General features: G+C 38.7%; 2 protein-coding genes and 2 long non-coding RNA genes across 5 annotated transcripts in view; 2 read left to right on the forward strand and 2 right to left on the reverse strand.

The window, feature by feature from the left end:
- The first annotated feature begins 12983 nt into the window (after positions 1-12983).
- UBXN2B (UBX domain protein 2B) lies at positions 12984-43225 on the forward strand. Of its 2 annotated transcripts, XM_025870615.2 has the most exons (8): positions 12984-13122; positions 19042-19145; positions 23744-23894; positions 26583-26666; positions 27492-27601; positions 31327-31464; positions 37652-37813; positions 38813-43225. In XM_025870615.2, the coding sequence occupies exons 1-8, from the start codon at positions 13042-13044 to the stop codon at positions 38973-38975; spliced, it is 993 nt and encodes a 330-aa protein (XP_025726400.1). In that variant the 5' UTR covers positions 12984-13041; the 3' UTR covers positions 38976-43225. The 2 variants fall into 2 exon arrangements, with proteins under 2 accessions (XP_025726400.1, XP_025726401.1); XM_025870616.2 differs by lacking the exons at positions 31327-31464; positions 37652-37813; positions 38813-43225 and adding an exon at positions 27909-27981.
- Positions 43226-47375: 4150 nt separating this feature from the next.
- On the reverse strand, positions 47376-57715 carry LOC141372791 (uncharacterized). The gene is made up of 3 exons (XR_012378204.1): positions 57560-57715; positions 50316-50433; positions 47376-47472 (listed from the first exon to the last, which is right to left on the reverse strand). It is a non-coding gene; the product is annotated as an uncharacterized lncRNA (long non-coding RNA).
- Positions 57716-60194: 2479 nt separating this feature from the next.
- On the forward strand, positions 60195-65624 carry LOC141372720 (uncharacterized). Its single transcript, XR_012378119.1, has 3 exons — positions 60195-60406; positions 63374-63552; positions 65408-65624. It is a non-coding gene; the product is annotated as an uncharacterized lncRNA (long non-coding RNA).
- A 3498-nt stretch (positions 65625-69122) lies between these two features.
- CYP7A1 (cytochrome P450 family 7 subfamily A member 1) overlaps positions 69123-72089 on the reverse strand; it is a 10716-nt gene continuing 7749 nt past the window's right edge. The window contains exon 6 of the mRNA XM_025871434.2: positions 69123-71965. Within this exon, the coding sequence (XP_025727219.1) occupies positions 71666-71965 (300 nt within the window). The 3' untranslated portion in view covers positions 69123-71665. The remainder of the gene's footprint in view (positions 71966-72089) is intronic.

A 72089-nucleotide genomic window follows, 5' to 3' on the forward strand; every position in this document is an offset into this window, starting at 1 on the left:
CAATTCCTTAATGACATATGATGTTGAGCATCTTTTCACACGCTTACTTTCCATCTGTATATCTTATTTGGTAAGGTGTCTCTTCAGATTTTTGCCCATTTTTTTAATTGGGTTCTTTTCTTACTGTTGAGTTTTAAGAATTTCTTGTATATTTTGGATACCAGTTCTTTATCAAATATGTGTTTTGCAAAGATTTTCTTAAAATCTGGCTTGTCTTCTTATTTTCTAAACAGTGTCTTTCACAGAGCAGAAGTTTTTAATTTCAGTGAAGACCAACTTACCATTTTTTCTTTCATGGGTCATGTTTTTTAGTGCACAATTTTGCACAACTCAGTGATTTTTAGGAATCTGTAGAGTATGTAAGAGCCACTGACCACATTTCCTTTTCAACCATTCATTTATTTGACCCGATAATTCCATTTTGAATAAAGTCCCCAAAACAATTGGTGCAGAGGTACTGAGCAGCACAACTTATGGTGAAAAATTGGAAACCTAATGCCAAACAGATGAGAATGAATAAGTAATAATAGAGAATATTAACAATGTAAAATACTAGGGGTGCCTGGGTGGCTCAGTTGGTTAAGCATCTGCCTCTTGATTTCAGCTCAGGTTATGATCTCGGGGTTGTGGGATCCAGCCCCATGTCCGGCTCCAAGCTGGGCATGGAGTGTGCTTAAGATTCTTTCTCACCCTCTCCCTTTGCCCCCCCCATGCTCTCTCACTTGCACCCTCTCTCTCTCAAAATTAATTAATTAATTAGAATACCAATATGCTGTTAAAGATTATTAGCATGTCAACATTCTTTGCATATAAATATAAGTTCATGGAAATGTTAAGTGAAGAAAGTAGCACATAAAATATTATTCATACATTAATTTCAACTAAGGCAGAAATGTAAGAAAAGTTTAATTTTTGTTCATGCAAAACTAAATACAAACATTTCAGGTAGACATCAGCTAAGGGACCCACCCAGGCTCCTTCCATCTGTGGCTCTACCGTCTCCTGGGCTGTGGAGCCCTCAGCCATTCCTTCCTCTGCATTTGGCTGGGAGATGGAGGAAGAGTTTGAGGGATCACACAGGAGGCTTTTATGGATCTGGTTTAGAAGACTGAGCTAACTTGCACACATGTGGCTACACCTACCTTGAAGGCAGGCTGGGAGAAGTGGTTTAGCTGTGTACCCGTAGAGATAGAAGAATGCTTTTGTGCCTACATAACACTGCACTTGACAAAATTGACTGCTGGTTTTCTTAGATTCTTTTCTCTTTTCAATTCTGCTTAACTCTGTAGTAATATAAACATATCCCTTGGGGTGCCTGGGTGGCTCAGTCGTTAGTGTCTGCCTTCAGCTCAGGTCATGATCCCAGGGTCCTGGGATCGAGCCCTGCATCAGGCTCCCTGCTCCGCAGGAAGCCTGCTTCTCCCTCTCCCACTCCCCCTGCTTGTGTTCCCTCTCTCACTATCTCTCTGTCAAATAAATAAATAAAATCCTAAAAAAGAAAAAGAAGTATCCGTTATTATCTTAATCTATTTAGTTCCTGAGTCCAGTTTATGAGAGTTTAGATACCACTTATACCACTTATCCAAGTCTATTTGGTTCCTGTGTTCAGACAGGAAGAGTTTTGATAGCTAAGATGTATTCATTCTTTCTTTAAAAAAAAGAAAATTGAAATTTGCAGCCTCTCTGAATTCATCCCTAGCCTTCATTTCAGACAATACCTCCTAAATCAACTCAGAGTATTTGTCCTATTTAAAAATTTTGTCCTATTTAAAAATTTTGAAGCAGATTGCATGTCTTGCCAAGGAAACAATGTGTAAAAATTTTTTCTGTGGTTCTTTATTCCTAACCTACATTATTTTGTTTTATAAGATAAACGAAAATTTCTAAGATTTTCTTCTCTGCATCTAAAAAACTGGCGCTTGGTTATGCACTGATAACATTCATCAGGGTCAATTCTTGTAGAAATGTTTCATGTTAACATAGGTTTGTAATATGATAAAAAGACCTGTAAACATGCTATATTTGGGGAGTAGAACATCTTTGTATAATAATCCATTTCTAAAATATTTTTCTATTTCTATGACCACCTTTAATATTATTCTCCAGTTACCTTTTAATTTTAACAAGAGTTTTGCAAAATGTCTTTTATACAGTAAGTTGATTATTAGTATCTTAAAAAATTATTTTATGTACTTCCTGAATTTTGCAGATTTTTACTATTAACTTGCCAGTTTATGTAAAATGTTCTATACAGGCTCTTAACATATATTTATATTTTATCTATGTTTACCTTAAATGGTATTTTCATGTGCAGTGTATTTAATTCTGTAATTATGAGTGTCTTCCTTTATTTTTCCTACTAAAGTTTTTTAATATTCTGTTAATATATATTTTATGTTCCAAGATAAATCACTATCTATTTATGCAAGGCTTTTGTTGCTATGTCATTACATTTTTTTAAATTTTATCTTCTAACTACGTGTCATTAATGTAAATGTGCAATTGATTTTTTGACGATTATATTAAAATCTTTCTATTCTGTGAACTAATTTTTTGTTTGCTATTCTTGTATAATTATACAATTAGCAGACGTTGACTTTCTAACTAGATATCCAGAGACCTTATTTGAGGTTTTCCTTTAACTATCTTCTTTTTATTTTATTTATTTTATTTTTTATTAATTTTATTTTATTATGTTAGTCACAATACATTACATCATTAGTTTTTGGTGTAGTGTTTCATGATTCATTTCCTTTAACTATCTTCTTATGCAATATTTAAAAATTTTCTTTTCTTTTTTAAAAAGAAAAATCTTTTAAGATTTTATTTATTTATTTAGAGAGTGAGTGGGGAGAAGGGCAGAGGGGGACAGAGAGAGAGAGAATCTCAAGCAGGCTCCACACTTAGCCCAGGGCCCACTGTGGGGCTCAATCCCACGACCCTGAGATCATGACCTGAGCCAAAATCAAGAGGTGGATGCTTAGCTGACTGAGCCACCCAGGTACCCCTAAAGTTTTATTAAGATATACAAAGCTCAATCTGTATCCACTCTTAGTCTTCTAATTGAGTAAATCAATTAATTAAAACCAAATAAATCAATTAATTAAAACCAAAATATTTATAAAATCAACCAAATTAAAGAATCGTGGCAGATTGGAAATCACATCATCTGAAGTAATTGGATTTGGAATTCTATTTCTATAGACATTAAAGGAACAAATTAACAATCCATTGATATCCTAAGTGAGTATATTACGTGTAAGATAAAAAATTTTACAAATGCACTTTTTGTATAGTATTAAGTGTAACATAATACATTTTTTAAATGCACTTTTTGTGTAAAATTAAAATTCTACTACAATGGCAAAGAATATTTCTGAAATGAAATCTGAGAGGAGAATTGCAGTCAGTTAGATCAGGAACTGTTTTGAGTGTTGTGATATCACCACCTACTGGAGAATTAGAATTGGAAGATTTTCATTTTGGAAATCCTCATTAAATGGCGATATTTACTGAATTTAGACCTTCCTAGATTCATAACATTTGTTAAGATGTTGAGGTCTTAACCCCTTACTTTACACACATGTGAAAATAGACACAGAAGGGCTAACCATTCAATGATCTGTCGAAAATCACTACTAATTATGTATAAGAGGATCATATAAGATGAATTATATATAAGACTCTACTCCATTTCTACTAGTCCTCAGTCCCATGGTCTGTGTTCTATAACTTGCCTTGTAGGGCAACAGTCGCCATGTTCATTGTCAGTGTCCATTATAATAAAGGCTAAAAACACTCTTGAAGTAAAAGCAAAGTTGTTTTCCTACCAAAGTTGTTTATTATAATTTCCCATTTTTCTTCTACTGCCTCAGAATAATTAAGAGCTAAATTTTTACTAAGTTCTTAGGTTTTCTCCTACAGATGACTGCTGATCAAATTATTTAGGATGAGCATCCAGTATCTCATGATCCCCCTTTTATTTTCCCACCCATAATTAAAGAAAAAAAAGAAGATAGCACTTTCCAACTCTCTGACTACAAATTAAAAGACTGTTGGAAACTGTATGGGAAAACAGGCTCCCTCTCAAACTGGGAGAGAATAAGTTGGTGTTAAAGTTTGTTAGTAATTTCACAATATCTATCAAAAGTTTAAATCTCATCTCCTTTGACACTACAATTCTGCCTCTAAGAATTTATCCCACAGATATTTTTGCCCAAATATTCATCACAGTATTATTGCTCATAGCATAAACAAAACAAATCTGGAAACAACCTAAATGTTCTAAGAGGATACTGATAAATTACAGAACATTGACACAGCCATACTATATGGAGTACTGTTCAACCACTTTTTTTTTAAAGGCATGGTTCTGTGCATACTTATAAGAAAAGAAGACTAAACTTTATACTTAAAGAGAAAGAGTCAGTTTTTGCATCATATGTGTATTATCATTCCACCTGTGTAATAATACAGAATTGTAGGGGTGCCTGGGTGGCTCAGTCAGTTAAGTGTCTGACTCTTGATTTCGGCTCAGGTCATGATCTCAGGGTCCTGAGATGGAACCCCACATTGGGCTCTGCACTCATCAGGGAGTCTGTTTTCCCTTTCCCTTCCCCTCTGCCCCTCCCTCCACTCGTGCACTTTCTCTCTTTCTCTCTCTCTCTCTCGAATAAATAAATAAAATCTTTATTTTCAAGATAGAAAATCCATCAGACTCAGCACTTCCCCAGCACTCCACAGCCTGCACCAGTCCAGCTCCCCTGCATACAAACCGTTCAAGGAAACCACCTGTGAGGCGAACACTTGGAAAACAACGCAGGAAAATAAGATCTTCATCTCATTCCTGCTACAGTGTGGCAAAATGTCATCAAGTAAAGGATGAAGAAAACTATCAGCCTTCTTCCGAGAAAGCAGTATCTCCAACCAAAGAAAACTGCTGGAATATCCAGAAAATTTTAAACACACAAACAGTGAATTTGATGAAAGGACATATCTGAAAAACACCTTCAAGAATATCCACGCATGTGTATCTTAGTCACTTGATACTAGGACATGCAGCGGCCCCCAAAAGGATTTTGCAAAAGAGAATCTTCTCAAACAAGGATTAAATGAAGAAAAAGCGAAATTGGCGAAGCCTGTTCAAACTCATTCAGGAAAAAGACCTTCTTCAGAGGTTAAAACTAGTCAAATTGTATGGCTCAGACCGTGACCAGGTTACAGCTGTTAATAAGGAACTGGAGAAGCTTTAGGAAGCTGCTGCTTTATTATGTGCAGTCAACTGTGTCTGAGGAGAACAAGAATGCAGCTTCCCTCAGCTGATGGGACACTGTGGGTTAGACAGTAAGATGCCACATTATATAACCAATGAAGAAGAAATATAGGTGTTTCATTCATATGGTTTTTCTCCAAATGTCTTTGGGCATGACAACTTAAAAGATACTTATACATTTGAAAAAGAAGATATAAACCATTAGGACTTAGAGAAAGGTATCCTGGTGAACATCATTTATGTAAATACAAACTAGGCTCTAAAATGTAAATTTAGTATGTGGCGTAAATTTGCCAAAGAAAATTAATTATCAAAATTATTTTTTTAAATTTTTATTTAAAAACTAAATTCTAGAAGCCAATTTTAATATATCGTTTGCTCATGGCAAAAAGTTTTATGTTATGATTTATGTTGACTGTTAAAAAAAAAAATAGTCCAATCTGGTAAGTGTCTACACCTAAACTGGTCTAAAAATGCCTGCCTCTCCTAAGTTTGTGATGTTTGTTTCCATCCATTTACCACATATTTCTGTCTAGATGGTCTAGCAGGTAATGAAATTCCTGTGTCCAAAATTTTACAATCATTATAATAATATTATGGGGACAAAAGTTGGGGGTCACTGCACAAGCCAAAAGCCTTTGCCTCCTCCAGCCCCCAAGCTGCTCCACGTGTCCTGCATCCCGTGTGTTGGGCATCTGGAATGCCGGCTCCAGCCAAGCTCCCGCACCCTGCCCACCAGAGATTTCATGGTCAGCCTACAGAAGCAGACAGACAGACAGCAGAACCCCTGCCACGCCGCCCCTCCTGCTCCTTCATCAAGCTGGCCTGGTGCTGCTTTGCTGGGCCTGTGTCAGGCCCCACCCTGGTAATGCACACTTGGAAAAGGGACCATCTGAGAGCCCCAGGTGCCCCTCGGACTGAGGGAGCAGTAGCCTGGGAAGACATCTGTGACCCTTCTGTCACAGAAGTTATCTCAGGGATGTATGCTTGGGATGTCCTCTATGGGAAAGGGAAGTTCTCCTGTTTGCTTTATACCCTTCCATGCTCATTGAATAATTTTAACCATCACTATGCATTTTATAGATTTTTAAAACTAGTTGATACATAATGAAAAAAGTAGATGGATCAAATAGGAGAACATTTTCCTCACCCTTCCCTCTGGGCTCTCATACCCCTCAGTCCCTGGCCTCCCTTCCCTGGGTTTCTTAACGCTGGCCCTTGCACCCTCACCATTTCCTGCTCTCTGGCCTCCTCTCAGATCCTCTCAGGACCCTGGCTGTCCTACAGGGAAGCCAGGAGACTTCCGGTCAAACTTGTCTCTTCCACATAACCAGCTGGGCAAACGTGGCCACGTATTTCACCCACTCTGAGCATGTTTGCTAGTGGGTACCGGTGTTGGTGGGGATGATAATGTCTACCTCACAAGGTTGTGAGAATTTGATAGCATGATAAACATAAAGGTCCTGACATGAAGCAGGGAAGTTACTAGCCAGTCAGAGGGACAAGCAGTGACAGATGTCAGAAAGCCAGAAGGTGCTCCCATGTCAGCACTGTTTCTCTGTGGAGGTCTGCTTTTTTCTTTTATTTCTCTCTGCACCACCATTCCTCATGACTCTCCTTAGCCCCCTGGCAGAAAATGGCTGCCCCATGCTTTGCACGTTTTAATTCCAGCCCCTGGGGCAGTCTAACCTACAAATCTGAAATCGACTCCATATCCCAGGAAAGAGAACCAGGTGGGCCAAACTTAGGTGACCACTGTCAATCCAGTGACCTGTGTTCCAGGGTCAGAGTCAGTACCTAGCCTTCCTTGAATGACACTCAAGTGATTCTAGTCTATCTGCGAGTAAAGCTGGTCTCCTTCTAAGACAAACAAACTGAAGCACATTTGGCTAAGGATCCAAAGTGTCTTGGACGTAGGATGTGGGCAGATATGTATCCTCCAGGTCTTCAGTGTTTTGATGGATGGGGCTCAGGGTCCATCAGTCTAATATCCATGAGGTATTCATGCAGGCTTAGAACAGAGCTAGATAAAAGGCTCAAAAGGAATATAATAGTTATAGTATTAAAATATTTACACAGTATCACTGCTTTAGCAGCACTTAAAAATGCATAAAGTTTCAGAAATATAATTATATATAAACATTCTATAAAACATTTTTATTTATAAGACCCACAGAAAATATCCTTTTGGAAAGTAAAAGAACCTCCTGAAACAAAAATAGTTATTTCCTTATTTATCTCTTTAGTTTATAAGGTACTCGGGTATCCTTAAGGTGAAGAACTCTCAGAATTTGTTCTCTGACATGAATTTTTGTTTCTTTCTAAATTTTCATTGAGATGTAATTGACAAAAAAATTGTGATATACTTAAAGTGTACCTGATATATATAGTGAAAGAATCCCCACAATTAAGTTAACACACCCATCACCTCCCATATTTACCATTTTAGGGGGGCAGTGGATACTTAAGATCTACTCTTCTAGAAATTTCAGTTGTACGATGTCATATTATCAACTAGAGTCACCATGCGATGCATTAGAGCCTCAGACCTTATTCATCATGCAACTCGGTTTGTACCCTTTTATAGCCTCTATCCATTTCCCCTATCCCAGCACCTGGCAACTACCATCTACTCTCTGTTTCTAAGAGTCTGGCTTTTTTTTTTTTTTTTTTTAAGATTCCATATATAAATGATACCATGCAGTATTTGCCTTTCTCTGGATTATTTCACTTAGCATAATGGCATGAAATAATTATTAACCCCTGAGTTCCCTAGTGATGAAGAATGAAGAATGACCTATGGGGTTCTATGAAATACATACTCAGATCAGGCTCACTTCTCTAGGCTGGGAGGATCACTAGTGTCATTGTAGGAATTTAAAGTGAAATTTTATTTATTGCATTCTTGTTATTCACATTTACTGCCCTAATTCTGGTCTTTATTGCTGATAGTGGTGATTTGGCATGTTTGTCTTGGGGCCAAGGAAGAGAGGTGAAGGGCAGAAGCTGGGAAGAGCCTGGAGCAATGGGAAAGAAAACCATTGGATAGGTGTTAATCTTTAGAGAGAGTGCTTTCCACAAAAAGATGAAGGTTTAAGGGATAGCTTGGCTAAAGTTTGCAATAAAATCAATTAATAAAACTTGGTTACCCTAGATGCTTTAAATAGTTTTTTTAATTTTTTGGAGTATAACTGACATACTATTTTCAAGTGTACAACGTAGTGATTCAACTTCTCTGCTTTATGCTATGCTCACAAGTGTAGCTACCGTCTGTCACCATACAACACTATTACAATATCATTGACTATATTCTCTATGCTGTGTCTTTTATTCCCATGATTTATTCATTCCATATATGGAAGCCTGTGTCTCCCTCTCTCCTTCACCCATTTTGCCCTCCCCCCCACCCAGACCCCCTCTGACAGCCACCAGTTTGTTCTTTGTATTTATGGGTCTTCTTCTGCTTTTTGTTTGCTTGTTTATTCATTTGGTTTGTTTTTTAGGTTCCACATATGCATGAAATCAGATGCTATTTGTCTTTCTCTGTCTGACTTGAATCATTTAGGATAATACCATCTAGGTCCATCCATGTTGTTGCAGATGTCAAAATCTCATGCTTTCTAAAGAAAAAAGGGATCTCATCCTTTCTTATGGCTGAGTAATATTCATACACATATATAATTCATATGTATATAAATATTATCCCCATATCTTGGCTCTTATGAATAACACTGTAGTAACATAGGAGTATATCAATCTTTTTGAATTAGTGTTTTCATTTTCTTTGGGTAAATACCCAGCAGTGGAATTATTGGATCATATGGTATTTCTATATTTCATTTTTTGAGGAACCTCCTAAATAATTTTTTTAACTTTTTTCCCCAGCTTATTTTGCAGTGAGTAGAAACAACCACTGCAAATTTCACATCACCAATTCAACTCTCTCCCCCCCAAATTCAGCTTTACATTTCTACAGAATAACAATCACAGTAATATATTTAATCCTCTACATTTTATATAACACTGTATCCCTGAGAATTTTACCTTCTCTGTTCAGTCCAGATTGGGAGGAATCCGAAGCTGCAGTTGGATTCTCAAGTTCCAGGCAAGCCTGTGTGCTGGTCCTCCCTCTAGTGGACATTTTTTACACTGCAATGCTTTTTTGTTTGTTTCTGTTTTTGGTTTTTTTTTTAAGCAGGAGCACTTCTTCATAGGCCAAGAAACATCTCATAAAGCCAAGAATAATCAGAAGATAATCTCAAAAGATCCCTGCATGATCAAAAATGCATGAATCTAAGAAGATGAAGCTGATTGTATTCGCCAGAATTTGCAGAGCACTTGTTAAAAAGAAATAGCTCCTTAAGAGCTCGGCGTGGCAGATAAAACCCCAAGAGATGGCTCATTAATAATTATTTTTCAACTGTTTGTTCTGACTGATAAAGGATGGGGAGTTTGCATTTGAGAACTGGAAAGAAAGAAATTCTATCCTCCCCCTGAGGATGGTGTAGCATGGTAAAAAGGGACCACAGAAAATACATGTTAAGTCAAGTGTTCATTTGGAGCAACCTGAGATGCTGAACCCTTCCCTGGAGAGCGGATTTGTAGGTCCTATTGTGGAAAATGGTGATGATGCTGAATTCTATGTGCTGGGTGATCTGGGGTTCCGGAGGTGATGGGCTGAGACACAGACCAGAGTCTGAAGGAACAGCTGAATGGAGGAGCCCAACGTTACCACCATGGTCCTTTGCTGGAGAGCTGCGTAAATCCATAATGCTCAGATGCCTCTGGGTCAATATTACTGTAGTGGTTGAAAGAATCAAAAGCAATGCTGTGAGTCAGTGTTTCCCAGGACAGGAAATGACGACATATGTGTCGCTTGCTGACAGAAGTGACCGTCCAGGGCCTGTTCAGGGTGACCTCAGACCTTGTGTTGCTTTCCAAGACCCAGGGGCGCCAGTATCTCAGCACAACTCTAGCCTACTGAAGGTACCCCTGCAGTAGACAGTCTGCACACGGGGTGCTGGAATGTCAGGGGCTTGGTCAATGGGACTAACAATAGACCCCTAGACAAGGCCATGGTCTGAGGCCTCTCCTGGTCTTACACAACTCTAACACTGATCTCTCTGGGTCATCATGTTCTGTGTCATCTTGTCATATTAGAATGGCCTCCTTTATTGAATGCTGCCTGCCTGGCTTCAACCAGGCATCTAAATCCTGTGTGCATTTACTTATAGCTCTATTTTTAGTCACAGGTGGATAGAAATATGCTGCTACCATTTTGGTGGCTGCCCCTCTTCCTTTATTTGTATGTTTGCTCTATATGGTCATTTTTCTCTGTCTAGACACTTCACGAACGGACAAAGGTGGTAACACATTACACAACTGAGGACAGGGAAGAAAGCAAAAAGGGGAGAAAATGCCTCTGGACAGACAAAATAGATATTGCAAAGTTCATGTGTAAGACTGATGTAATGTTTGCACAATTCTGAAACCAGAGAACAGTTCTCGCATCTCTTACTGCCGTGATGAAGGGGAAATCTCAGGGCTTTTACAGCTTTCTGGGAAACTTGCAGTGATGATTACCCCAATTTACTAAGCATCTTTTTCTTAGTTACATTTCCTAGTTGACTATTGTTGGGGAAGGTCATCCAAAAAACATGACCACTGGAAGACATTTGCAAATGATACATCTGATAAAGGATTAATATCCAAAATATATAAAGAACTTATACAACTCAACACACACAAAAAAAACAAATAATCCAATTTAAAAATGGGCAGAAGACATGAACAGACATTTCTCCAAAGAAGACATCCAGATGGCCAGCAGACACATGAAAAGATGCTCAATATCACTCATCATGAGGGAAATTCTGATGAAAACTACAATGAGCTATCACCTCATGCCTATCAGAATGGCTAAAACCAAAAACACAAGAAACAACAAATGCTGACCAGGATTGTGGAGAAAAAAGAACATACTTGCTCTGTTGGTGGGAATGCAAACTGGTGCAGCCCCTCTGGAAAACAGTATGGAGGCTCATCAAAAAATTAAAAATAGAACTACCCTGTGATTCAGCAATCACACTAATGGGTATTTACCCAAAGAATACAAAAACATTAATTCAAAGGGATATATGCACTCCTATGTTTATTGCAGCATCATTCACAATAGCCAAATTATGGAAGCAACCTGTGTCCATCGACAGGTGAATAGATAAAGGAGATGTGCTATATATATACAATGGAATATTATTTGGCCATAAAAAGAATGAAATCTTGCCATTTGCAAGAACGTGGATAGAGCTAGAGAGTATAAGGTTAAGTGAAACAAGTCAGAGAAAGACAAATACCATATGATTTCATTCATATGTGGAATTTAAGTACCAAAACAAATGAACAAAGGAGAAAAAAGGGAGAGGGAGACAAACCAAAAAAACAGACTCTGAACTATACTATAGAGAACAAACTGCTGGTTGCCAGAGGGGGTGGGGGATGGGTGAAGTAGGTAAGGGGGGTTAAGAGTATACTTATACTAATGTGGGCTCTAATGTGCATTTGAAAATCACTGGCTCAGAGGTGATGTTCAATCTCTTCGCTAAGGCAGGATCTTTCAGAATCTGTCCTAAGCCTACATCTCCTATCTAGATCTATACCCCACAACCCCATTACTATCTTTTGTCATTTCTTCTAAGCTTCAACCATGTAGTACTTTATCAACAAGGACATGGTATCTCAAACCAACGCCATTCCTTTTGGTCCCTTTTGGTCCAAAGTCTATTGGAAACACTTATCCTTTAAGATTCAGCCAAAACGTCATTGGCTCTATGGGACTTAAGAAGAGCCAGGGATTTCTAGGGCAGAACGTTGTATTAAAAAGAATACTGGGACAACACATGCCAGGTTTGGTATCTGGTACTGCCATTCACAACAGGTGAATGTAGCTGTTACTTATCTGGTTTCCTTGGGTATAACACGGTAATAATAATGCTTAACTAACAGGGAGATAGAGGAGATCACACATGGAATGCACCTACGATGGTGCACATAGCAGGCACCAACAGAATACTCTCCTTCACACCCCACATCCCACTCATAACATTCAATGCAAAGCTCTCTTGCAAATTGCATTTTATTATCTGTTTATATCTCTCTTTCCCCCACTAGATTGTGAGTTTTATAATGACCAGGACTACTGCTTTCTACCTTTGCATCCCCGGGGCATAAAAGTGCCTGGAATAAGACAGTAGTTTAACAAATCTCAGATGAATGGAGAGGGTTTAGTAGCCTCCAGTTCTGAGTGCAAAGAGCTTTAACGGTGTTTTTCATCCTCAACACCAATTCACGCATTGGGCGCGACGTACCACCCAGTCTTTGGTAGGGAAGATGAGAGAATTTGACCAAGACGAGTAAAGTAAGGTTGCCGTTTTTATTAGACAATGCATCAGGAGGATGTTTTCACTGTTGAGTTAAAAGAACCTGAAAGTCTATGCTGCCCTCTAGAGTGGCCTACAGTGCCTTCAGGCGTGCTGCAGAGAGAACATAAGGCTTACGTAGACGCGTCCCTGCGGAGAAATCCTTTGTACCAGTTTCCTTTAAGTAAAAGAAGAATACAGAACTGGAAGGCTGGCGCCGGAAGACTGAGCCGCGCGCCGGGTGCTGGGGGGAAGTGGGAGCGCGTAGGCACCGCCCCTCCCGCGGTTGCCTGGTAACCGGCCCCGGAGGGCGCGGAAGGCGCCTCGGCGCAGGCGCTGGCGGGCCGGTGAAAGATGGCGGAAGGTGGCGGCGCCGAGCCGGGGGAGCAGGAGAGGTCCTCTGGGCCGCGGCCCCCGAGCGCGCGGGATCTGCAGGTGCGGCGAGCGGCCGAGGGCGGGGCGCGGCGGCGGGTGACGGCGCGGAGGGGTGCGTGTCGGAGTCCGCCCCTGGCCTCGGCTGAGCCCTTGCCCAGACCCCACCTGGGGACTGAATTGTGACTCCGGGGTCGCAGGTCTCCTCAGGGCGGTGCATCGAACAGTGGTTTTCGTGGAAACAAGTGCCCGAGCCCAACTCCCTGTTGCCCGGGCCTCGTTCCCCCTCCACCCGATTTGCAATTTAAGAAGCAGCTGTTTCGAATGGCATTGTGTGGGGTCAGTTGAGTGGTTCACTGGTTGGTGCTTCCTTCAGAGGACTTATTGTAGAAGAAAGCTTTACTGTGCCCGTGGGAAATCAGGATCACTTTATGAGTAGTAACATGTGTGCTGGTTTGATCTTTCTTGTCTTGGATGCTGTTTCTGTCTGGATTACTTTTATATAAAAATGCTTCCTTTTTATCAGCTAGCTTTTCCCTTTTAAAAGTGAGCTAAAGTATTCCATCCTACGGCTGCACCGCCCAGTTGTCAAAGCTACCGTCTATGAAACATTGCACAGAAGAAACAGCGAAATAAAACTTCATGGTGACATTAGTGAGCTAAATACCAATGCACCAGATCTCGCTTTTTCAGATGCTTAATACTGCTTTGCTCATTTAGGCGGTTTTTTTTTTCCTGTCTCCTAAGACCAATGATAAAATCAACAAGTAAACAGTCATAAGGAGTTGTGTTATTAAAAGTAAATGACACCAAATCTACATGCCTCGGTAGAAGAGTTCTGTTACAGTTACTTCTACTTCGAACAAGCATTGACCACCTGCTGTGCAACATACTGCTAAACTCCACCAATGCAGAGATGAATAGGACATCAAATCTATAGTTAGTGCTGGACACTGTTGAAGGAGATAGAAGTGTAAAAAGCATGTCCATCTATTTTTTGCAGAAATAATATATGAATATATTGGCCATGACATTTTAAGGTGGAGTACGATTGAATGCCAAATTAAGCAGTACATAAAATGAAGAATTCGGAGAATGGAGAACTCAGTGTCAGGTTAGAAGATGAACCGAATGTGGAATAATTCCAGTGCTCTTAAGTCAATTCAAGTAGTAGTAAAGTCAATTAAGTAGTAAACAGGATCAAGGAATAGGATCTGCCTCATCTTTTCTATGGTAGACTACCATCACTAAGAGGCACTAAGAGGCAACATGGGACATTGAGAAAAAATAGAGTTTCTGGTTAGATCAATTTCTGTTTGCATCTTGGACCTGTCACTTAGTAGGCCTGTGAATGTAAGAGAAATGTCTTAACCTTTCTGATCCTCCGTGTTTTTATTTGTAAACTAGGGGTGATGTTGGTGGTGTCAAGGATGAAATGTCCATAAAGTGCCCATGCCACTCCCATATTATCCTGGCTCTGTACTTGCTTGGTAAATATTTGGTTCCTTTTTCTTTAAAGGAGGAAAATGCTGTAACTTTAACTGGTTAGTCCATTCTAATGCCATTAAAGTTAAAACTATATAACTTAATGTCCTTTCTCTAATTTCATTCTATTCTTTTCATGTGAAAAATGAGAGCAGCTTGGCTAATGATTGCCTAATACTTGGCAAATTTACAGACTTAATCCAGCAGATTAATATATGATTAATGATTGGTGATATTTTGGTAGATGTCACTAATTGAAAGAATGCCTTCCTCTTCACCATCAATTAGAGGATAGGGATTTGTTTTTAAGACTTTTTCTTTTTTTTTTTTAATCTATTTGACAGCTAAAGAGAGCAGAAGCAGGTTGAGTGGGAGAGGGAAAAGCAAGCTCCTCGCTGAGCAGGGAGCCTGATGTGGGGCTCCGTCCCAAGACCCTGGGATCATGACTTGAGCCGAAGGCAGATGCTTAACTGACTGAGCCACCCAGGCGCCCCGGGGATTTTTTTTTTTTTTAATCTACTTTCTGGTAGTTAGGTTGGTAGGTAGATAACTGTTTTTTTATAAATGTGATTTGGATATCAAATACACTAAGTATTGATAATGTTTCCTTTAGAATTTAATAAATCTGAAGAACTTGCTAAGAAACCTAAAAACAACCAAAGTGATGATGTACAAAGAAATAGAGTATGTTTAAAAGAAGTAGAGTGGGTTTAAAAGAAGTGAATAATGTTCTTCTCCCCAACTAGTTTTTTGAATAGTGATTACTATTTGATTATCTTGTTATTGTTTAATCAAGCCGTGCTTATCTTAAGTGTAATTTTCAGTAAATACTTCCTACTTTCTGGACAGCTTGCTTTAAGAGTCAGTCATTCACAGTGTTATAGAGGAAAAGGGAGATATTACTAATTGGAACAAGCAAAAGATACCCTAAGTATGCATATCTTAGCTGCCAGGCAGTGTAGGGTTTGTTGGCATCTAAATCAGGAAAGTTCCTCATTTAGCACAGGAGGAAACATGGATGATTGTCTCCCAGAAAGCCTCCCAGCACTGTGAGCCTCTGACATAAACCGCAGAAATCTCCTGTGGATCTCAAACCAAGAGCAGATCTTAGCTCCCTTCATTCCCCCCAAACTGGGAAACGTTCAATGGAAAGGTTTAGGATGGGATTGTTAGTGACAGCCCTCGCCCTCAAAACCTCAGTGTTTATTAGTATTTCTGAACATTTTCTGAGACCTTTATCTCTCCTGGTTCCCCTCAGTCTACTAACATGGGTTTAATAGTTGGTTAACATATTTAAGTGTATGCTTCTGTCCCAGTTTTCCTCCAGAATAATATCAAAGGAAGAAGATTTCTGTTCTTAATTCTGTATTTCCATATAGATTGGAGTTGGAGGATAATTAGAGATAACTTCAGTATTTATTAGGGTTAGAATTGGGTGGGGTAAACAGGGGAGTTCTAGAAGTGAGAAAAGAGCAAGAATGTCTGATACTGTGTTACAGTTGCCACAAGTATCCTACTGCTGTTGGATATCAGTATTCCATAGTATTGGTTCTCAATTTTAACATGCATCAGAATCCTCTGGAAGGCTTGATACAGCACAGATTGCAGGGCCCCACCCCAGAGTTTTTCATTCATTAGGTCTAGGGTGGGGCTGGAGCATCTGTATTTTCAAAGGTTCCCAGGTGATGCTGATATTGCTGTTCTATATTTTAAAAAATCACTATGTTACCTTCTGGCAATTGTCGCTCTAAGACTGAGAATTGCAGTAATTTTAATCTTTTGCTTCATACCTGATTTTCTCGTTCTTAATTACTTTGCTCTCAGGTTTCTTTTCATGTTCTTCACATTTCGAAATCTAAAGCAAAGATTATCAGTGCTTACATACTTTATTCCTTCTGTGTAATTGAAATAGCTTCATAATCTAATTGTGTAGCCTGTGGAACACTCCGTCCTGTTAATTCACAATGATTCATTACTTCACAATGCACATATTCTTATCTCTTTATTTGATATTTAGTTGTTCTATTTGTTTTGACCAGTACTTTATTTTGATCAGTTTAAATAATCATTTCCTCTTCTAGTGTGGTGTCATTTGCTATGTCAACTACCATAAATTAAATTTCTTTATAATATTTACTAATGAACTGATACCATTTGATGCTGCAGGGAGATAATGAATCCCAGCAATAATTCCCTCTAAATATCATTCATTTTCCTTTTAGTAATGCACCATTAATAACTAAGACCTTTTCAGCTAGGTGGACTCCCTGCATTAATACAATTTACCCCATATTCCTATCTTGTTAATATATATTAATATCTTATTAATATATATAGTCCACAGAATCAAAACACATATTTGCTTTATTCGTTTATTTTATAGAAGAAAATTAGTTGATTGACAGGGTTTGTTCAAATCTTCTTGAACAAAAAACAAGATAAAAAACTATATAGAAAATGTAATCTGAGTTTTAAAATATATAACTTGGGGCACGTAGATGGCTCAGTTGGTTAAGCCTCTGCCTTCAGCTCAGGTCATGATCCTGGAGTCCTGGGATCAAGCCCCACGTTGATCCAGCTCCCTTCTCAGCTGAGAGTCTGCTTCTCCCTCTGCCTCTCCCTCTGCTCGTGCTTTCTCTCTCTCTCTCTCACTCTCTCTCTCTCAAATAAATTTTTAAAAATCTACAACTTTATATTTATTATCTACATAATTCAACATGAATTTGTTTCGTGTCCATGAAGTACTATATTAGAAACCATCTAGGAAACCTAAATTATAGTAGGAAGGATAAAATCGTGAGAAAGGTACACAAGTGATGACAATATAATGTTTATAAATGTTAATAATAGAATAGCATATACAATGAGGAGTTAGGAAAGAAATATCATTTAGTTAAGAAAACTAGAAAAGGCTTTGTGAAGGATGGCTGAAGTGGGCCTTTGCAATATAGGTAACATTTCCATTGATGGGATTAGAAATCACATAAAAGTAATTCATAGAGCTGAAATAATCAGCTCAGGAGGAACTTCCATAAAGGAATACTGTTTTGAACAGATTTCAGGGAGGTAAAATTTCTGAAAACTTTGGACCCAAGTAGTCAGGCAGAGTGTCTGTCTCCGTCTCTCTCATTTGTTTTGTTTTCATCGTGGAGGGGCTAGGGTGGGAGGAGACTATAATGTGTAGATAACACTGAATAAGGAAATCTTGGGGAAAATGAAACACTGATAATAGTCATTGTTAAACATTTTTTAATATCTTCTAGTAATGGAGCACTTGCCTTGTGCTTCACATGCATGCTGTGATCCTTAAAATGACCCTCTAAGGTAATTTTTTAAAACAGACATTTAAAGATGAGGGAACCATGGCACAGAGAAGTTAAATAAAATGCCCAAGGTCACACCATAGGAACCCAAGTTAGTTTTAATTCAGTTCTTTTAGATACCAGAGCACTTTCATAATTAGGATTTCTAACAGAATTGCCATGTTAGAAATATGAAAGTTGATGTAGGTGTATGGGGATGGGGTAAGGAGTAAAAATTAGGGAGGAAAAAAATCCTTTTGTTTTTGTTTTTTGTGTGTGTATATTTTAAAAGTTGACTAATAGAGTCTTCAAAGAAGTAACTTTGCCCCAGTTCTTCTTTTCCTTCTGTTGAAAGAAGCCCTGGAGGTAGTTTTCATATCTCTTGTTTTTCTGGAAGGAGCACTTTATCTGGTTTTTTAGGGGGATTTGGTTTTTTTGTTATTTTTTTTTTCCAAAAGATTTTCGGGGATTATGATCATGCCAATTACGGGAGCATTAAGGGAAGTTTTTGAACTCTTGTCCAAAATGGAACAAAATAACAATGCTGAAATATTTGGATAACTTTTTAAAATTCCAATTTCAAAAACTGTTGTGTTTCATTTAAAAGTACCCAGCCATATATTTATAATGCATAATTTGGTAATATTACTTTCTAAAATTTATATAATCCATATATATAATACATTGTCTTATATTTTTAAAATTCATTTTCCTAAACTTGATGAAATTTACGTCAGGTAGACTTTTAAAGAGAATAATTTTGAAATTATTGTATGTGCTTGGGTTTTAAAAACTTGAACAGCTAAATGAAAAAATTTTATGAGATTTGATGAGAGCAGGCTGACATTAGTGTGAAACATCTTCAAGTATTTTTCTTTTTATTATAGGAAAATTGTAGGCTCAGCTTTGAAAATGATCTGTTACCAAATAGTTTTTGAAACAGTTGAATAGTTAATTGAAAATAAGTAAGCAGTTATGGTAACTTTAATGTATTCCAGTATATGTGGCATTTTGGTTAGTTTTATCAAGTGAGGGATACATTGGTTTTATTTTGGAAGGGGGTCATCTGAAACAGCAGCCTTTATTTTTCATTAGAAATTTGTACTACACAATCACGTGTTCTAGTCATAATTTCTACTTGTGTAGAATAGTTCAGTCCTATGTTATACTTTATAACAAACCTGTTGTTTTATAGTTGGCCTTGGCAGAATTATATGAAGATGAAGTGAAATGCAAATCTTCCAAATCTGATAGACCCAAAGCTACAGTCTTTAAAAGCCCACGAACACCACCTCAAAGGTAAGTTTTGTTTTGTTTTTGTCTTGTTTGAGTTTTAAACATTGTATTTCTTTTTAGTTCACTAATCCTAAATTATTTTAAATGGTCTTGGGAATTTTCTTTAAAACTGTAATATTATTATAAATTATAATATTATTATATATTATATATTAATATTATAAAATTAAACTATAATATATTATAATATTATAATATAATAATAAAATAAATATTATTTAGGTAGTATTCCTAAAATGGTAATAGTCAGAAAGCTAAAAGAAATGGAAAAATTGGGATGCCTGGATGGCTTAGTCAGTTAAGCATCTGACTTTGGCTCAGGGTCCTGGGATCGAGTCCCGCATTGGGCTCCTTGCTCAGCGGGGAGCCTGCTTCTCCGTCTGCCCTGCTGATCCCCCTGCTTGTGCTCTCTCTCTCTCACAAATAAATAAAATCTTTAAAAAAGAAAGAAACGGAAAAGTTATCTTAAATACCTAATACTTTGGTAGACATCATAAAGAAATATACACTGAATAGTATTTTTCTTAGACACAGTGGTTCTTTTTGAGTCATAGGATGCATTGAGGATCTGACAAAAGCTACAGCCCCTCTCCCTGCAAAACAGCATTTATACACAATTTTGTCAGTTGTTTTTAAGGACTTGTGTTTCTGAAAACCCACTCATGGAGCCCCTATGTGCCTTTTGCCTTCCATTTAAGAATCTAGAACCTGGGGCACCTGGGTGACTCAGTCGGTCCTGGGATCAAGCCCTGCATTCAGCTCCCTCCTTGGTGGGGAGCCTGCTTCTCCCTCTTCCTCTGCCTGCTGCTCTGCCTATTTGTGCACTCGCACTCTCTCTCTCTCTGTCAAATAAATAAAAAAAATCTTAAAAAAAGAATCTAGAACTCCAGGAACCTATGTTTGCACTGAATGATGACCCATCTAATAAGTGATCTCCTATATAGAATTTGCTGTTGTTAAAATCCCTGAACTAGAAAGGGAGCCAGCCATGAAGATTTAGGAGATGAGAGCCAGGTATACTTTATTACCATGGATTTTCTTGTTTGTAGGAATATTTTCATTAGTGTCTTTTTAATACTGCAAATCTCCTTACTGGGGAGAAACTTGGAATTTTTCTAATACATCTTCTTCACAGACGGTCTGTCATTTTACCAGAAGTTTAAAAAATTCACTGGAAATTATTCTTTCTTTTTTGTCTGTCACTTTCCACTTCCTTTTTTTCTGTAGCAGAGCTAAAAATGACATACCTTTTTGGACCTGAATGAGAAGAAAGAATATTAATTTTTTCCCAAACTTTTTATTTTATTTTCAAACCCATAGGTAATCAAAAGATTAGTACAATGAATATATGCTGAATATGTGTCACCTGTATTCACCAGTTGTTAGCATGTTACAGCATTACATTCATGCAAGTGCTCTTTTACGCAACTATTTGAAAGCAAATTGCAGTCATCATAACACTCCATCCCTAAATACTTCAGCATGCATCTCCTAAGAAGAAGCACATACCCTTTATAACCCTGATAACATATCACACCTTAGAAAATGAACAGTAATTTCATAAAATCATTTAATATATAGTCCATAGTCAGATATGTCTTCGAGCATTTTTCAGATTTAGGATGTAACCAACGGCCATGCATTCCACCTGATTATGCCTGTTTTGAATCTCAATCCAGAGCATTCTTCCCACCTTTTTGTTGTTTGTTCTTAGCTTATTATATAATCTAAAATTTATTAAATTGAGAGGTACCTGGGTGGCTCAGTTGGTTGAGCCACAGACTCTTGGTTTCAACTCAAGTCATGATATCAGGATTGTGGGATTGAGCCCCATGTTGGGCTCTGGGCTAAGTGCAGAACCTGCTTGAAATTCTCTCTCTCCCTCTGTCCCCCCCCCCGCTCTCTCTCTCTAAAATAAATAAATAATCTTTTAAAAATAATAAAATAAAATGTACTGACATTCATTTTCATTTGGCACTGGGCCCCACAAATTATGTAGCCAGTCCTAGATAGAGCCATGTTACGGACAGCCTCGAAAGCCAAGGGGAGTTGTATTTGTGTAGAAGGCAGTGGAACACCATATGTGTTTTTAAATGTAAATTTTATGATAAAAACTGTAATATAGTGATAAAAGCTTTGATTTTAGAGATAGATACACCTCTGTTCTAATTTTTTTTCTCTCTGTTCTAATAAGGTTTTGCCAATGGACAAATTTTTTAAATTCCCTAGGCTTTAGTTTTATCTGTAAATTAGGGATAATACCATTGTTAGGAGGATTCAGTGAGCACATAGTTACACCTTGATAAGTGTTAACTATTATTATTACATATTTAGAAAAATAGGACTGGTGATGGAGTGCAAAATTAATTGTAACAGGGAAAACAAGATAAGGAGACAAATTAAGAAAACAGTATGGTAATCTAAAGAATGGGCTAATAAAATTTTGGATTAAAATGGCATGAATGGAATGGAGGAGAAAGTTGAAATCAGTGTGGGAGACTTGCAAAGAATTTAGTGTAGAAACTTGATGACATGGGATATAGGGAGCAAGGGAATGAGAAATCGAAACCTAAAGGTTCTTAATCTGGTTTGCAGGAAAAAATGTGATTGTTAATGGGAAGGTTTATGTGAGGAATATAGGTTTAGTTTTGGAGAGATGAACTTGATTCAGTAGGTGCTTTTAAATTCAGCCCCTCAGTGGGGTGTCTGGGTGGCACAGTCACTTAAGCTTCTGACTTGGTTTGGCTCGGGTCATGATATCAGGATCATGAGATCCAGTCCAGTGATGGGCTCTGTGTTCAGCAGGGGGTTTGCTTGAGACTCTCTCTTTCCCTCCGCCCCTCCCCTGCTCACTCGCACTCTCTCTCTCTCCCTAAAATAAATAAATCTTTGAAAAATTAGTTAATTAATTCCGCACTTGACCACAAGTCACAGGGTGTTAAAAACATATTTGAGAGTCATCTGTAGAGGAGGTTGTTATCTGTGGGAGTGCACAAATGTTTTGATGATCAGAGGAGTTTAAGTAGAGAACGAGAGTCAAGGATATAGGCATACTTAATTATGAAAGAGGAGAAATGGATGGATTGTGTATCGAAATACAAAAGGAAATGTAAATAGGAAAACAGTATATAATAAGAAAACAATAAAATATAATATAAAAAGAAAACAATAAAACTTCTGGAAGAAAATGGAATATCTCCATGACCTTCAGGTAGGCAAAGATTTCTTAAACAGGAAATAAAATCATGAGCCGTAAAGGAGGTAGTGAATCTTTTCCCACATCAGACTTTTCCTGTAAGGTCTCTCTAACCACGACTGACGTAAAAAGGAACTATATAGTTGTACTTTCCAGAATAGAGACACAGGACAGGGAGGGAAGGGGCTGCAGCGGGAAGCTTTTCCTTTTGTTTTCCTTTCCCCCTCCGCTTCCCTTTCTATCTCATAGCTGCCTTACATCAGAGCTCCTCCTCACACTACTGCTCATCTTCAGAGCCAGCTATGGTATTGTTTGGCCTTGCTTGCTACACCAGGCCCTCTGAGTCTAAGCTTGGCAGGAAGGCTTCCTCTGACTCCTGCTCTGGGCAAACTCACCTCTGTACTTGCCCGGTACACAGGCAGGATGGAGGACAGTCCACCTTACCCCTGCCCCTAGCAGTTAGGAGTTAGTCTTATGTTCATAGGGTTCTGCTGTTGATTGGTTCTCCAGGTGGATTTGTTCTCCAGGTGGATTTTTCCTTCACTTACAGTGAATTGAGAGCTACCCTGCCTTTCCCTCTTTCCTGTTGAGTTTTGCATGTACTAGTTTTGCAGAAGGTCTTGAAGGTGACCTCTGTTCCTAGCCTCTGGCGCTGATATAATTTTTTTTGTTTTGTGAGACAGTTCAGTACAAAGTTGGAACTGGATTGGAGGGTAGAGGTAGTTAAACATATGAGCTTTGATTGTTACCTTATTCCGGCAGTCTCCATGTTAATATTTCATTGGCTATATTTTCTAATATTCTTGACTAAAAAAAATCTTGAAAGATGAAGTAGATAAAATCTTATGTAAAAAATTAGGTGAATTTTTATATTCCCTAAGACCATTATGAAGTTGGAGTCAGACTAGAAATTAGACACTATGTAGCTAATACACTGAAAAAATTGTGGTCTAAATTATTTGCCTTTAACACAGGGAAATTAAAATATTTGAATCCAAAAATCTCTGAGGAATAAACTCCCTATGAGTAGCCCCTTCACTAAGTCCCTACTGAATGTGGATTCCTTAGGGGAAGAGACTGAATTCTGCTTGTCAACACTACTTTGCACACCACATCAAAAGTGCCTAAGTTGTGCAAGAGATGCATTTGATAAGCAGTTACAGAAGGAGGGGCGAAGAAGTGACAAGCCACTTCTCATGTGAAATGCTGAGCTTGATTGCCATAATCTCCACAAACTCCATGAGGAAGTGTATGAACTGTTTACTATTTCGTTCCTTAATCCCATTTTTAAAATTAAATATTTCCACAGAAGTCATAGATATGGCTCTTTTTAACTGTAACTTTTTACTTTAAAGGAGTTTTGTTTGTATTCTAAGTTTCTATTCATGAACTTTAATGTTTAAAGGTTCTATTCAAGTGAACATGAATACAGTGGATTACATATAGTTCGACCTTCAACTGGGAAAATTGTGAATGAACTTTTCAAAGAGGCAAGAGAACATGGGGCTGTCCCTCTGAATGAAGCCACAAGAGCTTCTGGTGATAACAAATCTAAGGTAAGTGCTAAATTTAAAAACTAAATATACTATGTGTGTGTGTGTGTGTGTGTGTATGTATATATTCGTTCTCCTCTATAGGTTTTTATATTATTTGCAAACACTGTTTTTCTAACTATATATCTTTATTTTAAGCATTCACTCCATTTTTATAAGATTACAATCGTTCTATTAATGATTGAAAGTTGAAGCAATTTCTTACATCTCTATGAAAACTTTCTGTTTACCTTTTTCTTAAAAAAATAATTATAGATTTATGTGAATTTGCAAAAAGAACACAGGTCCTGTGTACCTTTCACCCAGTTTCCTCCAATGGTTATATCTAACATAATTATAGTACAATATCAAAGCCAAGATTTGACATTGGTACCATGTGTGTATATAGTTCTATGTCATTTTCTCACATGCATGGATTTGTATAATTGTCAACTCAGTCAAGATGCTGTTCTGTCATCACAAAGATTTCCCTCATGGTGTACCCCATTTTAGTCACACCCTCAGCCCTCTCCTCCACCATCTCTAGTCTCTTGCCACCCTAATCTGTTCTCTATCTCCATGATTTTGTAATACTGAGAATGTTATTATAGAAATGGAATCATAGTATGTGACCTTTTGGGATTGGTTTTTTCACTCAGCTTAATGCCCTAGAGGTCATCAGAGTTACTGAGTGTCTCAGTTCATTCTTTTTATTCCTGATAGTACTCCATGGTATGGATGTACCACAGTTAGTTTAACCATTTGCTTACTGAGGGACATTTGAGGTGTTTCCAGTTTGGAACTATTACAAATAAGGCTTCCGTGAGCAGTCGTGTACAGGTTCTTGTGTGGATATTAGTTTTCATTTCTCTGGGATAAATGCCCAAGAGTCCAGCTGTTGGGTCGTATGGTCAGTATATGTTAGTTTCTTAGAAACTGCCAAACTCTTTCCCATAGTGAATGACAGAACCAATTTCTCCATTCTTGCCAGCATTTAATATTGTCACTATTTTAAATTTTAGCTACTGTGATAAGGGTAGTTATTGACTCATTTTGGTTTTAATTTGCATTTTCCTAATGGCCAATGATGTTAATTTGCATATCCCTAATGGCTAGTGATATTGAACATCTTTTCATGTGTTTATTTGCCATTATCTTTCTTATCCCTTTCAGTAAAGTGACTTTGGCCTATTTTCAAATTGAATTGTTACTGTTGAGTTTTGGGAGTTCTTTATATATTTTAATAGTTTTGAGTTCTTTATCAAATATATGGATTGCAAATATTTTCTTCTAGATTGTAGCTTGTCTTTTCATCCTCTTACCAGGGTTTGTCACAGAGCAAAAGTTTTTAATTTTGATAAAGTCCAATTTATCTTTTTTTTCCTTATGGATTATTCTTTTGGTCTCTTATCTAAGAACTCTTCATCTAAACGTAGGCCTCAAAGTTTTCTCCTGTTATCTAGAAAAGTTTTATAGTTTTACATTTTATACTTAAACTTGTGATCCATTTTGAGTTAATTTTACATGTGGTTTCCATCAAGGTTTGTTTTCCTATTTATGGGTGTCCACTTGCTACACCACCATTTGTTGAATTGCTTTTGTGCCATTCATAAAATTTCTATACATCTTTTATACAGCTTTTATAACTATATCAGCTGACATCGTACTGGTTTATTGAAGAAATGAAGACATCAAGTGTCTTTTTGTGTGTAATTGTCATAATATTCTTAAAATTGGCATTTCTCAGCCCGAGTTCCCTTATCACAATCATTTGGGAACGTTTTCTAAACTACCATATGGCCTCTGGTATTATGGTTCGGCAGTTTTCTGGTATGCCGAAGCATATGTCTTTTGAAAAAGCCTGTCTGATAATTGTGACAGACCTCCACTGTTGAGAACCATTGCTGAGAGTTGCTATTCTAATGAAACATAAATTTTAGTTTTCACTTTGTTGAAGTGAAATTGACCAACAGCTTACAATTCTTTTTCAGTTAAATCTAAGGTAATTTGCGTTCTTGCAGGTTCTCCGATTCTATAAGAAAAATGTGGAATTGATATATTGATATATTTAGTTGATATGTTGAGTCTATAGAAAAGAAACAATGTGATCATTAAAAGCTCATTTATGATATGCATGGTGATTAAAAAGAAGGGCATTTTTACCTCATAAGCTATCCTACCTGAAAAATAGAAGACCTTGTGATCAGTATGGTAAAACAAAAAGTGCAGTCATAGTTGATTGTTACAGTTGAATAAAAGCAGCTTATAAAATAAATATGGAGCCTTTCTTCAGGGTAATTTATACCTATTTATAAAATTCTTCCTTTATGCTGTGAACTGTTATTTGTGAAATATGTTTTAAACATAATTTTTATTGTAAGATATCATAAAATATTAGTGGTAGCTTTTTAAAATCTGTTTATACTTGAAAATACATATTTCATTTTATAAATGTATTTTTTAATTTAAGATTGGCCTAAATTATTTCAACTTCTGAGTCAGTAACATTTTTATGGGAAGAAACAGAATTTCTGACTTGAGTATACTCCTCTGTAACATAAAACCTTCATTTTAATATAAAATTTTCCTGGAAAGTATAAACTAGTTTGGCTAATTATAGTTGATCTAATTTTCAAATATATATCACACATTATCATAACATTTTGCGCATAAACCATAGTGAATTTTTAGCTCATTTGCTGTGTATTTCAGTCATTTACAGGTGGAGGATACAGACTGGGTAATTCCTTTTGTAAGCGGTCTGAATACATCTATGGAGAAAATCAACTGCAAGATGTAGGTACAGTAACCAAAATGAAAAGTTGCAGATATTTGCCTCTAGTTACTACTGTTTTTAAATTTAAAACTTGGTAATATAAATATAATATCTTTTCTGTTATTTTTTGAAACATGGATTTTAAAAGGACTAGTGTATAAGCTTTTAGTCTCAAATTTTATATTTTGTATCTCAGTTGTGCCTTGCACTTAGATTGCACATATTTTCTGTATGTTGAAATAATATAGGATTCACTGTCAAAATGAGCTTTATGTACATACAGTAATAATTATCGTAAGTAGTATACTGTCATAATAGAGAATTAGCTGAGTTGTAAACAGGGAAATTCCTAAAGTCATTCTTTGTTTTTGCGTTTTAAAATTTGGAGTTATACTTTCATTTAAACATGTTTCCTTTAGCCTTGGAGGGTCACTGGAAATTCTGTCTTGCCCCTTGACATAATATTTCAGCCCTGTGTAGCAGACAAGAGTGTAGGTACAGTTGAAGGAGTAAAGTGGATGTGGAATTGCAGCTGGGTGTTCTCATTGCTTTCATTTTCCCAGTGAAGCAGAATAATTGTAATCAAGGCCAGGATCTAGGCTTTGGCATTTCAGCTATTGTTGATTTGTTAAGCTACGTACAAATCTGCTGAGCAAACATAACTTGCTTTCATTTACATCTTTTTTTTTAACTGTAACTAAAGTAATATGAATAACTCCATATTTTCAATAAAGTAGGTGTAAGTTTATGTCGTGAATATGTGTGAAATATCACATTTGAAGCTTAAAATTATTTGATACAGATGGATTCTTGTATTTCTTTATCTTTTTTCCTACATTAAAAAGGTTCAGATTTTGCTTAAACTATGGAGCAATGGTTTCAGTTTAGATGATGGAGAACTGAGACCTTATAATGACCCACCAAATGCTCAATTTCTGGAATCTGTTAAAAGAGGGTAAGATATATTATTTGTATTCTATTTGTTACTTAGGGTGGGACTTTTTTTTTTTAAGATACTGGAATATATTTTGTAAGTGGTTGCTGGGGGAAGGGTATTTTTAAGTATCTAAAGGATGCGTTGCTGTTCGTAAGTCTCTGGTTCTTAATTTGATGGGGAGGGGCAGTAGACACTGGTCACTTTGAAAATCTGATCAAGCGATGCTCCCATTCCAGGAAGAAACATCGTCATGTAATAAATCAGTACAGTTGATTAGCCTGTAGCTGCCCGCCCACTAAGCCACTGTCCTGCTTACTGTTAACAGCATGACTCTCATTGCATGTATGCTTGAAATTCAGCAACTTATATTAGAAATCTTTTAAAGTGGCATTACTGCTGTCAGAAGATCTCAGGTTAGTTTAAAGTTATGATTTGTGAAAGTCAACAAGATATACAGTGCCCTGACCGATGGAAAGAACAGTGTAGCTCACCAGCCCTTCTTGGTAAAGGATGAAGAATCAAGTGATTTTGCTATGATTATAAAGCTTTTCTGCATTATGCTTTCACTGGCTGACAATGTGATCATTTGTGATCAATGTGATCATGATCAATGTGATCATTCCTAAGTAGAAATACAACCAAACACAGAAGAGTGGTGATGAACTGGGAGATTTAAGTAGCAGTGAAGGGACTGGAGTAGCAGGTTATACTCCATTCAGGAATTGAAGGTGGGGCTTTTCCAAGTGATACAAATGTGTCCAAGGAGAATGGCTGAAGTGGAGTGGAGGTGAAACTCATTGGCATTGAGGGAGTCAAGGACCTCTAAAGGAACGGTATTTTTAGAACACTAGCATGAAATCTGAATTTGAATTCTACAAAGATAATGACAAGATACCAAAAAATGGCAAGAAATGCTGTAAGCAATATGCGGAAGTCATTTGGTAAAGGTGGGAAGCTGCCCTAGGAGGCAGTATGTGGTGGTGGTAAATACAAGGAAATAATAGTTTAAGTCAGTGCTGTGGACTTGGAAACCTGCAGTTGCTGGGAAGATCTGGGAGCAACTGGATAAGGGAAGTGTTTGTTCATCTGCTAAGGGAAGATCAACATTGCTGTTGAAATTGATGCTTATTTCAAGACCTTGGAAGACAAGAGCGTATTGATGATGGGTGTACTATAATGTAAATCAAAACTCATTTATGCTTTAATGAAAAGAAGTCATAAGCTTTCTGGGCTAATGTTCAAGCAGCTGTAGTGCCCTAAAAGAGTTTTGTTTTTGTTTTTGTTTTTACTGTATTCTGAAGTACAAATTATGATCAAGAATAGTTTTAGAAAAGACTCCTTGAAGGGAAAAATGAAGGGGGGGGAATCGGAGGGGGAGATGAACCATGAGAGACTATGGACTCTAAGAAACAAACTGAAAGTTCTAGAGGGGAGGGTGGTGGGGGGATGGGTTGGCCTGGTGATGGGTATTAAAGAGGGCACGTACTGAATGGAGCACTGGGTATTATATGCAAACAATGAATCATGGAACACTGCGTCAAAAACTAATGATGTAATGTATGGTGATTAACATAACATAATAAAATTTAAAAAAAAAGACTCCTTGAAAAATGATTGATGTCAGATAGTGGTGGTCAGCTGTAGAATCACTGTCCTCTTTTTATGACAAATATTGAGTAACACCGTCTTCACTATCCTCAAAGAATTCATAGATAATATAATCTGTCCATGCATATTATTTCCCCCAAAAAGATATAAAATTTATCTTAAATATATTGAAATAAAATAATTTATCATAAAATTGTATGTATTTCAGTTTATAAATGCTTTGGTCTGACCACACCAGAACATAATAAAAGTAGTCAGATAGTTTGCAACTATGTGCAGTCTAGCACTTCTCAAGAAAATGTGAAACACATAAAGATGGAATAATGAGTTATGTGAGGTTGGCAACGTAATTACTGTCAGTGGTGTTGCAGTCAGGGACTTTGATAAAGTTCCGGACAAAACAAAGTGCAGTCTTCTCTCAGTTTATATGGTATGAGTATTCCTGAAAATTTCAAAATGTATTAATGCATTGCCCCCCCCACCAAAAAAAGGTTTTTTGCTTCTTTGTAAGACAGACCTTAAGCTTTAAATTTTAGGCTCAGACATTACAGACAGTGTTGTCATTCATGCACATCTCTGGCAGGGCATTCAGTGGTTCTGTGGAACCCGAGACAAGACTTGATTAGGCAAGATGAATCCCTATGGCAGAGCATCTTGTATCTGGATCCCGACCCTGAACGATAGCTGCACTCATGAATCATACAATGATCAAAGCACTGATTAATTTTCTAAAACTTCTTCCACAGAGTTTAGAAATAAATGTCTGCATTAACTGTTATGTCCTCATAGGAATTTTCTAGTGCTTATTTAGATATAAATTGCTGTCTTACAATTTGGCTTTCTAAATGTTAGAAGCACTCTCAAGATCACTGTGACAACAAAAAATCCCTATATTGAGAATCACTAGGACTAATAAGGTGATGCAACTTTCTTTTTTTAATTTTAATTTCAATATAGTTAACATACAGTGTTATATTCATTTCAGATATACAATATAGTGATTCAGTAATTCTATACATCACCGAGTGCTCATCAGGACAAGTACACTTCTTAATCTCCCACCTCTTTAACCCATTCCCCACACCACCCCTGAGATAACCATGAGTTTGTTCTCTGTAGTTAAGAGTCTGTTTCTTGGTTTGTCTCTCCTTTTTCTTTTCCTTTGCTCATTTGTTTTGTTTCTTAAATTCCACATATGAGTGAAATCATATGGTATTTGTCTTTCTCTGACTGACTGACTTATTTCGCTTAGTATTATACTCTGGCTCCATCCGTGTCATTGCAATTGGCAAGATTTCATTCTTTTTTATGGCTGAATAATATTCCTGTGTGTGTGTGTGTGTGTGTGTGTGTGTGTGTGTGTGTGTGTGTGTATGTTTGTAGCACATCTTTATCTCTTCATCAGTCAGTGGACACTTGGGCTGCTTCCATATTTTGGCTATTGTAAATAATGCTGCTATAAATACAGGGATGCATGTATCCCTTTGAATTAGTGTTTTTGTATTTTTGGGTAAATACCCAGTAGTACAATTGCTGGATTATAGGGTAGTTCTATCTTTAACTTTTTGAGGAACCTCCATACTGTTTTCCAAAGTGGCTGCACCAGTTTGCATTCCCACCATCAATGCAAGAGGGTTCCTTTTTCTCCACATCCTCATCAAAACTTGTCTCTTGTGTTTTTGATTTTAGCCATTCTGACAGGTGTGACATGGTATGTTAGATGACACAAAGAAATGGAAAGACAGTCCATGCTCATGGATTGGAAGAACAAATACTGTTAAAATGTCTCTGTTACCCAAAGCAATCTACAGATTTAATGCAATCCCTATCAAAATACCAATAGCATTTTTCACAGAACTACAACAAACAATCCTAAAATTTGTATGGAACCACAAAAGACCCTAAAGAGCCAAAGCAATTTTGAAAAAGAAAAGCAAAGCTGGAGGTACCATAATGTGATGTAACTTGAAGAAGAAAATATCTACAGGGACTAATCAATCATCATGAAAATTTTTATATTATAATTTAAGCAAAAGTTGCTGTTTTCCAGTATAGCTCACAATTTGATTATAGTAATGTCAACAGTGTAGGTTAATTTTTTTTAAGTTACTAAAACCTTTTTCCCTTTTTAAAAGAGAGATTCCCCTGGAGCTTCAGCGGCTGGTTCATGGTGGCCACGTGAATTTGGATATGGAGGACCATCAGGATCAAGAATACATAAAACCTAGATTGAGGTTCAAGGCTTTTAGTGGAGAAGGACAAAAACTTGGAAGGTAAAATCCTAAAATGAGAAAAATACCTGTCTTTGTTCAGCATGACTTTTCTTTGAGAATCAAAAAAGCAAAATGACCTAGAAAGTAAAAACTAAAATGTGAACCGTGAAGACCTTGCTGATGGAATTAGATATGCAAATCTAGTGATAATATCAGTAGCTAATACTTAGAGAGCAGTTACCACATTCCTGGCCCGTAAGCACTATTAACATACATTAACTCACTTAATCTTCACAACTCTTGGATGTAGAACCTGTGATTACTTCATTTGCTAATGCAGTAGTGTGCCCAAGGTGATTGAGCTAGCGAGTGGTTACTTTGTGGGATTCAGACCCACCCACTGGCTGGGGTCTGTGCTTTTTACCATTGTGCCATCCTGCCTCTTTCTGATTACATGGGCTCAAAAGGGAAAATTGTAAAGAGTTCTTGATTAGATTGAACAATAGGCATCTTAGATCACAGCTATAAGCATGCTTGTCTATCTAAGTAATTGGTAAGCTCTTGCAGCAAGAGCAATGTGCTGAAGTCGGTTGTTTTCAGTATATGTTAAGCCACCAAACTCTTTCTTCAAGTTAGGGAAACCCAGTACATAAAACACTTAACAAAACCAGAGCTTCTATTGTAGGAGAAGGAAGGAATTGCCTTGGAGATGTTTCTAAAGATCCCCTAGGACTTTGCCAAATACAATTCAGAAACCAATGTGCGTTGTATATGTAGGGGTGGACTCCTGTATAAAAGCCTTGGCTTAAAAGAATTTTCATAAATCTTGTAAAATTTGTTGGTAGAAGTTAACCCTGTATTTGTCCACATATTACTACAAGTGACATGTGGAATTGTAGCATTGACCATGTTTCCAGCATACCCTTTTGTGCATCCTTTGTTCCTTTTCCTGTGATTCCTTCCCTTCTAGCTTCTTTTCACTTGCCTTGTGCACTGTGGTTCTCCATTCCCCTCGTGTTTCTCAGAATAGGGAAGAATTCATATCAGTTCTTTACACTTGTCTTTCATACCTCAAGTGTCCCTTTCTGTATCCTTTTCTCCTGATAGAAACTGATTTCTGAGACATGTAGAGAATACAGAACACATGTCACCTTGGCTTTTCTTAGGATCCAAATCCTTCAGTGCCCACTCACAGGTCTACTTGGAAATTTTCTTCCTCATCTCTCCTTACTACCAACACAGGTCAGGTTTGTCCTGATTGTTCTTTCCTCCTCTGTTTTGTTTTTGTAACTATGACCTCCAGATATATTTTTTAAAAATATTTCCTAGCACTTCTCATTTCTTCTTCTTCTTTTTTTTTTTTTTTTAGATTTTATTTATTTGGGAGAGAGAGAGCAAAAGCGACGGGGAGGGGCAGAGGGAGAGGGAGAAGGAGGCTCCCCACTGAGCAGGGAGCCCGATGCAGGGCTTGATCCCTTGACTCTGGGATCATGACCTGAGCCACAGGCAGACACTTAACGACTCAGCCACCCAGGTGCCCCTAGCACTTCTCATTTCTTAATGTTTATTGAGATTATGATTTTTAATTAGAACATTAAAAATGTTCTAATTAAAATGCCCTGCCGTCTCTCTGCTTTAAATGTATTCTTTCTTTCTGATTTAAGTTTATGACCAAGAGTGAACGTTAGAATGCACATCTTGGTTAGCACAACAGTAAATCTAGAACTGAAATGGAAGAAAGTAGCGTAAAGGGGAGATAGCTGAGAAGAGCCGGTGATTACATCAACACCTCAACTCATGAGAATAAGGGGGTTATCTCATTGCTTATCTTACAAAGACTGGCCTTTCCCCTCAGGAGGCAAAGAGCCAGAGAAATGACCCCCATGAAAGGAGGAATGGTGGAGGAGAATGACGAAAATAAGTGGTGAGAATGCTGGCTTGTTAACCCTTAGCCATATTGGTCAGGGTTTTTGATTGTAGAAAACAGAATCCACTTACTAGTTTAATAAGGGGCTTCTGACAGAGTCCTGGAGAGTTTAATATATTTTCTGGAGCTAGCAAACCAAACTTTTCTAGAAGAAACAAACACAACAAAGAACTTTCTAGAAAACATTTTCTGTGCCCCCATCAGCTACTCAGTGCCCATGAAGCTAGGGATCAGACACTAGAACAGTCGGTCGTGACCGCTGTAGAAAAATCAAATGATTCTTGGTAACCAGAAGAGCTGCATACTTTTCACTTCACAGTGCTTACATTCACCATAAAAGTGTCATTTGTTGCTTGGTAGAAGGGTGGAATTATATAAAATCCTAGCTGTAAGGGAGTCTGAGAAATGTAGTCTTTAGAATTTTTAGCTTCTACCATATAGGAAATTACACTAGGAGATTAATGGGGTGGTGTGAGCCTATCTGATGCACATGAATTAGAATGTTGTGTAGTTGAATATATGTTCTAAGAAAGTGACGAATTGCATAGAACATTTTACAAAGGATTTACAGTAAGAAATCCGTTAAAATATAAAAGTTCTAACAGTTAACCTTTATGTATTCAGAAAGTAACTTTCTGAAATGGCTCATTTCCCAAGAGTTACAGGCAACTACTGAGCAGAAAAATAATTAAAAAGAAGCAAACAGAACAGAAATGGAAATAATTCCATTGTTTTCCATAGCTGGCAGTCTTATTGCAAATAGAACATTACACAGATGGAAACTAACTTAATTTTTTACTGAGATATTACAAATGATTGTGGAGTAAACCTAAATGCAATAAAAATACTACCCAGTTCCTTCATGTAATATCATAGGAACAAGCAAATCATAGGCACAAAACTGCAAATGTACAGTGGCACAATAAGCTACATAAAAATTAGCTTAGTGAGCTGGAGTAGAGCCCAATAGACCTAGAAAATTACAGAATCATTTTTGATAAGCAGGGCTAACAAGTAGACAGTTGCTGTAGGCTTTTGAGCTTGTGCGTATGATGGTACAGATCGTGAGTTGAAGCAAATCTCTCCGCTTAAGAACAGTCACTGCCTGTATTTCATACTGTACAGTCCAAAAGATTCTGTGTGCCACTCACCCATTCTGGCCACTAAACCTGAGTTTTGACTTCATCTTGATCCCTGGACCTTTAAGGGCTCTCTTCTCTGAGAAGGGGAACAACCCTTTCCTTCCTGCCTTTTCTTCATTTTCTTATCCCAGCAATTCTGCAGCCTCTTGCCTTACTATGCAGCTGCTGGATTTGTCTGCCTGTGCTGTTCAGTGTTGTTGGGGACGTTCGCACCCCCACGCTAGGCAGGCAAGCTGCCCCTCTCCTGCTCTCGAAGGGCTGATCCCAAATGTTCCCCGCCCTCATCTCAGCAGATTTTTGTTTTTGCTTCCAGCTTCCCTGAGAAAATGGAGCCTGACAAGAACTAGCTTTCATAATATATACCTCGTAGCCTCAAAGTTTATTAAATCCATCTGTACTGCTCTCTCTTAAGTTAGAAGATGTTTCTCTTCCTGAGCAAGGGACTCACTCCTCTTACAACCAACCTACATCTTTTCCTCCAGTTTGCCTAGAAAGTTTGTTTTACCAGTTTACTTCCCTCTTTTTTTAAATTTTCTATTTAATATAATACTTGAAACATACAAACAATATATTGAAAATGTCACTATATTTTGGTCAGTTGAATGATGAGACATTTTTAAGTAGTAAGCAGGTATAACTTTGAAGGCTAAATAGTAAAGTTACTGTACTTTTTTTTTTTTAATGTTTTATTTATTTATTCATGAGAGTCAGAGAGAGAGAGAGAGGCAGAGGCAGAGGGAGAAGCAGACTTCCCGCCTAGCAGGGAGCCCGATGTGGGGCTCGATCCCAGGATCCTGGGATCATGACCTGGGCCAAAGGCAGACGCTTAACCATCTGAGCCACCCAGGCGCCCCAAGTTACTGTACTTTTTTAAATGTGTTTTTATACCTCACTAACCAACTAGCTCAACTACCTATCTCTGTGGCTCTGAGCATGTCTTTCAATCTCTCTGACTCTGTTGTTTTCCTATAAAATGATATTGTTGGCCTAAACTATCTTGAAAATCCATTCCTGTCTTCAAATGTTACTATTCCATATAATTTCATTTTGACATACGCACATCTTATAAAAAAAAACACATGAAAGAACTTTCCTTACCTAGTTTCCTTACCTGATACTTTCTTTTTATATTTTGAGAAGAAGCTTATCTGGTCAGAATGTACTTTAAACAGAAAGCATTAGACTATAGAAACAGGGGTCTGAGGTATCTCATCTAATAGAGGTAACTTCTCCCTCCCCAGTTGTTGTTAGGATAGGAACTATAATGCCTTACAGGAAGTGTCAACTATAAAAAAGCACTGTTTGAAATGCTTCTATGTCCTCGTTCACTTAATCTTTACAGCTGTGCTGCTGTTGTCTGTTTTGCAAATGAGGAAACTCAGTGTTAAGTCACTTGCCCAGGGTCACACATCTAGTGAGTGGCAGAGTCATAATCCTGGAGTCAGGCTTCTGGATCCATGCTGTTAACTATTAAGCCACTATTCCCTCATTCACATTATGATTTAAATGAACTAACAAACGCACTGGTGGCTGTGATGGTGATAGTGATAATAATAATAATGTATACACCTAGTTATCGGTGAGGCAGAGGAAGAGAAAGAGGTCCTTTGCATTCAGTGTCCCTTCCCTTTGGTTTTTGTACCTCTCACTGTGTAAGAGACACTGGACTGTTGGCACAGTGAACCAACTTGGTGGTACAACTGCTTAAGGCCTCAGTTCCAAACTTGAAAGAAAATTCCTTAAGAATACCTGATCAGTGATCGCAAATCATCATTTTCTTTTTCATGTCTTTATCATATATATTCTGCAATCGATTCTAAAATATATGTCAGGAAATAGCTAAAGAAAGGGGAAGTGTTAGCAATAAGTACCAGTTAATTTTACTACCTTACTATATATTTTGAGAAACTTTGGGTAGGAATGAGTCAAGATGAGCAAAGATTGCTCCTAGAACTTTTATGCTAATATGTACTTATTTTTTTCAAAAGAAAATAATTCATAGGATGCTGTCTGAATCTTAGTATTTGAGAAAATAAACATTAAGTCTATTAATAATCCCTTTAGATAACTTAGGGAAGATTAAGATTTGATATCTATAAAGAATTTGGCTAAGTTTGCTTTAATTTCTTAACCAAAAGGACACTTTTTTTTTTGACACTGGCTTTCAGCTTACAGTGATGGGACATTCTGCTAGCATTAGAAGTCACTAAGAAAGCAGTGCTAAGGTCATTAGTAATCAAGTTCCAGTGGTAAGATGTCCTATCAAATAAGTTTCATTATAAATCGATCACCATAGGGGCACCTGGGTGGCTCAGTCGGTTAAGCGTCCAACTCCTGATTTTGGCTCAGGTCATGATCTCAGGGTCCTGGGATCAAGCCTAGCGTCAGACCCTGTGCTCAGTGTAGAGTCTGCTTGTCCGTCCCTTCTCCCCGCTTGTGCGCACTCTCTCTCTAAGATAAATAAATAAAACCTTTTAAAAAATAAATAAATAAATCTATCTCCATATATAAAATTTCATTCCTCACTAGCACATAGAAATTACTTCTCTTTTATAAAGCAGTAACTACTTAAATCACATGTTTTTAAGTAATATTAGATAACTTTAAGCTAATAGTTTAGTACTGATGATACGTACAAAAATAGCTGGCACCTGTTGAAACACTGTTGTGACTTACTGATATAACAAGCCCACATAACATCATATTATCCCCCCGCCACTTTTTACATGATGAAACTGGGATTCAGAGAGATGAATTTACTTCCTCAAATTTATGCTGTTGACATAGCTGGGATTTGAAACCAAGTCTGTCTGTACTCATAGTCATTCTTTGACATTAACTCAGAGTTGCTCAGATTTCTGAGCGAAGACTTGTGCTAAACAGCTTCATGGAATTTCAAAGGTTATTATAAAGGAGGAAAAAATACAAAATTAAGCTTTTGAAAGAGATTGAATAAGCTAAACTAGAGTCATAGGATGCAAAATAATTTTAATATAACAAAAGAAGTTAGGAGTATGGGAGACTCAAAGGAAGCCATGTTCTTGCTGGTCCCAAAGTCATAGGCAGGAACACTGGAGAATCAGCTATGGGTAACAGTGGCTATTCCACTGTCTTCAGTTTGTCGCATCTTATGATGTATTCAGATTCGTGTTCTAATTCTTCAGTTCTTCTTTCTTAGCCTTACCCCTGAAATAGTCAGTACACCTTCATCCCCAGAAGAGGAGAATAAGTCAATACTTAATGCAGTTGTTCTTATTGATGATTCCGTGCCAACAACAAAAATTCAAATCAGATTAGCAGATGGGAGTCGTTTGATACAAAGATTCAATAGTACACACAGGTAAGCTCATTTGTGGTTTCACACGTGGTTACTTTTTATAAAACTTATGTGAGTGAGTAATGAAGAATACGAAATTCTTTACATATACTTTTTAAGTAAGTTTTTGAGAGAAGAAAAATACTTTAAAAGGGTAATAGCTGTGTGAAATACTTAGTATTTGAACATCCTCTAAACTGCTCAAATACTAATGCAAATTCAGATATCACTCAAAAATAAGATTGTTAAAAGTTACACTTTTGCACTGTTGCTAAAACCATGTGAAGTGGGATCAAATTTGGTTTAATATGGTAAATATAGTAAAACTTTATTTGGACTTCAGTCATTTTAAAATTATGATAATTCTGATTGGAATTAACTTTCTACTTTAGCAAATTCTTCACAATATAAATTTGTAATGTAGATAAAGTATATTTGCGCTATTGTCAAGTACTTTTTTTTGTCAGATACTTTAAATAAACTGTTTTAAATGTCATTTTAACATTCATTTATACATTTGTTGTACTAATAAGGTACCATTTTTATTTGTTCCTTAAGGGATATATATATAATCTTAGTCGAATTGCTAGGCATATGTGAAAGTTTTTAAAAAAGGATAATTTTTAAAAATTGTCCTTATGACTTAAACCTTTCAGAGTTATAGACTCACCTTGACACAGGCCAATCTGGGGTATCTTTTTTTGGGTCATTTGCTATTAAGGTATTTTATACTCTGAAAAAAGTAAGACCTGTACTTTTAATATAATAACATTATTCACATGTATTTTATGCATAACTCACCTAAAGATTGTCTCTGTTTACAGAAAAAGTAAATATCAGCTACACTAGAGTTAATGCTCACATTTATCTATAATCCAATATAAATCCATCCATTGAAATAATGTAAATTTTTAAAAATTACAACACATTTAAATAAGGATTATAATTGTGTGATTTTTAGCTAAAAGCTTACATGAGAATAAAACTTTTATATCACAAATTATTTTTATCTTACTTCTTCAGGATCCTGGATGTCCGAGACTTTATTATACAGTCCCGTCCTGAATTTGCGACTCTTGACTTTATTCTTGTGACTTCATTTCCAAATAAAGAGCTAACAGATGAAAGCCTGACACTTCAAGAAGCAGATATTCTTAACACTGTGATACTCCAGCAACTAAAATAATACTGCTCGTATCCATGCAGTAGCATGTAGGAAAGATAATGTGCCATAATAATAAGGAAAATACGTAGAGCATTAAGAAAACAAACTATTTTTATTATTTATACAGATAAATTTCGGTTTTATTCTTATTCTGTCTTCCAGCCTTAGTATAGATGAATTTGGACCAGGAATAGATTTTGAGATAAATATATTTGAGTTTTTAGTTGCAGGGCTGGTTTATGTTGATAGCTTGTAAATATTCAGGCAAACCAATTTGTTACATGCTCTGGGTTAATGTAACATTTGTTTGCAGAGGAAATGAACAGAACCCCATTTTGATAAATGCATTTGGTAAAATTTGCACTAAAGTTTCTTGATGGTGCATTGATCCACAGCTATCAGGAAATCCTCTGATCAAATCGGAATTTTTTCTGTGATATATACTGAAAAGTATCTATTTTAATTTTGAAATACGTTGATCGTATAATTATTCCTCCTATTAAGATTGTATGCGTCCTTTTTACTTACTGATTTAGCTACATTCCTAAGTGTCAAAAAATACGGTTTGGCCTTGTATTTTACAGAACTATGACCATCATAAACCAGAAACAAGGACAGAAAGGTCAGCAGTTCTTGAGAAGATCCATTAAACAGCACTTTAAAATAGAGTAATTACAATCCCTTCCAGAGCCTGCCTTGATCACATTCATTTATTTATTCAACACATTTTTCTAAGGGATCCACTATATATACTGAACACTGTTCTAAGTGTTCAACCCAGAATGTATTCTACTCCAGGGCAAAATGAGTGTATAAATTCAGAAATGTAAATTCTGTCAGCCAGACTGGATCTAAAGAATAACCAGCAAAAAAATATTTGCATTTCTGCCAAAGCCAGGTATTTCCTGAATGAGGTAGGCTATATCAGGCTATATCAGGAATGATAGAAAGGCTTTTTCTTCCTTCCAGATAACATTTCATCTTTGGTCACCATGCCTGGTGGGTTTTCTGTAGCTGCTGTAACAAATTACTACAAACTTAGTGGCTTAAAATAGCACAAATTTATTATTTTCTGATTCTGTAGGTTGGATGTCCAACATGGGTCTCACTCGCTAAGATAAAGCATTGACAAGGCTGTATTCCTTCTGAGAGGCCCTAAGGGGAGAATCATTTCCTTGTGTTTCCAGCTCCTAGGGGCCACCTGCATTCCTTGGCCTGTGGCCCCCTCTTCCCATTCCAAAGCCAGTAATACTACATCTCTGACTCTTGTCTGTCATCACATCTCTTTGACACCAGCCAGGAGAAGTTCTCTGCTTTTAAGGACTCGTGTGATTGGATTGGGCCCACCAGATAATTCAAGATTATCTCCCCATCATCAGGTCTATAGTAACCTTAGCTGCATCTTTAAAGTCCCTTTTACCATGCAGAGTGATATATCACAGATTCGCTCCGGAGGCTCCAGGAATGAGTCTGTTCTTTGCCTCTTCCAAGGCTGTTCGCATCCCTTCACTCAAGCTGCATCCCTCCAATCTCTGCTTCTGTCCTTACATCTTTTACTACCAACTTTATTTCTCCTGCCTTCTTCTTACAAGGACCCTTGTGATTACATTTGGTTTACCTAGAATAATTACCAGAAAAATCTTATCTCAAAATGCTTAACTTAATCACATGGGCAAAATCCTTTTCCTTCGTGAGGTCATGAATTTACAAGTATGGTGATTAGAACATGAATATTTTGGAGGCCATTCTGACTACACAGTCCACTCCTGCCCCAAAGATTCACATCCATCCCACATAAAGTCACCCCATCCAAAGATGGTCAAAAGTGTCAACCCATTATAGCATCAAAGTGCAAAACCTTATCTGAATCTCACCAGCTCAGAAGTCCCAAACCTCATTTAAATCATCTAAATCAAGTGTGAGTGTGGGTTTGGGTTATGATTCCTGGGACAGAGTTCCTCTCCGTCTTTGTACCTGCAGACCTAGAAAACCAGGTATCACCTCCCAAAGATAATGGTAGGACAGTCATAGAATAGGGTTGATAGACATTCCTGTTCAAACAAACAAAACAGGTTGCTCAAAGGAGCCACCGTGCCAAGATTTAGAAGGGAGCCATGCACACTCCATTAGATGTCAAATTGTGGGAACAGTCTCCGGCTCGCAGCACTATCTCCTAGGCTTGTGATGTCCTCTCGGAGTCCTCTTTCCTGTTTCATGAAAGGTAGCACCTGTTTGCAGCTGAGTAGGTTTTTCAGCTTGTTGCTTACCTATGGAATTGTGGGAAGTCCAGCTATCTTTCATTTCATACCATCTCCATCCTTTTCAATTTAGGGTAGCAATGGCTGCTGGTTTAACATTTCCAGAAACTTAGGGATCTTGTGTGCCTGTTAGGAGGATTCAGTTCTTTAGGAGGATTCTAGAGGCCCCTGCACAAAGCATTCCTAGGTAATCCCATCTCTATTTTGGGCTTTTTCTGAGAAGGCTCAGAGGATCTATGAGTCACGCCCTTCATCTCTTCAAAGACCTGTGGTGTGACAGACAACTCAGGCCTTCCTTAGATATTAGCAGGTTGTGTAGCTGCACCCTCATCTCTCCCTTAGAGCTGGCTTCCCTGACAGTGAATCCCTTACTTGGAATGTCCTTTGTCATTTGGGTAGGCTAGGAATTTCCGAGTCATCGAGTCCTGTTTTCTATGTATTAAACACTTCTTTCCTCGATTCGTCTATCTCCACTCATATCGTACCAGCAAGAAGAAAGCAAGCCGCACCTTGCACACTTTGCTTAGAAATCTCTTCAACCAAGTATCTTAAGTTTATCCCTTACAACTTCTGCTTTCCACATAACTGCAGACACATTGCAGCTAAAAGCTTCTTGCCACTATATAACCAGAATCTCTTTGCCTTCACTTTCCAACAGCGTGTTCCTCATTTCCTACCAAGCCCTCACTGGCAGCACCTTTAATGTCCTTTTTTCTTCTAACAGTCTGTTCATGACAATTTACATGATCTCCGTGGCAATTTAGGTGCTCTCTACCCTGCTCTGTCCTTCCTTCGGCCCTCACTAGATTAACATCCATAGATGTGCTAGCAGTGTTCAAGGCAATTCTGCCTCTTTCTGCCATGCTCCTAAAAGTTCTTCCAACCTCTACCCACCGCCTCGTTGCAAAGCTATGCCCTCATTTTGAGGTGTTTGTTCCAGCAGCGCCCCATATCCAGGTATCTGGGAAAGTCTACTATGCCTTTTCACTGCCACTTGACTTGAATGTGCCAGTAGGAGATTTGGAATTCACCTTTCTCTGGGGGCTCTGCTTACTTCAAGGAGGTGAGTTGACCTGTGGTAGAGTTTTCCTACTGGCAGTGCTATCAGAACTCCCACAGGATGGAAGTGTTGACCTCACCACCGCAGAGAAGCTTGTTCTCAGTGTCACAACGCAGAGGGAGAAGATTATTCCTAATAACAGGAAGCCATGCACCTCTCCACCAATTGACAACTTGGAGAATATATAAATAATAGCAGTTCAAAATGTTACCGGGGATAAACTACATTTTCATAGGAGCAAAGACATCTTCCTTAGGAAATATTCTATTGAAACAAATGAACATTTTAAATAAAAGGGCACTGCCCTATTTTGGGTTAACAAAATGGGGTGAGGGGATTAACCAAACCCTATAAAAGTATTTGAAATGTTATTCCTGTAGTTTCTTTTTATCATTTAGATGGAGTGCCTGTAGATGCACATGCAAAAGCTACTGCCATTTTTGTGTATGATAGTCTTCCAAAATGTAGAGATTTATATTAGGAGGGAGAATTAAACATTCAGAACAACACTTTCACATGTACTACATGGTGTTTTGCTTCGTTAGAGTCGTCTTCCTGAATTCTTTTTACTATTGCAGTCACTGTAACTTACAAAATTTATAATCATCTCAAAAAGATTATGTTAGAATGAGCAGGTAGACGACCATGTGTGTGAGGTCAATTGTTTTGCATGACCTATGTAATTAAAAAGTTTTTAGTGTCTGCTTTACCAATAAAGAATGTTTTCACTGAAAGTCATTGAAAATCCTTTTCAAAATTTCCTTGATTAGCAGTTTTATTTGAGTGACTTAATGGATTATTTTAAAGCATGAATAACATTACCTGTGGTTTAATTTCTTACGGTTCATCTTTTTGATCAACAGAGAAGAACTGAATTGTAGCAATGTTATCTCAATTTCCTGTTACTTTTTCCGTTTTTATTCCACCAAAATAAAGGTGCAAGTTTTTCTTAACTTTTTGCCACAGTGGATTTCTGAAAACCTTGTCACAACCTGTGTTGTTGGTAAAGTACATCATTATTTTCGCCTTAAAGAGTTTTTATCCCTGATCAGTGATACAAATTAATATATATGTGTCCAACGTTGTCATAAAAGCTAAGAAATACTTTCTGTCATCCTCTGTACAATTTTAAGTTAAAGTGCCTTTTAACACCAAGGAAATGATTTATAAAAGGAGCCCTGGCGCATATGTGTAACAATGTATGTGTGTGTGTGCCCACATAGCACACAAAAATTTGTTAGTATAGATAGCAACATAATCATATTTAAGACAGTGACTTCTTGCCTTAAGATTGGAAATAGAAGAGTATTTAAAATGAGTATGTGTCCTTTTATGCCTTCGTATTTGCTTTTGGGTTCGTATTTCCCTTATCTACATGGTGTACCTTTCAGTGTACCTTTTAGAACATTGTTAATTATAAAGTGTCCCATGTCATTTCCTTAACATCTTTCCCTCTTTGTTCTTCATTTTGTCTTTGTGGGAAAGGCTTGTTTCTTCTAATGTTAACAGCTTTTATCATTTTTATCGTAGGATCGGGAATGGTAAAAAGTATTTTTAGTTTATCAGAATCTATGTTGATTAAAAAGTAGCGACTATAAATACTACAAATATTCAGAACATTGGTAGGCTTGAGAGTGAAAGCATGAATGTAGTTGAGTACAAGCAGAGGTCTTGTTCCCAGCAGCCTGGAATTTTTAGACAGCTCTGAGCTTCTGAGCACAGAAGGAAGTAGGGTGGAGTAGCACCTTATAAAAAGAAATGTTCGGGGAGCCTGGGCGACTAGGTTAAGTGTCAACCTTCGCCTCAGGTCATGATCCTGGAGTCCCAGGATCAAGCCCCGCATCGGGCTCCCTGCTCAGTGGGGAGTCTGCTTCTCCCTTTGCCCCTTACTCTGCTTGTGTTCTCTCTCTCAAATAAATAAATAAAACCTTTAAAAAAAAAAAAAGACGTGTTCATCCTCAGTAAAATCAGTCAGATTTAACATTCCCTGAGGTCTGGGGGTTGTTTTTATTAATATAGTAAAATTATATGCATATCAATGGTTTATATATGCATATTATAAAATACATGATGACATGAAGGCTAGGTCTTTCTTTTTCCCCTTGAAAACATAAATGTCCATGATGTAAATAGATGTTACTGTTTGAAACATTCTATACATAGGTATTCTATGGCAACTCAAACGAATCTGATTTTATATTCTTTAAGCATGTGTGTGATTCATTTGTCATAAGGTCTATGTATCTTAAATAATAACTACTTGGGTTGGACATTTATTGAGGGCTTACCAAGAGCAGGATCCTATTTTGATAGGCAGCATGTTACTCATGGTCAGCGTCCCTCTGTTAGTTTGTCACCCTGACCTCAGTGTAAGTGTGACTTCAGAGAGGACTTTTGTGAGGCCTCGATCTAAAATCATGCCCTTGTCTCTTAGCATTACCCTGTTTACTGCAGCATTAGCAATGCCTGATATTTTCTTGTTAATTTGTTTGGCTTTTGTCAACATCTAACATGGAAACCGTCGTTCCTCTTCCGCCTATCAAATGATGAAAGTAAAACTGTTTAGTAACAGCTTGACGTCCTTTATCCAAGGAAGGCAATGCATGGATTGGGGGAGTCCAGTGCCTCTGAAGCACTGGAGCGCTGATCCCGAGGGATGTGGGTCAAGAGCAAGCTTTATAGCTGCTAGAAGAGGCAATGTGGAAGTGCATGATTGGCTAGGAAGTGGGAGGGTTTCCTTGTAAGGCTAGCAGGGCCTACTTTCCAGGGTGAGGTGAGCGAGCCAAAGCTGAGTTGGAGGATTGTGATTGGTATGTGTTGTTTCCTTTACAGGCATTTCCCATAAGAGCAGACTTAGGTTTCAGATTGTGATGGGCCACGCCACTGGGGCATCCTACATCTTGTGGATCCTAATACATGAGTTAACTTTAACACCCCAGGTCCTCAGAATGTGCATTTGTGAGAGCAGAGATTTTTCTTATCCACTGTTGTATCCTTGGATAGTCAGTAAATTGTTAATTAATAAATCAGTAAATTAAGAATGGGACCCTCTGAATGCTGGAAGAATATATGCATTAATGCTTTAAAATTGAGAGATTCAGAAATGCTAACAGAGTTGATACTGGTGATAGAAAACATTTCTATACTTGTTTGGGTTTTAAAAGGAGGGAAAAGAAAAAGTGTTCTATAAGAGGCAGACTGGATTCATTTCCAGGAGTGGTAGCACCTAACCCTAGAAGTGAATGGTCCTGGCAGTTCCCATGGTAGAATTGGGGTAAAGAGGGCTAAAGAATACCCTCCCAACTATGAGAAACACCCAAGATTGTCTAAATCCCAGTAGTAGGGGTTGTGATTCTATAAGTTTAAGGATAAGGAAGAGCTTTGTTCTAGAGACATGGTAGAGACCCATCAACCTGTTAGGTTCTATTCAGTTACTCAGAAAGGTATGCTGCTTACTTGTGATGTGATCTAATGTTTATAATATGATTTCCCTTATGGATTTTATCTTTCTATCAGAGGTAAAATACCACTAGCCTCATAGTAGCTATTAATTCTATGACCTTCACATTGTTTATTTAAACATTTTAGCCATTAATGTTCTATTTTAGAATGTGACACCTCATCATTATTTGTCACTTTAATACCGATACCTCAAAGATGGAAGTTGATTTAAATGAAATTTAATCAATCAATTGGGAGTGTGCTAAAATACATGTAAACTAGTTAACTGAAAAGTTGCAGAAAGTCAGATAATACTAGAGACTTTACTTACACATCCCTCGTGCCTTTGAAATGAAACTAGTTTGAGGAACTGTTGACTTTGGCTTGACTCTCAATTTGGCTGAACTTGCAAAGAAAATTCTCACTAGTCAGTTTATATTGTTCTTGTTCTCTAAATTAACTCCCATTACCCAATCTTTCACGCAAGCAGAGAAAGCAGAAATGACCTGGAGTTACAAATTTCCAAATAACCTTTATAAACAGACAAATATATCAACAAACATGTATGAGTTTCAATGTTCTTGAAATTATTTTTCAGCGAGAAAATGATATTTAAAATTCTAATTTTGATATTCTTTAACAACACCGTTTTTTGTATATTAAAATACCTAGTACTTATTTAATTTGCATAGATTATTTAACATATTGTAAATACAAATCTTAAGTGTGTTTGACATTTAAAATGGCACTAGAGCTCATAATTAGAAGTGATCAAGCGTTCTCTATGTGCAGCCCTTGAAATAAGTGACTTTTAACATAGGATTGTATCCCTAGGCATCTTAATCATTTTGTTTTAGATGTAATAAAAATATCAGAGGCGAGATTTGATTCCAAGTCACACACATGATTCAGTGAGTGTGTGGCATATATTCATTTGATCTAATCTCAGATGTGAAGGACCACTGGATGATTCACAAACTGTATTTTTTTTCTTTCTCTCAATTATTATTTTAAATAAGAGGATCTACCTTAATCTATTAGTGCAAAAATATTATGAAAAATGTTTGCATTTTTTAGAAGTTATAAATATTATGACTTAAAGTTTTTCATTTCACACCTGCAAATAAGTCCCCTAGTTCCACTTTTGGATGGTTCTCCAATCAAGGCTAAGATTTTTACTCAAATAATTGCATTTAAGTGTATGTAAAGGCATGTTTGGTTTTTTCCTCATTATTCTTCCTGTTATAAACAATAGTCAGTGCTTACTTTGACTCGGAGGATCTACCAAAACATCTAAAAAATCCTCATACTAAATGTTTGTGGTAGTTGGGAATAGTGGTAGTGTTTGTGTGTTGTTCAACCAACACACAGACTCTCACTTCCATTCTTACTTCTCCTGCCATTCTCTTGGCAGGTTCTTTTCTCGTTTTTCTCCACATACTTTGAAATATTACTTCCCAAACTTTCCGATTTACTGGAAGCTTTCCTTGGAGCAAGAAATTCTCCATCCTCAAATGTGTAGGAGAAGAGTCAAGTGTAGGGAAGATGAGGTGGGACAAGCCCTCACGAGAACCATGGGAGACAAGCAGAATCAATGTTATCCCCATCATCTTCACGGGGAAAGAAGTGAAATGACTTGGGGGAAATCACATTGTGAGGAGAGATGAAGTCAGTGAATGTCTCCTTCCTCTTGGTGTGCTTCCGTTTCTGGTGTCCAACAGGGTCGGCAATAAACATCGTCCTCATTTCTTAGTATCATCTACAGTGTAGATACAGAGATAGAAGGACACTCATTTTATAGATGATTGACAAAAGATTAAGTCATTTCCTAAAGGATACTTAGCAAATGTGGCAAATATTCAGCACTTTAAGTAATTTTCAGCATGTTAAGTAATACTTCAAGACATATTCAGCAAATATGGTAACTCTTAATTCACCACCAAAATCGTCCTCAGGGGCGCCTGGGTGGCTCAGTTGGTTAAGCGACTGCCTTCGGCTCAGGTCATGATCCTGGAGTCCCTGGATCGAGTCCCGCATCGGGCTCCCTGCTTGGCAGGGAGTCTGCTTCTCCCTCTGACCCTCCCTCCATCTCATGTGCTTTCTCTCTCATTTTCTCTCTCTCTCAAATAAATAAATAAAATCTTTAAAAAAAAAAAACCTTCCTCAGGTAAAATGTTAATCTCTGATGATTTGGTAATTTTGGTACTGTGTAACTTTTTGTGTGGAGTATTCAAATACAGTTCCAAGTTTTGTTATATTTTTCCTCAGTGTCTGCTGTCTCCCTAGCACTTTTATTTAAGAATCATGAGGCAAAAAGATGCCTGGGTGGCTCAGTCAGTTAAGCATCTGCCTTTGGCTCAGGTCATGATCCCAGGCTCCTGGGATCAAGTCCTGCATCAGGCTCCTTGCTCAGCAGGGAGCCTGCTTCTCCCTCTCCCTCTGCTCCCCCTGCTTGTGCTCTCTCTCTCTAATAAGTAAATAAATAAATAAATAAATTCCTTAAAAAAAATCATGAGGCAGAAAAAGCAGAGTATTTGAAGGGACCTGATTCTATTACCATAAGGATATGTTGGGTTTTTTTTTTTAACTGGAGATATGAATACCAAATTCTTTTTTACATTGATCTAGTGAATGAATACTGGTATTCTTACTCAACTGTAAGCCAGAATATCTTGAAAGCCAAAAGGTTGATAAGCCTAGAAATCTGAAAATTTCTTCATACAGGCTTTTTAAAATCTTATGTACTCAAAAAAAAAAAAAAAAAGCCCAATTGGGTGCTAGGAGATGGTTACTTTCAATATAGGAAAAGAACTGAGATTACTATAGCACCTGTCATTGCCTGGCAGCAATTAACAATATCAAAAATGCTATTGTCGATTACAGTTTAACTTTCACAAAATGACTCCAATCTTACAAAACAGCCCAGTGTGGAAGATGAAAAACCGCATTTCCACCCACCAATACGTAGGTCTGGAGGAGGAACCATGTGAGGTAGAAAAGTGAGTGAAGAATTCTTTTTTCATATGTCATCTGACAAGAAATCTCTAAAGCCACAGGCCCCATTGATCTTCACAGTGATCAAGGTGTTGCTGTTAAAACAGTATCTTACAGTCCCTTTGACAAGTTAATGCATCAGGATGTGGGAATTTACTTACTTATTGTCTCCACCAGAGGGCGTATAGGCCCTGGGAAGAAAGTTACATCATTCTGTCTCCCTTAGCTGTTCGAATAAAGTGAGAGTATAAAATTTACTTGTTAATATAAGCACTGGGAATTACCCAGACGTCAATATCATTGAGCACTGCTTTTTCTGACCTGTAGGAATACGGGGCTAAATATAATTCACATTCCCAGAAATGTAATGGTATTAAATGAAAAATATTGATAGTGTCATGTACTAGGTCTCAAGGTTTTTTTCAGTGTGATAGTGCCCAGATGTTTAACACTTTGGCAATATGCCCACATGCCATTCTCCCTGGAAAGTGTTTAAAATGTCCCAAGTATCTTAGCTCCTTTGATAATGCATTTTCCATTTTAATAGCACTGCCCTAAAAGCTTTGTCCTTTTTTTTATTTTTTTACCCGCATCACATTCCCTCCTGTTTTCCTTGGCTAAATTCTGATTACTCAAATTTCAATTCTTGTAGTCACCAGTTCTTTCAGAATTGTGTATGCAACTTTATGATCACCAAACCCACTAATAGAGACAGAAGTGGCAGAATTGTAAAATTAAAATGGAGAGTTGGACGTCCTAAACTGTTCATTATGCCTCCACCACCAACTCTGCAAGTCCCGATTTTCTTATCTCCAGAACAAGGAGATTAGAACACGGTCCTTCAGTTCTTAATTCTGATTCTTCCCATGAAATTAAATGCTGACCAACATAACATGCCTAAAGATGGTATCATGGAGGTTAAGAGGGTCAAATGATACAACTCAGTGGAAACCAATAAGTAAATCCATAGAAAATATAATTTGTGTTGTTTATCTTCTTCCTTTTGGGTTGGTTTTCTGGCACTATCCTACTGGGAAAAGAATTTGAGAATTTTTATTAAAATCATTTTTAGTCTAGTAATATCTGTAGACTAGCTGGCAAAGTATAGTGTTAACAAATAGGTTAAAGATAATTTTACAGGTCAGTACAATTTTCCTAGTTGTTTAATAGCTTTTTAAAAAAAATATGTTAGTGTCTAACTGTACAGATCTAGTCAACAAAGACGATGGGGTCTTAAGAAATACTATTCATTTTTTTTAATGTAGAATGTTTAATGATGTGAGAAATTTCATGATAAGAAGAAAGTCAAGTTAGAAAAGATTTACCATAGGATGACAGTTTACTTAGGAAATACAAAATGAACAAACAAACTTCTTACCATCTCTAGCCCAAATTTCAGTCTCTAATATTATTCCTCACTAAGAGTAACCAGAGCCCCTTCAAGAAATGGCTGGTTCCAGGTTCAGAAAAGGGAAATACAAGGTGAGCCCAGGTTATCTTGTAACTAAAAGTAAAGAAGCTTTCAATGCCCAATGGATTCAAGAGTGAGGCTGATGTGATTCCCACTGATACCATATCAGCATCAAGATTTTAGTTAACCAAGGGCACCTATGTGGTTCAAGTCAGTGAAGCATCTGCCTTCAGCTTGGGTCATGATCCCAGGGTCCTGGGATCGAGTCCCGTATCGGGACTTCTCCCTCTCCCTCTGCAGCTCTCCCTTCCTGTGCTCTCTAAAAAAAAAAAGGATTTTAGTTAGCCAAAAGACATTGGGTCTACGAAAATCTCCTAAGTCCTTCATGACTATCACATGAGCTATTAAAACTTCTTTGTCACCATTTGAGGAAGTCATTAAACCAACTCCTCAGTTTGAAACTGGTAAGTAAAGGGAAGCATCACACATTTACTCTGCCTTTCCCACAGACCTTTATTTCAGAATACCAGCCAATAGATGTTGATGATGAGAGAAATATAAAATCACCATTTGAAGTCCCTAGTGAAATTACTAACTCAGACAAGGATTATCAGCTGGTGTTAAAATTATCAAATGGTTGATTGGTGGGAAATGAATTTTCTATGTAGTTTGTCCAGGGCACATCAAAAAATATTATACTCTCATCACAAGGGGGAAACCATGGCTGTACAATGGAGAATAAGGCCATCACCACCCTAATTCATTGACCAAACTTAGCACCGCCAGTGGTGGAACAACCAGGAACTACACATTTCTAGTGGGTTGCCTGTGGTGTAGACATATATCTACACGTGGTGTACTCTAAACTAAAACATTTGACTTGAATCTGTCAAGCCTTTAGATGTAACTTCCACTTCATAGGAAATATATAAAAGAATAAGTTAAAAGTTGTCAAAAAAATAAAAAAGGAATCAGACAAATCCAGAAGATGAAAAAATATCACAGGACAGATCCGTGTCATGAAGAGATTCTTCTAGAGTAAGTGAGGGGTGAGGTATACAGCTGTAGTAAATGTACACTGGACTAGATCCTGATTTGGATAGACCAACTTTAAGTGGTATTTTGAGGGCAACTTGTGAAATATGGACTGGGAATATTAAAAATTATGATTAGTTTTGTGAAGTATGATTAATATTTTTAGCTATGAAGAAAAAAAATTTTAATGCATACTAAGGTACTCAAAGTGTTTATGCTCATTAATTACAAAAATGTTAATGGTGGTGGAGTATAGGCTTTGGTTTGATCCCTGACTTCACCATTTACCAGCTGGTCAAGGCATGCAAACTCTATGCCTTAGTTACCCTGTTATGCTATACCTACCTTACAGGTAATGAGAATTATATGAGATGAGATGATACATAATTTAACAACTATCTATAGCAATTTTCCCATTAACTTCCGGATGGTTGATCTATTTTTCTATCCTAAATTTTCAAAAATCTCTTCTTTGTTCCAGTTTTAAGCTTTCACTTGATTTCATTCTGATTTCCACTCAAGATTTTTTTGTTCTCTCTGTGCTATGAGGACTCTGTGAAATTATCCTTTGTTATCTCTGCACCACTGAGTACTCTGGTTACATAATTATTCACTTCTCTTAAGACTTTTGTCACTGAAGAACTCAACAATCCCTGCCACTGTGTCACTTGGTGACTGCTCATTTAGGACAATATCTTTTTTCTTACTGACTCTTCATAATCTCCTTCATTTGTTTATTTCCTAAAATAGTCCTGCCTGATTTATTCTCATCCGTTCATTCATTCTCTCCCCTTCTCCCCCTCCCACTGTTTCTCATTCTGTTTCTTTCTGTCTCAGGAAAGAGATGTAAGGGAGAACAGTTTTTCTCCTTGAACGTTCCTATACCTCTCTTGTCTTCCTGATTCCTTTATCTTGCTCTTCAGTGGAGTCTGAATCAAGTGTGCTTTGTGTAAACCCTTGAACTGCCTCGCTGTCCTGTCTCCAACTCTCTCCCCAGTGTGGGCACTGACTTTTGTCACCCTCAATGATCAGAAGCAGCCATGATAAGTCTTCCTTAACCTCTTCTTTTTTCAGATTTTATGTATTTATTTGCCAGAGAGAGCAAGAAAGCACAAGCAGGGAGAGCAGCAGAAGGAGAGAAGCAGGCTCCCCACTGAGCAGGAAGCCCAACTCAGGGTTCGATCCCAGGACCCTGAGATCATGACCTGAGCCGAAGGCAGATGCTTAACCGACAGAGCCACCCAGGCGCCCCAATCTCTTCTTTCTTAACTAAATCCAAAATCTTTGTTGTGATCTCTGATTTTCAGACTTTTCAGTTGCTTGGGTTGTGATGAATGGATCTTAATTTACATATAAGGGCTTGCTTGCTTTTCCAGTGATCTATTTAACTCTCTCATTTGATTGCAGCTGCTTGTGGCCCTCCCCAACCTGTCCCTCATTTGCACGGGAGGAATTCCCTTCCATATTTTCATCACACTTATTTTTCAGTTCCTGCAATTTCTGTGCGAAGAACAGAAACATTCTATTTTCTGGAGCAAATTCCCCCAAGAAAACCGACTCTGATGAAGAACCCATGTTGAGAGATTAAATGAAAATGATGATATGGCAAAGGCCATTCATTCCTTTAAAATCTCCTACTTGTTTCTTTAGGGATCTGAATAGTTAGAGTCACTAATACATGGCAAACTGAGCTGTTTGGATCACAAGCTACCAGAGATCCTCCCCGCCCCCAGTGTAAGGACGTAAGCTGTTCAGTGACTCCAGGAGGGTCCACATTATTGTCCAGTGTGCCCTAACCATTGCTGTGGGGTCATGTCTCAGCTTAATCCCTTGCACTCCCACTTTTCCTAAGTGGCCCGGAAAAGAGACTCAGAGCTCTAATATCTTCATCTGTAAAATCAAAAACAAGTGAATAGTACTTCTGAAGGGTGAGATAAATAAAAGTTAGGTAAAGATACTTATGTATCTGTTAAACACCCCCTCCCAGAGAGAGAAAGAGAGCACGAGCAAGTGACACATGTACTTCTACCAGGAGTATCTATGATTTCCCATCCTTCTAACTTTTACGTGAGATTGACTCTGACTTCCATTCCGTGTCCTCTGGAGTCCAAAGCTCTTCCCAACATTTCTCCACATTGGTTTTATTTTCATGAGCATCCTTACTCTAAGCTCCTTGCTTCTAATTAATCAGTTTGATTTACGAACAGCCATCCCACTGCCCCTCATATGCGGTTTCTATTCTACATGACATTAACACAGATGTCGAACTTGGACACTTGGACACTTCCTGTGTTTCATTGCCCACCCTACCCTCACCCAAAACCAAAGCCCAGGGAAAACAAAACCCTGCATGCAAGGCTTTTCCTTTGGCAGCCAACTTGAATAAAAGGAGATTACAGAGGAAGGGGAGAGAAATATTACAGCAATACAATACAAGCACTCAGCAAGTCCTACACCATCCATCCCTACGGGTTGTTCTTTGGCCCTTTTTCCCGGGTCTACCTCCAGGCTTATGCCATCGTGCCAACTTTATGCTCCCTGGTAGGAAATTAGTGCTCCCTAGGACTCCAAATTTTCTCTCCAAGTAGAGCCAGTTCCCTCTTTTCTATCTCTAATCATGTTTAGCCCCTTCACCAAACCAATTGAGCTCCTCAGTAGAAAAGGGTGGGGAGTTCATTCCATAGGATTTGTCTTCCTTAGAAGTTGTAAATAGCATTTTCCCCATCCACTACATAATGGTTTGAGTTCTTGATGAAAATGTGGCTATAGGATCAGGTGTTTTTTTTTTAATGCCGTTTACTTAGAGTTTATAGACCTAAGAACAGAGAACTACCTCAAAATAAACATAAGAAGTAGAACACACACAGGATCAAGGTTATGTGCAAGTGCAGTTTGGCTTCAATGTTCCCAAATAGTTGTAGTGACTTAAAAAGAGAAAGAGAGACCTTGATAAATATTGTTCAAGGTCTACTCTTATCAGTAAATGGCCTTGATCTTGGCTATTGGGTCCAGAGTTGAACAGGCTGTGTATATAACCCACTGGCTTCTGTTGACTTTGGAAGCTTTATACCTCTTCAGTGACAAAACGCTTGCCATTTCCAAGCTTTCTAATATACATACAATGCACACTTTGCTTCTACTGATATTTCTTTGTCCCAAGAGATAGAGTTATGAGTTTAACTACGCTTTTGTTTAAGCCTATTATTTATAACCTTTGAAAAGTATGCCATTTTAAGGTGAACAGAACAAGGAGAGGAAAATAACATCAATTCAAATAACACATCTCAATAGAACCACCTTTGGGTCCTCCTTTGAGAGATATTTTTTAAACACTTATAGTGCCTAATCTGTGGCCAGTATCAGATGAACCCAAGGTGAACTGGAGGCTGGAGTGTGGAGAAAGTTCTTGCTATCTTTTCTTTGAACTTCAGTTAAGCAGCCAACAAAAACAGCATGTCCCATGACTTCAGATGCTTCAACCAGTTTTTCAAATAAGTCTTGGTAGATTAATACTGTGGCAGTGAGCTTGTTGGGTTACACTTTTAAAGTTGAAAATTATCAATTTCTCAAATGTTCACGTCTCATATGGGTTTCTATGGAAACATTGTGGTATATAGACACAGCGTGGCTTAGGGGAAGGAAATGACTATAACTTTCAGCCTCATCTTTATTCTACCACTTACCATCAGTGGGACATTGGGCAAATCACTTCACCCCTCTAAAGTGTCAGACAACATAAGAAATGATTATGCATCTGTCATCTATTGATTTGAGGCCCTCCTTGCTTTGCTGACCACTCTGTGAAATAGGGATCATTCTTTTTTAATTTTTCTAAAATTTGTTTACATCTTACAGGGTCTAGTACTTTTTAAATAATTGGAATTCAATGAAAAATAAAGCTACTCTGTTGATAACTGTCATGATCTTAGAGTCATCTCCCAAAGCTCCTCTCAACATTTGACCATAATAATAACATGCTGACTTAGAAGCCTACTTATTTCTCCCCAAATAAGAAATCAATGTAGGTCAGTCCTCCTGAAGATTCTTCCAACTTTGGAATGCGTTGATGATTTCTTGAGGATTGTGATCAGAATGGCAAGAGAGAAAACAAATATAGAGACAACATATTAGTCATTTATATCCTTAATTAAGTACTATTTGAATTTTTCTTTGGACGAGTTATCTTAGAACTGTTTGGGCGTATCCAAGCTTGTAGATGGATATAACCTCTTATACACAGAAAGCAGGATTTCTGTGAGGGCAACGCTGCTTCTAGCCTAGCATTTTATAACACAGTATCACTTCTGGCCAAGCAAGTCACAGCCCACCCAGACTCAAGGGGAGGGGAATTGACTCCACCTGTCAAAGAGAAGAGTATCATCTTTGGTCTGCCACAAGTTCATTTTCCAGAAACATCACTCTCAAATATTTTTACCTAAAATGACATTTCAGAAAACCATGATGGATTGTAAGAGTCACATAGGCAGGATTTGATCTAAGATACAGAGAAATTCTCTCTCTGTTTTGGAGGTAAGTATACCCTAATGTAATATAATGTGTAATAATGCCCTATTTTAGGGATCCATTTTCCTTGTTAATGTGCCTTCAGGAAACTCCCACTTCAGGTTAGGATAAGTTACTTCATCAAAGTTGTGGGTGGTTGGATAGGGAGAAGAAATCATTCTATTAATTCCAAAAGGAATTAATATTTATGTTTGTATCCGACAGTCACACGCTGAATGTGAAAAATAATGTCTCAGGGTCTGGTAGTTGTGTTTTATCTACTTTTTTTTTTAAGGTTTATTTATTTATTTATTTGACAGAGAGAGACACAGTGAGAGAGGGAACGCAAGCAGGGGAAGTGGGAGAGGGAGAAGCAGGCTTCCTGCGGAGGAGGGAGCCCGATGCAGGGCTTGATCCCAGGACCCCGGGATCATGACCTGAGCCAAAGGCAGACGCTTAACAACTGAGCCACCCAGGCACCCGTGTGTTTTATCTACCTTAATAAAAAACTAATGTGCCTTCTTATTTTCAGCCTAGAGTAGCATCTGAGGACATTGCCTTGATGTTCAAAGCTTTGCAGATAAAATCAGCAGGCTAGAAAACAACAACCAGTGCAGAACTGCTCCATCTTTTCAGAGCTACAGGTTACACAAACTTGATTTGTCAGCTTTGGATTCTAGTCATTGACAGAGGTAATCGTCCTGTGACCAGGCCCCATAGATGGGAGCTTCTCAGCAGGTGTGCCATGAATAGGTGACTGGAGTGCAGAGACAGTCAGGATTTGGCAAGCTGGCTGGGTGCTGGAAGAGCTAGAGCGCCCCACCCCTGCTCCCCGACCAATGACCTCCAGCTTCAAGCAGGCCCTTCCAGTTACCCCCATGTGTCTAAAATAGAATAATTTTTGTGTACCATGTTAAGGGAAAAAATTAAGAACAACCTGTCATCAGATTTTTAAGCATCCAGGATGGAAGGTCACCTAGTCTAATATCTAGACTAATTTATCAACAAATATATCTGTTTTTCTAACAACAGCAAGGTTCTAGAACACTGGTCTCACTGGTTGATTTTTTTTGTAATTGTGGTAAAATACACAACAAAATTTACCATCTTAGCTATTTTTAAGTGTACAGTTCAGTAGTGTTAAGTACATTTATATTGTTGGGCAACCAATTTCCAGAACGCTTTTCACGTCACAAAACTAAAATTCTGTATCCCTTAAACAACAACTCCTTATGGCCCCCTCCTCCCAGCCTCTAGCAACCACCATTCTCTTTTCTGCCTCTATGAATTTGACTACTCGAAGTACCTCATGTGAGTGGGATTGTACAGTATCTGTTTTCTTGTGACTGGCTCATTTCACTTAGCATAATGTCCTCAAGATTCAGATGTGTTGTAGCATATGTCAGCATATTCTGACATATCATATCACTCAATCACAGTTGAGTGATATTCCATTGTTTGTGTCTACCACATTTTGTTTAACTCACCTATGTTTTATGCATGTTTTTATTATTGATACAAATTTACCTGACCTTCTGGAGCAAAATCAGGGTATGTAGAGCCACTGCATTATGACTCATTGTCATTTATTATCCCTCTTAAGTAAATACATCTGCTTATAAGTCAGCCACAATATTTAGGGGTTTTTTTGGGGGGGGATGCTTGTTTGTTTGTTTTTGCTTTTGCTGTGGTAATGTTAATGGGTGTTATCTAATAAAAATGGGGCGAAAATTATTAGAACTCTAGTCCAGGCCAAAGAACTTGAGTATCTCTGACATTGGATGGAATACCTTCGATGGTTGGATTCACTATAGGATTGTATTAATGAGGACTCTTGGTTGCCAAGGCCTCGGGGCATCTCACAGAATCTAAAGAGAAATCTAAGGAGTAGAAACGGAAGGACTTCCTTGAGAACAGCTGGACCGGGAACTCATATGGCATCAAGACTTTCTCTCTTATATCTACTTTTCTCTTGTCTATCAGCCTCATCCTTCTCTCTTTGTGCATCCTGGCCTTCTCCACATGGCAGAAAACATAGCCGCTTCAGGATCTAACTGAGCTGAACAACTTTCAGCCCCTGACTGACTTTAGCGGCCTTCAAGGAGCTCAGACTCCCCAGAGCCCACTTCAGATGTGACCATGAGGACAGTGAACACCCTGCCAGAGAGAGGATCCCAGGGCCTAGAGTACACAGGCGAGGGATTCGCCACAGAGAACATGATCAACATGACTGACGGGCTACACACACCACCAGACGCAGACCTTACAGCTTCTGCCTGTGAGATTCTGTTTTGTAGAGAAGCTGTGGTTGCTGAGTTTCCTCTTTTTCCAAACGGGGGTATTTACTGCAGTTACCAAGCCTTACTTTGCCATGTTCTCAGCCAAACATGACACAAGCAGAGTCTGTGTGGTCTCATCTTCTCACGGTGCCTCCAATGATACAGCTCCGTGTGTCTGACTCCTCTGTCCCAGTCTCCATCCCCTGTCCTGCTTCCCCACTTCTGCTCACAGAGGACTGGGACAGCAGGAAAAGGGGTGCTCCGCCCTGTCTACCCTTCCCTGTTTTATCAAACCCAGCTGGTATGCCTCTGATCTTTCTTTCCTCAGAAGGAGGTCCTTCACCGTCTAATCAGGGGCTAGTGAGCTGAGATACAGCTTGTGCCTTCCCAACATGCTTAGCATGTGAGTGCTGGTCTGTCCTGATCTGGCCCTGCTGGGACATCCAAAATTAATCATCCATCCCACAACCAGCTGTTCCTAAACACCTTCTGCCTTTCCCTTCTTGCCAACAATAGCAGAAGGTCTTCGGGGCTTTGCACTGAGGCCTTCAGGGCGCAGCTGATTCCTAGTCATGAGTCATTTAACTTCTCTCAATCTTAGCTTCCTCATCCAGAAGAAAAGATAATAATAATAGTATAAACCTCATAGGGTGATCGAGAGGGTTAAGTGAGGCAATCCATGAGAGCCCTCAGTTCAGTGTCTAACCCATAGTAAGCATGCAATATGTTTACTTTTAGTAGTAGTCTCAGTTCAAAATAGTGGATGGAATTAGACACTGGAGATTTCAATCTGACTTAATAAATCAAGAGGTCTGATCTGTGAAAATCTCAATAGAATTCCTTTTTTTTTTTTAAAGATTTTATTTATTTAGAGACAGAGAGAATGAGAGAGAGAGCACATGAGAGGGGGGAGGGTCAGAGGGAGAAGCAGACTCTCTGCGGAGCAGGGAGCCCGATGCGGGACTGGATCCAGGGACTCCAGGATCATGACCTGAGCCGAAGGCAGTCGCTTAACCAACTAAGCCACCCAGGCGTCCTCAGTAGAATTCCTATGTCACTTCCCATCACTAAATTTCATTGATTACAGTAACTTCTAGGTGATTTATATATCCACTCTCCTAGATATACCCATGGGTTGGGGGTTGGAGTGAAGGGTTGGAACCTCTTTGGAATTCTCATCCTGCTATGACTTGAAAAAGATGTATACTGGGAGATATGCCTCTGTACCTTATGGGATGATCCTTGTTAAGAAGTTGGAGGTGGACCTCTGATTTCCCTTGTTCCTGCACTTTCCAGCCTCACAGGTGAATCACAAGAGTGTTTTCTTTGCTGGTAATTGCATGGTTTCCAGGGCTGGTGGGAGGCATAGCTGTACCCTAAAGTCAATAATGACTTCCAAAGATATGTTTACTTTGACTTTAGTTCTATTGGAATTCTGTAACCTTGGGCAGTTCTCAAATATATTTTTTCCGAAGGGCAAAGTCAAGAGGTTCCCCATCCCCTATCTTCTTCTTAGGAAGAGAGATAGAAGACCATCAGAAATAGGACAGAGCTGCTGCTCTTCAGGTTCTGAGAATTTCAACTTGTGGGACTTCCATGGTGAGATTTTAGGTTCATCCCGTAAACAACTCCCTCTCCATCCAAGGCCCTCTGCCATGAAAAGGGAACTCTTGGCAATGCAGCCATTTATAGTTCTGCCATTTTGGTTTTCCTTCAGTACCATTCCTCTGTGGATAATGCACATGACAAATATATTACCTACTATGTAAACAAATACAGAAAGTTCTCTTTTTTATCTCCCATAACATTCTGAAACCTAGAGCATTAAGCAATCTCTTGTAATAATAATCACAATTTCTGTAAGAGTTACTTAGTGCTATGCAGTGTTTTAAGTACTCACTGATGATTCATAACGCCTCTATGAGTTGGTGGCTTTGTTATCCCCTTTGTAAAGGTAAGAAAATTGAGGCACAGAGAGATTAAGATCATGAGGCTGGTAAGTGGAAGAGCTGAGAAGCTAATGCAGGTATCCTGGTTCCAGAATCAGACTGCTAGCCACTGTGTTAGACAGCCCCTAAGATGGCCCCAATGATCCCTGCCTTCTGGCATTCATGCCCTTGTGTGGGAGCTGAAAATTCTGACTTACTTCTAATAAATAGAACAGCAGAAGTGACGAGATAGTACTTCTGAGGTTGGGATATAAAACAACAGTAGGGTCTATTTGGGGCACTCCTCGCTCTCTTGGGTGACTCACCCTGGGGGGAAGCCAGCTGCCATGGCATGCAACAGCCCTGTAGGGAAGCCCACAGGAATAGACTGAGCACAAATTTCTGTCTGCCAACAGCTATAGGAGTGAGCCTGGCAACAGATTCCTCAGCCCCAATCTGACCTTGAGATGACTGCAGCTTTGGAAAAGACCTTGAGCCATAGGTACCCTGCTAAGAGGTCTGGACTCCTGGCCCATAGAAACTGTGAGTTAATATTTGTTATTTTATGCTACTAAGTTTCGGGGTAATTTGCTATATAGCAACGATACAACTGCTAAACAATACTGGGGGGGGTTGGGGGTTTTTTGGTTTATTTTAAATGATACAAGATATTACAATGAGAATTTGCATTTCTTTCTTTTTTTAAAAAAGAGAATTTGCCTTTCTTAATAAAGCCTGTAATTAGCAGAGGCACTTAGCTATTTGTGGTGCCTGTGTTGATGGCTTATTCCAAGCAAGTTTTTTATTCCTATTGAGCAGAATTACTTCTGTAACAATTTCATGGCTGATTTTTTTTTTGAAACTTAGCAAAGACTTTCTGAAATTCTAAATTTCTTCACTGCTTCCCGTTATCGAATTCCTCTCTCAAAGAAATCAATTTGTCATGCCTACCTCACTGGAATTATGTGAACAACTTTTGGTTAATGAGGAGTGATAGGCTCATGAGCTTGGGCAGTATGAAGAATCACCAGTAGGTAGTGACGCAGCCTGCCTTTCCCATCTGGTGCTTTCAGTGTCTTTTTTTTTCACTCTTTTCTTTTTTTTTCTTATCGCTGTGTGAGTGTGAGTGAAGCTGTGTGTATCTGTGTATAGGATATCTATTCATAATGTTCTCATCTGGTACAATGAACATATTCTGACCAGAACATTTTCCCTAGATTCCTACAAAATTATCAAATGATTTTCATTCAGGTTCATTAAATTTTTTTATATTTATCAGTTTAGCTTAGAAATGGTGAGGGACTATTATGGTCTTGTCCATCTGATTTGTACATTTTATTAATGAAGTTGAGCTAAGAAACTCTTTAACATATTTATCAATAGAGGCCAAGGATGTATGTGTTCAGTGAGTTGTCAGCCTCTGTTCCTTCAGTCTTTGCCCCATAATCATGAGAGAATGCCCTCCTTTAAGGATTTACCATCACAATTTTGGACATCCAAGAGGGCCCCTCCACCATCCATAACATTTAGTAATCTGTGGTTGTGCCAATTGATACTCATGTGCAGGAGCTAGGCACTTACCTAGTGGGTAAACACCTGAACATCAGCCCAAAATCAATATCTTAATGTTTTGTGGCAGACATATTTTATAGAGGAATCCTATGTGGTAGTGTTATTTGTAAGTTGACATGGTCTTAAAAACACATCTCTGAGTACCAAGGGGCTAACTAATCTTTTTGGTTTTGTTGTTCTCTTGTTTCTCCTCAAAGTCCTTTGGCTTGGATCATGTTCAGTTTGTCATCTCGTCAAGATTTTTCAATATGTGAAAATACTTTTCCCTTGCTCTTTTTAAATAAAAGATGCAAAAGATTGCTTAAATTGTGTGTTTGTGTGTGTGTGTGTGCGCACATGTGTGTTTACCAATGCGTTATTGGGGCAGGGCTTCAGTTTTTTACATTCTTACCCATCAGCCTTGCCACTGCCCTTAAGTGACTTTAGATTCAAAAGCTGATTTACCAGGGGTGCCTGAGTGGCTCAGTCAGTTAGGCTTTCAACTCTTGATCTCAGCTCAGGTCTTGATCTCAGGGTCTCGATCTTAGGGTCGTGAGTTCACACCCAGTGTGGAGCCTACTTAAGAAAAAAAGAAAAAAAAAAGCTGATACACCAAAGATAGAGCGATGGTTACATCATTTCACCAAGAGAACCAAGGTGAATACTTTGCAAACAACTATTGACCCTACATCTCCTGCCAAAATTTCAAACACCATGAGACAGCATTGGAAGACATCCAATGAGAGTTATTAGTTTGGAGCACTGAGGCCAAGGGTTGCTTTGCAGGATTCATATGGCACATGAGGGTTGATAAGGGCAAAGAAATTTTGATGAATAAAGCAAAAAGCTTGTTTTGTAAGTGAGCAGTCAGATAGAAGAGGCAACCAATGTGTCTCTGAAACAGGGCCAGCCTCCAAAAAACATGTGTCTCCGGGCCTAACTGCAGGACCTTAGGAAGACAGCTTCATCCATCTGCCACTTGAAATCCTCTGGTATAGGATGGTCTCTGTTTGCTCTGAAATTAGAAGTTACATTTTTAAATACCTGCCCCTCCCCCCCAAAAAAGTATCATGTTATTTCAAATCTACTCCTAGGTATCTACAGTGTTGGAATTCAATCTGTCTGGGCTTCTGAAATGATTGAGCTCAACTCTAAACTCTTTGAGGGCAGGATTGGATCTTTTCATGTCTATAAATTACCATTCCTGGCACAGTGTCTGGGCAGCCTGAACACTCAGCAACTCTTGACTCTTTCATGAATGAAAGATGGACACAGGAAAATGAGGAAGGGGCCACCAAAGATAAGCCTCACTTCATAATTTCACCTTGCGTTGTTCTCACGTGTCAGGCTAAAATCATGTTGGATTAGTGAGCAGTTCAACAGGGGTCAATCTCATTGCAGGAATGCCATAGGCCCTAGGTAGTTACAATATTTGCTATCATTAGCTTGCTAACAGACCCCACTGCCTGTATGTAAATACAAGGCGCCAGATGAGGCAGACATTTGCTCTGTGGCCCTACTAGTCCCACAACTACCTGCTTACCCACTGGGTAATAGGAGTGGGGAGAGGCCTTGCTATGTATAGATATTTATGCTATGTTTCTTCCTCTTGGGTTGCACTGAACGAATGGGTAAGTTGACCACAAAGCAAAAAAGGTCAGGATCAGATCACATCAAGCTGTTACCTATGTTCTCAGAGGAGAACTAAGTGCTGAGCTGGGGAAAGGGCTAAGAAAGGGCTGTTGCTGGTGCTTCTTAACCTCTCCTTCCTCATCATGAGCAATCAGCCGGTCTCAGGGTTGCATACCTCTTTCCCTAGAAAGCAACTGAGCAGACACCAGCCATTACTGGAATATGCCCCTTGGGGGTCTCATTCCTGCCACTACCACAAACAACTGATGAAAGGATTCTGAGAGGAATTTTGATAAATACAATTCTCATCACTTTATTGCATTTCAGTGTTTTCCATTGGCCCTCATGGGTTGGCTACCAGGGCACCTGCCCAGCTGACCCACCCTTTCACTTGACTTTGATTCCGAGGGGACCTGGAGTATAGCACAGAGGAGCAGGCTGAGAGCTGAGAAGCAAAACCTCAGAACAGCATTTTGTGAAGTCGCTCTACACTTTTGGAGAACAAGGTATGCGGGGGACTATTTGGAATGAGTTAGCACATGGGACTGGCTAGAATTTAAGATAAGAAGTCTTTATGAAAGCAAGTGTCAAGGGAGGTTGGAAAGGAAGTAAACAAGGAGGAAAATATACAACAGTGAGGAAGTTTCAGTATTAGAAAAGGCTGAGATGTGCCCTTGTTTTGGTGGCGTACACATAATAATGAAGATTTATTTCTCACTGATGCAACAAGCAGTTTGAGTCAGGTAGCCCTTGTCTATCACATACTGGCCTCCAACACGTGTTCTGCAGTCACCATGGGGAGGGAAAAGAGAAGTGGCCAATCTTGAAGAAGCTTCCTTAAGGCCAGGCTGGGAGTGACTGACAGAGCTGGTGACCTCATCCAGTTAGCCTTGTGCTAACCCAGTCACCTGGCCCCAACCTCACTACAAGAGAAGCCAGGACAGGTGGTACCCAGGTACCTAGGAAGAGAACGATGAGATGGAATTTGAAGACCCATAGCGTTGTTTCTGCAACAATCCACCCTCTGACAACCTCGAACAATTCTGTTGTTCTTCTCATTCATAGAACACACTGACCCCTTCCCTCAAGGGAGGCTCCCTAAAGGACTGTCAGTCCCCTTCCAGCTGAAAGTCTAGGGTCTCTGGCATAGACTCCATCACGTCAGAGATGCCTCCTCTTGGTCCGAACATCTCTGAACTAAAAAGACACACCCTGGACTGATGAACCGGGGTGAAGTAGGGGTAGAGTAAGTGCAAGAAAACACTCCCACTTAGAATAGGAAAGAGTGGGACACATATAGGGATCACTGCTTTACAACCACTCTGAAATTCCCATGCGAGACACCAGGAAGACCTTCTAGTGTTAAGGTAGGGAAACTCCTTGATTAGTGTTGGATCACACTGTCTGAGAGGGAATTCCATGGCCATTGTTATCTGAGTGCCGTGGCTGAAATGGGTACTGGGAAGTATGCTCTCACTGGCGGCTGCACAGCCATCTTGGACCACTTGCTGTTCAAGGGGTTCAAAATAGGAGAAAAGTCTTCATGGAGCCTGTGTGTGATGGCATTGGTATTTTGGGCCCCTCATGGGGATGAGATTTGATGTGTCTTAGTCATCTCCCCCCCCCCCCAACACACACACACACATTTGCACAGAAGGCCAGGTCAGGGCTGATTCAGGAGCCCCGTCCCCTACTCCATGTCCCCATGCCAAAGCTCCCAGCCATCTTCTTCCCAACCATTGCTCTGCATGCCCTGCCTTGTTCACTGGTCACATTGGCTGCACACAACTCTTTAACTTATTTCTTGCTTTCTCTCACTTTCCATGCTGGTATGGACTGAACTGTGTCCTCCCCCCTCCCCAAAATTTGTATCTTGAAGCCCTCACCCCCAGTCCTCAGAAGGTGACTGTATGTGGAGATGGGAGTTTAAGGGGATAATTAAGGTTAAAAGAGGTCATATGGGTGGAGCCCTAATCCAATATGACTGGTTCCTTATAAAAAGCATCAGAGACACCAGGGATGCCCATGCCCAGAAGAAAGACCGTGTGAGGACTCAGGACAAGGATGGCCATCTGCAAGCCAGGGAGGGAGGCCTCAGGAGAAACCACACCTGCTAGCACCTCGATCTCCGACTTCCAGCCTCCAGAACTGGTTAAGCCCCCAGTCTGTGGTATTTTGCTATGGGAGTCCTCGAGAACCAATACACCGACCTATCACATTTTCTCAAATTCCTCTTGACATGCCATTAGCCTGCTCCCACCGCCTTCGCACCACTAGTGACACAGCTGAAGAGAAGTAAATAAAATAGATAAGCTTTGAGGTAAAATCAGAAATAAACGTTCCGTCTCTTGTTTTCCTCAGCTATAAAATAAGTGAGTGTCCATAACTTGAAGACTGTGATTCCAAACCATCTCCTGGAAAAGCGCCTCCTTCAAAAGTACCCAGATGACCTCTTCAGATTCTTCATATTCCATCTCCCATCCTCTGCTAAGACATCTGTTTTCAATTTAAAATATTCACATTTCAACAGCATTTCCCCTCTCTTTCCTTTTGCATTGCAAAATTATTCAAAACAGAATGACCCAGGTGCTGTTATGGATGAAATTCGCTTTTGTTTGTTTCTCTGAGAATTTAAATCCCATTTATAACATAGTTTTTTCAATAAAATATGTTCTGAGTCCCAAATATTCTATTCACAGTGCATCTTTGGAACATACTATTTGTGAATCGGGACTATCCAAACAGGGTTGCACTGAAAGAAGTCCTATATCTCGATGCTATTTCTTTGGCAATATGCTTTAATTATTAAGAGACAAACAGCCTGACCTAATTATAATATGAGCAGAAATCTTTTTTTTTAAAGATTTTATTTATTTATTTGACAGAGAGAGACACAGCGAGAGAGGGAACACAAGCAGGGGGAGTGGGAGAGGGAGAAGCAGGCTTCCCGTGGAGCAGGGAGCCCGATGCAGGGCTCCATCCCAGGACCCTGGGATCACGACCTGAGCCGGAGGCAGATGCCTAACAACTGAGCCACCCAGATGCCCCAATATGAGCAGAAATCTTAGGAGGTGGTGGGCATTACAGCTCCATCCTCCAGCGCTAGAAAATTATACAATGAATGGGTTATTTCATTGTGCCACAGGCAAAGGCCTGATTATAACTAAAAATTGGCCTAGACTCTCAGCAGGGTGAGAATTTCTGAAACTTCAATGCGTAACAAAATAGAGTATAAATATAAGGTATACGGTACATTAATGAATACCGAAGAGTAGCAGCCTGTGCTTCATTTCCTTCCCAGGCTTACCAGGCCACCATTCTGTCTCTGAGATCCGGGGGCAGACAGCTCAGCTGTGCGCAGGGCTGAGACCCTCTCCACCTCCACTTTATCTTAACAAATAGTGAACCTGCCTTATCACGCAATTTGGGCCTGAGCTCGGGCCAGGTGTGTTCTCAATTCTGTGTGTAACTCTTTCCCAATATTTTAATAGAGTGAATAATCAATAGAGACAAGCAAAAATGTCTGCTTAGCAAAGCAGCTAAATAAACCATTTGCAGCTTGTGGAGCCTGGACTAAGAAAAACAGGGACCGCCCCCCCCCCCCCAGGAGCAAAGTGCCTCCACACACATTTACCTCATTCATTCCCTTCACCACTGGCTTCAAACATTTGAGCTCCTACTATGTGCAAGACACCAGTTAGGAGCTTTGGTGAGCTATGGGGTGGGGGGTAGAAAATAGAGTTACCCTCCTGGGGAAATGGCATGCCCCAGAATCTCTCCAAAGAAGTGATGAAGTAAAGGCACTAAGGCCCATATTTCTGAGAAACTGACTGCTGAGTTTGCCTGATTGTCCTGTGTCCATGCCAGAGACCCCCCGTCCCCCCAGAACACCTGCCCTCACTCTTCAGGGACAGCCCTTGACAGATGCACGTTACTTGGAGCACCCAGACCTTCTCCCTGACCATATTCTCACCGACACACTCTAAGTAAACTTCTGAAGAAAAATAGTTTTCCTGTACAGATTTCCCCACGTGTATATATTTTTACGTTTAAAAAAGCAATTTCTGTTTCCAGGGGAATTTAAGTGAATTTCACTATTTTTCCTGCCAGAAAAGGAAAACAAGATTATATACAGATGGGGCACTAGGGGAAAGAGAACAAATACCTGTCAGTGATTGCCTAGTTCCCTCATCCCTTTCTCCTCCCCAAAGGTTTAGAGGAACCAGAGATCGATCGCCAAATTGGGAACTTAGAAAGGAAAATAATTGTAGGGATGCCTGGGTGGCTCAGTCGTTAAGCATCTGCCTTTGGCTCAGGTCATGATCCCAGGGTCCTGGGAATAGAGTCCCACATCCAGCTCCCTGCTCAGCGGGGAGCCTGCTCTCTCTCTCTCTCTCAAAAAAATAAATAAAATCTTTTAAAAGAGGAAATAATTATAAATGAAAACCCTAAACTAAAACCACTTTTGAAACCAGCTTTCTCGGTAAAAAGCAAATGTGGCAAAGTGTGAACAATTGGTGGGTCTGGATGAAAGTGGAGGGTGGTCCCTGTGTCGCTCTAACCTGTTTCTCAGCATTTGAAAGTTTGCAAAATAGCACGTCAGGGAGGTGATAATCGTTTCTCCTGTAAGTTCTCCAGTCTCTCAGAAACTCTCTCATACAAACTCATCATTCTTAAAACTGTCATTCTTTTAATCCAGAATAAATTGGTTCTAGAACTGCCAAGTGGTGCATCTATCTTCCAATTAACTTGACAGCAGATTGCTGGATAAAGTGGTTCCTTAGCAAATGGGGTTGAAGGTACCAGACATTGTATGCTTTTTTCTTTTTTTTTTTTTTAAGATTTTATTTATTTATTTGAGAGAGAGAGAACAGGGGGAGCAGGGGGAGTGGCAGGCAGAGGGAGAAGCAGGCTACTCGCTGACCTGGGAGCCCGATGTGGGGCTCGATCCCTGGACCCTGGGATCATGACCTGAGCCGAAGGCAGATGCTTAACCGACTGAGCCACCCAGGCGCCCCACTGCAAACTTTTTTTCAAACAAGAGTGGGAATTTTGTAAAAATATAGTAATGTTAAAGTTTATGAATGTTTTAAATTTTTCTATTTTTTTTTCATGTATCTCTCTATAGATAAATGGACTTCATGGAGTCTATGAAATCTAATGCCTCTAGCTTGGAGAGTGAGGTCCTTAATGTTCAATGTATACTGGTTAATTCAGTGACTATAGTATTTGCTGTGCAAACAGGAGATTTCCAGACCCAGGCCTGCCCTATTCCTTGCTGTGCAGCCTTTTTAACAAAATCACTTTGCTTTCACCGGATGCCAGTTTCTAACTAAAATGAGAGCTTAGACTAGAAGAATCTGAGTCGTCTGTGATGCTCTGTGAAACATCAATGCTGTTGTCTTGGTGTCACTTTCTATGTCCAAGCCTCTGAATTGGGATCAGTCAAGGTGATGTGGAGAAGGGGCTGGTGAGCACGATATTGGCATTCAATTACCTATTAATGAGATGAAGGCTGAAGCCTTAATCCCAACCACCTCAAAAATGTCTAACACTGATCCTGGGAGGAACTGCCTGAGACTCCACAGTGAACAAGTCCAAGCACTTGGCAAAGCAAAGGAATGCCTTCCAGTGTGGAGGGCAGCATAGTTTAACACAGTGACATTGAATGTGATTACATAGTCGGTCCTCATGGGCTCATAGCTGGAGTCACTGCAAGGTGGGGTCCCCAGCATCCTGGCAACCCTGGACCAGCTGAGCATGGCCAGATGATGCTCCCAAACAGTGGTGATTTTAGGACAGAAATGATATCATGGAGTTTGTTTACTGTGGCCTACCCTCAATGACCTGAATTTAAAAAGACAGCTTGTCACTTGGACTTGCCACAAAGTGAAAAAAAAATGCTGGCTCTGGAGCAGGAACAGCTTGGATTCCAATTACTCTGCCATTTGCCAGCCCTATAACCTCGGGTCAGTGACTTAACCTTTCTGGAGTTCCCTCTCTCTCCTCTGTAAGATAGGGGTGATAGGAACAAGGACCCCACAGGACTCTTACGAGGATCAAATGACATCGTGCAAGGGAAGTGTCCAAGCTTGGACCTGGACCTCAGTAACCCTGAATACATTTAGCCAATAACATATCTCTTTTAGGCTTTACAACCTAATACGTATTTGAAGCTTTACAATCACGTGGTCTCTGTTGCAACTACTCAGCCCTGCAACGACTTTGCAAGAACAGCCGGAGACGCAAACACAAATGCGCTGGCTCGTGTCCCCATAAAGCTTCGCTCGTGGCTGTGGAAATCTGAATATCAGGTAATTTTTGTGTGTCATGAAATATTCTTTTGATTTTCTCGCAACCCTTTAAAGATGTGAAAAACATTCTTAGCTTTCAATCCATAAAAAAACCCAGGTGGAGAGGCACTTTTGGCGCACAGTCCTATCAATCACCCACCCCGGCTCTACAAGAATAAAGATGCGGAAAAATGTATAGACCCGTCCACCACGTTGTAAAATATGTTAGGGAACCGCAATTAGAAATCTAGTTGAAAACAATTTGCTATAAAACAGAATTTTGGGGACACCTGCGTGGCTCAGTTGGTTAAGCGACTGCCTTTGGCTCAGGTCATGATCCTGGAGTCCCGGGATGGAGTCCCACATCGGGCTCCCTGCTCAGCAGGGAGTCTGCTTCTCCCTCTGACCCTCCCCCTTCTCATGTGCTCTCTCTTTCTCTCTCATCCTCTTTCAATTAAATAAATAAAATCTTAAAAAATAAAAATAAAAAAATAAAACAGAATTTTGTTCATCTGGTACCATATCTAAATAAGTTTAATTTTCTTAATATATAAAATAACCTATGTAAGAGATAATGCCACGGTAATATTAAATAGCAAGATTAAAAATCTTCAATGACCTGTATGAAGTATGGACGAGATTTTTAAGTGAATGAATATTTTACTTTTTCTAAGAGATGAATAATGGACAAAATTGTTGCAGCTTGTCACTAGGTGAATGTTTTAAACATTCTGAAGACTTAAGAACTTAGAATTACACACATACACACTTTTATTTCTGAAAGGTGAATCCTTTCAAAATTATCAAATGTTACAATATTTTCTTAGTATTTGTATACAAGAAAAAAGGGAAATATAATTTACATATAAATACATACATAAGGGGCGCTTGGGTGGCTCAGTCAACAGTCGGACTCTTGATTTCGGCTCAGGTCATGATCTCAGGGTCATGAGATCAAGCCCCGCATCAGGCTCCGAGCCGGGTGTGGAGTCTGCTTGGGCCCTCTCCTCTGCCCCTCCTCCCCACTCCCCATGCATGCTCGTGCTCTCTTTCTCTCAAAAGAATATATACATACAGAAATATCAATAAAAATACTATAGCTGATAACGCCAATGTGTAAAATATTTTACCAAAGCACTGTTGTGTACCGTAGTTAAACACTACTATCTAGCCTTCCATTATTTTTCCTTCAACTACAAGCCATTTAAAGGTAAAAAATATTTAAATAAAACACAATGTCTAGCTGCGTTTAACGAACTCTTTGTATGTTTCATGTGCTTTTAAATGGTCATTTTCATCGTTTTCATTTTAAAAGATATTGCGGGAGAGCTACATTCTCTTCATTGATGCATGGTTAGTAGTACCAGAAAAACTGCCTTCTCTGAAAAAAATCCCCTCTTTAATATGGAATCTAATGAAAATATAGGAAAGATCATTGAAACCTGACGTAGACATTAGAGTTTCCAGCAAAAATACATTAAAGCATAAAGAGAAAATAGTAAAACCATCTTTTGTATATTCAGGACATCAAGGCCATCATTTTAAAAGCCCTAAATGATGCCTATAGGGAAAGCTGAAAAACATTTTCTTTTGATTAAAGAGCATGATAAAATCATTTAACATGTCTTTTATAATATGCATCTACATTTGACTGTGCTGGGGAGCATGTCCGGGTGTGGTTGTACTAACAGCACATTCCCATGTGGGAAGATAGTCACAGACTTCTGGCTGGGCCTACCCACTCCTTTTCCTTTAAAAGGGCTAATAATGCTCTAAACTTCTTGCCTTCTTTAGAGACACATGAAACCATCACAGGGGCTGGACAATAAAAGGGTTATGTTATAAAAAAGAAAAAAAGATATCCCATATCTAGTCAAAAAATCATGTGGTTTCACTAAAACGTGAATTTGTACCTTTTTTCATAATTATCGGGTGGCTTTTATAAAAATAAAGCTGTTTCCTTAAGGGGGAAAAAACTTTTGCCAATCAGAATATCTTCATTCTGGGAAAAAAAAAAAAAAGACTTTTTCCTCTGAAAATAATGAACTTCAGTGCCTGGCTAGATGAAAATTCACTGACTTATTCAAATGAAAACAAATTATTGTGCCTCTAGAGATGAGGTTTTTTTTCACTAGCACGGTCTGAGATAGCATCTGGAAACTGTCATCAAAATGTTAAGATTCAGAAGCAAGCATCTGTGTACAGAGTTGGACCCCGCTGACTTAGTGCCACTACCACCAAAGGTGACCGTCCGAAGGGACAGATACATAATGGCGGTCTGCAGGCTGGTAACATCATCTCATGTCCTCTGCTTCCAACCATACGTTCACAAATGTTTGAATTTATATTTAAACTCAATATCATTTAATGGTGGTAAAATGCCCAAGCCTGCACGGGACTGGTCCAAAGGGGGACATTTCACCTGGCTCTCCACAAGCTCCAGTTCAAAATAGGAAAGCATCAGAATCAAAAACTGCTTGATTTCCTGGACAGCAAATATTCTTCCCGGACATATGGTCGCTCCTGACCCAAAGGGCATGTAGTAATACTTTAGCTTGATTCCATTACTATAGAAGGTGGTCTTTGTCTTCCCATTTTCATCAAGATATCGATCATATTTAAAGGTCTGCAATAAAAATACAAAGAAAACAGAACTGTAAGATAGTTTTAAAGGAATTTATCGGTTTCTTGACCTGGACGCTCCAGAGAATAGTTTTCTTTTTTAATCCAATCTATTGGTAATTTAGCAA

Source organism: Callorhinus ursinus, unplaced genomic scaffold (assembly GCF_003265705.2).
Source record: "Callorhinus ursinus isolate GAN/ISIS: 27379988/994484 unplaced genomic scaffold, GSC_fseal_2.0 scaffold5, whole genome shotgun sequence".
Taxonomy (NCBI): Eukaryota; Metazoa; Chordata; class Mammalia; order Carnivora; family Otariidae; genus Callorhinus; species Callorhinus ursinus.

Coding starts and splice junctions, on each gene's coding strand:
- UBXN2B (XM_025870615.2), top strand. CDS start 13,042: ATGGCGGAAGGTGGCGGCGCCGAGCCGGGGGAGCAGGAGAGGTCCTCT. Junction 23,895..26,582: donor CTGGTGATAACAAATCTAAG/GTAAGTGCTAAA, acceptor TGTGTATTTCAG/TCATTTACAGGTGGAGGATA. Junction 27,602..31,326: donor CTGGAATCTGTTAAAAGAGG/GTAAGATATATT, acceptor CCTTTTTAAAAG/AGAGATTCCCCTGGAGCTTC.